General features: G+C 36.9%; 3 protein-coding genes across 5 annotated transcripts; 2 read left to right on the plus strand and 1 right to left on the minus strand.

The window, feature by feature from the left end:
• Positions 1-15,174: 15,174 nt before the first annotated feature.
• LOC145065779 (autophagy-related protein 11-like) lies at positions 15,175-20,173 on the plus strand. 3 transcript variants are annotated; one of them, XM_079012855.1, is made up of 6 exons: positions 15,175-15,321; positions 15,882-16,956; positions 17,532-18,966; positions 19,053-19,270; positions 19,361-19,574; positions 19,661-20,173. In XM_079012855.1, exons 2-6 carry the CDS (start codon positions 15,998-16,000, stop codon positions 19,991-19,993), a joined length of 3,159 nt encoding a protein of 1,052 aa, XP_078868981.1. In that variant the 5' UTR covers positions 15,175-15,321; positions 15,882-15,997; the 3' UTR covers positions 19,994-20,173. The 3 variants fall into 3 exon arrangements, with proteins under 3 accessions (XP_078868981.1, XP_078868983.1, XP_078868982.1); XM_079012857.1 differs by lacking the exon at positions 15,175-15,321 and adding an exon at positions 15,405-15,487; XM_079012856.1 differs by lacking the exon at positions 15,175-15,321 and adding an exon at positions 15,494-15,739.
• A 332-nt stretch (positions 20,174-20,505) lies between these two features.
• LOC145071042 (uncharacterized) lies at positions 20,506-22,399 on the plus strand. The gene is made up of 3 exons (XM_079017982.1): positions 20,506-20,646; positions 21,353-21,807; positions 21,918-22,399. The coding sequence occupies exons 2-3, from the start codon at positions 21,375-21,377 to the stop codon at positions 22,223-22,225; spliced, it is 741 nt and encodes a 246-aa protein (XP_078874108.1). The 5' UTR covers positions 20,506-20,646; positions 21,353-21,374; the 3' UTR covers positions 22,226-22,399.
• A 9,277-nt stretch (positions 22,400-31,676) lies between these two features.
• On the minus strand, positions 31,677-33,392 carry LOC145070184 (cytochrome P450 CYP94D108-like). Its single transcript, XM_079017126.1, has one exon. The coding sequence runs from the start codon at positions 33,387-33,389 to the stop codon at positions 31,824-31,826; it is 1,566 nt and encodes a 521-aa protein (XP_078873252.1). The 5' UTR covers positions 33,390-33,392; the 3' UTR covers positions 31,677-31,823.
• Between the last annotated feature and the right edge of the window lie 38,697 nt (positions 33,393-72,089).

Genomic DNA, 72,089 nt, shown 5'->3' on the forward strand with positions numbered 1-72,089 from the left:
AAACAACTCACAACAAAGCAGACCTTCGACCCCTCCGGTCAGAAGCTCGTTAACTGTGCAGACTCGATATCTGTAATCCATCTCTTGGCCACAATGGGGTCCTTCACCCCGTGAAAGTCCGACGCACCACTCCCCCTGAAGTCCTTGAAGGACAGTGTGCGTGAACCCAACTGGTTGGACGCCAAGTCACTCCTGAATTTCCGGAGGCGATCCTCCATCAGCTCGATAATCCCCTCCTTGATCGACCCAAAAATGATCGGGATCGCCTCAAGGATACCTTTCGTGATCTCCGACGTGATGAACTCGCATATCCTATCATCAACCTGCTCGAATCCCGCACCCGAGCCTGATCCTGATCCGGATCTAGTCCCTGAACCTCTTACTCCATGTCGCGTAATCGCCATACTGAAATAAACACATAACGTCAGGTTCATACATACTCTCGAGAGGTCTCGCATGCTCTCCAAGTTTCTTGGTTCTATCTCAGCCCTCCTTGATTCGAGTACGGATCCTCTGCTTCCAGTACTATGAGACCATACTACTTTCCAAATCCATCCATACTCTCCTCAAGAATTGCCTTGACTTCACCAAGTCCCTCTGTACTCTCCAACTAATCTCATCCTAGGCTTGTTCTAGGGCACTTTTCGACCTACTCTCCTCCATCAGCTGCACAAGGAGTCCCTACCATCCTTCCCTAACTAGCTTGTGGATACTATCACATATCCGCTCCCTAGATAGTTAAAGTTATCCGGAACCCCTATCAGCACAAAGCAAGCAACATTCGTGCATTGATTAACCATTACCAAGTATAACCTACTCAGGCTACCATACTGCTGACTAACCAGCCCTAGCATATAACTCAATAAGCTCATACAATAGGCATATAAGGCATCCTTCCAAGATCCTTATCCCTAATCTAGCATATAGTTCTCATAATCATATAACATGCATACAAGGCCTGGCAATCATGGTGCCAACTGTGACATCCCCAAAATCACGGCCAGAAAAGACCGATTTCATTTATGCTTTTTAAAATAATTTCAGAGTAAATCCTTTTGATTTAAAAGTGTTGCGGAATTTGTTCCCAAAACAAAATATGATAAAATAATATTTATCAAAGCATTTCATCAAGATATGCATTTTCATTATATAATCAAAACTCAGGATGTCATGTTCCAATACAGACCATAAAGCATAAACGATAACATTACAAGTCATTCAACAAATATATAAATGTACAGACTTGCAAACAAAACAACTCGATGATTCATCCATCTTATGCCCTTGCGCCACTTCCTGTAATACAAATCAAACTGAGTGGGTCAGGCTTGGGAGCCTGGTGAGCATATAGGGTTTTCAACCCACAATAAATAAATTATATTTAATTTCACCAACCAATCACTATCCCGATTACCCATTCCCGTTATCCTCACTTTACGTCCCTAAAACAACATCTATCTCAAGGGACCTAATCTAGGATTTTCATCGGGACGGACATTACTGCTAAGGGGTTCCCTCAACAATAGATATCCTAAAGGAAACCATGAGGGGGATAGAGTACACCGGTGAACACATCGTTCACAACACCTACAGGTTATGAACCTGCTAGCGTTCCACGAGACTGTCTAGAAGGAGTCTGTGGTCGTTATCCATACTCCGCTGAATAACTAGATCAACAACAACAACATCGAGGCCTTTCATCTGTTTATTACACACCAAATATCTACCCATGTTCTACCCAACATATTAGTAGATAAAAATATATATTTTTGTACATAGTTTAAAACCTGTATAGCATTTTCATTCAATACATATTCCACATAACAGATGAGGCACACCCACATAACACGTATTTCATAGAAAATAAATCAGATCTATGAGATAGAAGAGAGTGAATATACATTCACACACATAACAACAAAATTATACACATAACACGTATTTCGTATAAAATACTTCATAATTATGCGTTAGAAGAAAGTAACTACACACTCACTTGATCAGAAGATGATCGGACAGCACTACGGCTTACAGTAGTAGTATTCTTCGGCAGATCTGGAAGATCTCCACAAAAATCGAACTTCTCGCGGGCAGAGCTTCGGCTCGGGAATCACACTTCTCGGGATCTTCGGGAGCGTAAAACCTCCTTCTTAACTTGGATATGAGATCCGGGGTGTCGGGATGGCTTCGGGGGTTTACACGCAGAGCTTCGGCACAAAAAGGAGGAGAAATGAGCAAATAAGCCCGGAACCCTCGCATCCTATTTATAGGAGGCTGAGGCCTCGCAGTACGCTGGGTGTACAGCCGTACGCGAGACATACGCCTCCGAAATTGTCACTGCGTGCGTCATCCGAAGAACTCGAGTGCGAGGCGCGTCATGCTTCGCTGTACGCTGGGCGTACTTCGGATGAGTCCGGTGACTCCCCTTCGGATAATACCGGGTTTAATAATTAAATTTAAATATTAATTATTTAATAAACTTTGAAAATTCATATCTTCTTCATACGAACTCCGTTTTCGACGTTCTTTATATCCACACGTAGGTGAGACTATGCTCTACAACTTTCGTTTAGACTCCGTCGGCTAATTTTGATTTATTTTTATTATTTATTTTTAGTAGGCCGGGACAGAAAAACTTCGTTATAAATTCATAACTTCTTCGTTTGACGTCCGTTCTCGCCTAACTTTTCATCGTTTCGATACTAACAACGAGATCTTCGATTCTCGTTTAGGTTATTTCGGCTAAAAACCGCTCGATCTCAAATCGAGTATTTCGGGCTGCATACCGTTAAGTCGGAACTTCAGAAATTCATAACTTCCTCATACGAAGTCAAATTTGGGCGTTCTATATATATTTGGAAACCTCGTTTCTACTACTACAACATTATCCAAAGATAACGAGTTTATTTTACACTTAAATTTTGACGCTCATTTTATTCTTAATTAATCCAATCCCATAATTAAGCAATTAAGCACGAAACACATAATACACAAATAATACACTTCTATTATTTCAAAATGGGTTACAAAGGTTAACCTAGACTATTACATTGCTAAAAATGGCAAGCCCAGAAACACAAGCATTACACCAACCGATATGGTGCCTTTGCTATCGGGGCGGCACCCGACACCAAATCTATGTGAAACTCCACCTGCCTCTCCGGAGGCACCCCTGGCAGCTCTTCGGGAAAGACATCCCAAAATTCTTGTACAACTGGAACACTGCCCACATCCGTCGCAGTCTTAACACTCGTATATGAGATATAAGCCAAAAATCTCGTACATCCCCGTTGCAGTAATCTCATAGTCCTCGCATCCGAACAAAGAGTTTGCCCCTGCGAGACCCTCTCACCATGTATAACCAGGTCTCCCTCACTTGGGGTTCGAACCCTAACTGACTGGCGCTCGCAATCAATCATGGTCTCGTTGGCCCCCAGCCGATCCATCCCGACAATCACCTTCATCCCTCGCAACAGTATCGGGACTAGGTCGACGCGAAACCTCTCACCAAGCACATTCAGGACACAATCCTGATATACCCTCGCAGCACTAACGGTGCAGCCATCTGCAATCTCTACCTCGAGTGGGGAATCCAGATTTCCAGGCGTGTCCCGGAACTTCTTGCTAAGTGCAAGAGCCACGAACGATCGAGTAGCACCCGAATCAAACAAAACATGCGTTGGCATACCATTTACCAAAAGGTCCCTATACCAGCATAAAGTACACATAAGTCATACAAATAATAATAACATAGAATAATAGACACATACCAGCCACAAAGTCTAGCGCTGCCCGAGCCTCCTCGGTGGTCAACTGAAATGTGCGGCTATTCACTGCTGGAACATCTGCCTTAGCAGGGCGACCATCGGTTATTGTAACGCCCGTGTTTCCAGGCTAGGCATTATTGTTGATGTAATAGTCTAGGTTAACCCTTGTAACTCTTTTGAAAGTAATAAAGATGAAATATTTGAATTTTATGTGAATTATGTGTATTTGTGTGCTTATTACTTAATTATAAAGATATAATTAATAAAGGATAAAAATAAGTGTCAAAATTAAAGTGTGAGATAAGCCCGTTATCTTTACATAAAGTTGTAGTGGTCGAAACAAGGATTCCGGGGATATAAAGAATGCCTAAATCCGAGTTATAACAAAGAAGTTATGACCCGTCGAAGTTTCGCGATGGAACCGGCACGATATCGGGAAGCGTAAATAGTGAATTTACTATAAAGCGATATTTAGCCTTAGAAATCTAAACGAAATTCGTAGAATACGTTAAACCGAGAGTGTCCATAAAAATATCGTTCAAATCTGACTTCGCATGAGGAAGTTATGATTTTCCAAAGTTTCGACTTAGCAGTATGCAGCCCGAATACTCGATTTGAGATTGAGCGGTTTTTAGCCGAAACAATCTAAATGAGAATCGAATATCTCGTCAATGGTAGTGCAACGGTAAAAAGAAAGACGAAAACGGACGCCAAATGAAGAAGTTATGAATTTATATCGGAGTTTTCCTGTCCCGGCCTACTAAAAATAAATAATAAAAATAAAGTCAAAATTAGCCGAAGGAGTCTAAACGAAAGTTGAAGATCTTAGTCTCACCTACGCGTGCATATAAATAACGTCGAAAACGGAGCTCGTATGCGAAAGTTATAAATTTTTGAAGATCGTGGCATGCATACCAAAGCTTATCCGAAGGAGTCGCTGATCCTATCCGAACTACGCCCAACGTAGAGCTGTATGCCCAGTGTACACCAAAGCGTGACCCGCCTTACACTCGAGTGCTCCGATGACGCATGCAGTGATGTTTTTGAAGCACTACACCCCGCGTAGCTGAGCATTACGCCCAGCGTAATGCTAGGCTTCTACCCCTATATAAAGGATGCGAGGGCAGCCGACCATTTTGCTCCTTTTCTCTTCTCTCTCTCTCCCGTTTTGGCTCGTTTTTTGTGCCAGAATTATCCCGAAGCCCCGGTATCATTCCCGAGTTCTGAAGAAAGTCTCGAAGCCCCGAAGATCCCGAGAAGTAAAATTCTCGAGCCGAAGCTCTGCCCGCGAGGAGCCCGGTTTTGTGAAGATCTTCCAGATCTACCGAAGAATATTACTCCTACAAGTCGTAGTGTTGTCCGATCATATTCTGATCAGGTGAATATGTAGTCACTTTCTTCTAACGCATAATTATGAAGTATTTTATACAAAATACGTGTTATGTGTATATTTTGTTGTTATATGTGTGAATGTATATTCACTTTCTTCTATATCATAGATATGATTTATTCTCTATGAATTACGTGTTATGTGTATGTGTCTCATCTGTTGTTTGGAATATGTATTGAATGAGAATGCTATACAGGTTTTAAACTATGTATAAAAGTATATATTTTTATCCACTAATATGTTGGGTAGAACATGGGTAGATAATTGATGTGTGATAAACAGATGAGAGGCCTCGATGTTGTTTTTGATTCAGTCATCTAGCGGAGTTTCGATGATGACCACAGACTTTTCTAGACAGTCCTGTGGAACGCTAGTAGGCTCGCCACCTGTAGGTGTTAATGAACTTGGGTGTTCATTCGCTGTACTCCATCCCCCTCATGGTTGCCTTATTTGACATATATTGCTAGGAAACCCCCGAATGCATGTGTTGTCGCCCCGATGAAATATTCTTAGACTAGGTCCCTTGTGTCAGTTGTTTTAGGGACATAAAGTGAGAATAACGGGAATGAGTAATTGGGTTATTGCTGGTTAATGAAAATAAATTTAATTACTTATTGTGGGTTGAAAACCCTATATGCTCACCAGGCTCCCAAGCCTGACCCAATCAGTTTTCTTTGTATTACAGGTAGTGGCGCCAGAGCATAAGTTGGATGACTTGTCAAGTTATTTTTGGATTATAGACCTGTTGTTGTAAATAACTGTTGTAAGGTCTATATTGAAATGTTTATGTTTTCGGTCTATTTATCGGAACATGACATCTTGGTAAATCTTATTTTTATCATATTTTGTTTTAGGAACAAATTCCGCAACTCTTTTAATCAAAGGATTACTCTGAAATCATTTTAAAAGCATAAATTAAACCAGTCTTTTCTGGCCGTGATTTTGGGGATGTCACCGTTGGTATCAGAGCATTAGTTTAAGTTAACTAAGAATTTGTAGGATTTCTAGACTTAAACTTAGGATGCTAAGTGAAGATTGTGAGATGTGTGTCTGTTATATTTTAGACACGAACACTAGTTTATTTTAGGAAAATTGCCTAAAATGCTTTTATGTGCTAAATGATTATATGTTTGCCATATATGATATTATTTGTTCGGATCTGTGGTCTGTTGCTGACCGGATCTGGAAACCTTATGTGTGTAGGATTCTAAGCGTACGTCTACGATATTAGAACTAGCATGTAAACATTTCGGAGTAATAAGGATGATTTGAATATCTATCGTGAATGAGAATCTAATTTCACCTTATTCGGTGTATAGATCAAAATGGTGAGAACGAGGAGTGGAGTTGGAAATGCTGATGAAAACAGGAATCAACCACCAGTGATTGAGCAAATACCTGTCGTAGCAGCAGCACCTGAGCCGATAACAATGGCTGGTGTACAAATGATGATTCAAACGATGTTGGATCGTCAGATGGAAGAAACAAGACGTCTGCTTAGGCAGAATCGTGAAGAACCGTCAATTCAAGTGGAAAAGCCCGAGGAGAATGGAGGGCACTCGGAGGGAGAAAACTTCAGTGGGACTGTTGGTTAAGCCAACCCACCGATAGTTAGGCAAAACAATCAGGATGGAAGGAATGATGGAATGGGATGCAAGTACAAGGACTTTCTGACTTGCAAAGCATCGACCTTCACTAGAAAGGAGGATCCGATCGGAGTCATGGATTGGATCTCGTAGATGGAATTGGCCTTTATGACTTGTGGATGCAGAGGCAAGTTGCAGACCACGTTCGCAGTGCGTCAATTCAGGGGTGGAACTGTTCGTTGGTGGAACACTTTAGGGAAGACCCTAAGCCCTAATGAGCCACTGCAACTGACCTGGGCAGAGTTCTTGGTGTAGTTCAAGCGCAAGTTATGCTTAGCTCAAAATCTGCTAGAGTTAGAGAACAAGTTTCTGACATTGACAAAAGGCAGCATGTCAGTCGACGATTACACTAATGCCTTCACCGACACAATGGAGTTTTCCTTGCACATCGTTCCAAATGAGCTGACAAAGGTTGACCGATACGCAAAAGGACTCCCATGGGAGTATGCGGTGCCAGTTCGTCAGGCACCTACTCTAGAGGCAACTATTTGGGCTGCCAAGTCTGTTGAGGATATGATAAAGGGGAGAACCACCAGAAAGGTTGAAGTTGGCGAGAAAAGAAAGTTTGAAGGAACTTCAGGTTCCAATAGGAAAAGCAAATCTTCGAAGTCTGATTCGAAAAAGTTTGGAGGGAAAGGAGGCGAAGCAAAATGGTGCGAGAAGTGCAAGAAGAAGCACTTTGGGAAATGTAGTGAGGATGTAACTTGCTAAAAGTGTGGAAAAACTGGGCATTATGCCAACGAGTGTCCATCCAACAAGAGGATGTGCTTTGGTTGTAACGAGGAGGGATACATTTTGAAAGATTGTCTGAAGAAGAAAGAGGCAGCAAAACCCAACATTCCACCAAAGCCAAAGGCGAGAGCCTTTCAGATGACACTGGAAGCTGCGAAGGATGAAGCTGATGTCGCTTCAGGTACCTTTCTCGTAAACGAATTGACTGCTCAAATTTTGTTTGATTCTGGAGCCAACTACTCCTTTATATCGCATGAATTTGGTAGAAAACTAGCTTTGCCTGTTGATAGACTAGATAATGCTTTATTAATCGAAGTTACTAGTGGCAAGTTTGTACCTGTTAGCCATCGTATGAAAAACATCTTAATCGACTTGAATGGGAATAAGTTTCACGAGGAATTATTGCCTATCGAAGTTAACGGTTTCGACATCGTATTGGGAATGGATTGGCTTAGCGCCAATGATGCCGATATTTTATGCAAGAAGAAGATAGTAAGAGTAAAACCGCCGGGGAATGAGTCATTTATGGTGTATGGGGACAAACGCCGAGTAAATTCTGGAATCATTTCCCTAATGAAAGCCAAAAAGTGTTTAGCCAAGGGATGTACATTGTATCTAGAATTCGTGATTGATGCTAAGAAGGAAAAGAAGGGGGGCCCAGAGACAGGCGGGGCCTAAGGAAAACATATATGTATACCGAGCGGGGCTCGATGCCAGGTGGGACCTGATGCCAGGCGGGGCCCGATGCAGGGCAAGGCCCGATGTAGCGGGCGGGGGCCCAGTATGTGATTATGTGCTCACAGTTGTATATGGCATGTTTGGATCAGTAGATATGTATGGTATGTGGTAGGTGGGGGAAGTCACTAAGCTTCATGCTTACGGTTTTCAATTTTGGTTTTAGGTACTTCTGATAGCGGAAAGAAGAGCTCAGGATGATCGCATTGCACACACCAAGGAGTTTAGCCTGAGATGTTTACTCTGATAAAATGAATAAGTGTTTTGGAAAAATACTCTGATTTGTCATATAACCCTTTTCAGTATGTTTGAAATGATCTAATGCGATGATTTAGTAATATTTTTAAAGAAATTTTTGGTCATGATTTTTGGGATGTTACAGTAACTGTGTAACTAAATCCTAGTCATTGGATAATTGAAAAATAAAATCATTCTTGTAAGAATAAAATTACATTTATTATTAATATTTTTTTAAGAATTCAAATTTGATGGGTAATATGGACATTTTGTATATCCTTATTTTAAGCAACAAACCTAATCAAATCTATTTTTTTAGAAAATTGACTTTTTTCTCTTTTTTTTTATTTTGCAAAAAACACAAATATTCTAAAAATAATATTCTTTAAAAAATTACATATTATTGACAGAATGTGTTTTCATTTTCGAAAAAATATGATTTTTTTAAACAAGTCATTTCTAAAGGACGATCAACCAAAAATACACAATCTACTAAAATCTAAACCCATTGTTAGTAGAATAAATTTCATTCTTGACAAAATTATTAAAATATAAGATATATATTTTTTTTACAGAAAACACTATAATCATTGAATATTTCTTAGAATTTGAAAGAATTATATAAAAAATAATGAAGATTCTACTAAATGCTTGTTCTTGAAAGAATACATAGTCAATTCTTGAAAGAATATCTTTTTTTTTTCTAAGTGTACATCCTTAAAAAAATCGATAAAACCATCCATCCCCATTCTTGTACATGAAACGCAACCACCAAATTCTAGAAAACCACAACGTTCTTTATGTGTGCTTGTTTGTGTTCAAATCTCCAAACGAAACCAATATCTTATTATACATTTCACTGTCAAGAATTAAAACAACAACAAAGAAATTTACCTTAAGTCTTAAACAAAAAATATCATTTTAAAGCCTACTCATAAGAATGTATAATACTATAATGGTTGATAATTGGAAATAAAGAACATCTGTTTCCTTCAATATTATATTCATTGCCTCGTAGTTTGATCGTACATGAAAAATGTTACACATTATTTGATTAAATAAGGTAACGAAGTGTACCTTTCCTCATCAAACACCTTGCTAGCTTTCACACCAAAATGGCAGCACATTGGTTCACCACCAAGGTGACACCCCAACAACTTTTGATCCTATTGTTCCTACAATTTACAGCACTGATCTAGACCATCATTCTTTTATTCTACTGTTGCAGATGTTGACATCCTATACTTAAACAATTAGATGTTTAACAAAAAAAATACTAAAGAACAATATATATCATACATAAATCAATAACACACTCAAAAGAATTTCACACTGTTAAAGAAACATAAAAACACACTTAAAAGAAATTAACACTAAAACCAAAACCCACAACCAAATAAACCTAAAACCCATCCACGATACACCTTCAATCAAACTGTAAGTACCTAGCCGCTTTACGTAATATTAATCATTAAGCATCATAAAAAAGATGATGAATATGTTACTAAGATTAGGGATTGAATGAAACGTACCATAGAAAGTGACCAGAAACATTAGAAATCAACATTTGGAAGGGACCGTTCTTGTCTGTCATCCATCTGTGATATCAGTTTCAGTGATTTTGATGGTGGCAAGGTGTTCTTTTGTTCTACATACTTTCTATCGGAGGAAGAATCTCATTTTTTTTTGCTGATGAACAAATCAAAGTAGACGGAATGATGAATTGAAGAAAATGACAACGAGAGCAGTTTGAAGAATATCGTGATAGGGCTTCAAATTATAGGAGATTTTTTCCATCATAGGGTTTTTTAGAACCCTAGAAATTTCACACAAGAGGGAATTGTTTTATTACCAAGCCTTGTTAACAACCATTATTCTAAATTTCTTAAATATAGTGGTTTATTGGTGGCGTGGTATGCTTTTACTACTCTGGTTGTGATGGAATAAGGAGAGGAGATAAATATTGTCGGGCCTATGAACAATGACCCAACTGGTGGCGTATGAATTTGATGAAGCATGAAAAACATATTAGTACCATAAATATAGGATTCAATCTAATGTCAGCTACCAAAATTATAGACGCTAATTTTAATTTAATTGATTAATTATTAATGGAATATACCTTTATACCCTTTATCCAGATTTTCAAATTGATTGGCTGAAATTGAGTTACACAGCTATATAATATATGTTTGTTTACACTGATGACCCTTTTTACTAACACCGTTAGTATTCAGCCGTTAGGGACTGAATTTGTAAGGGCATTTTCGTCTTTTCAAATATAAAGGGACTGAATTCATGACATTTAGTAAACCACATGAACCATTTTTGAAATTTACACCGTTAGTATTCAGCCGTTAGAGACTGAATTTGTAAGGGCATTTTCATCTTTTCAAGTATAAAGGGACTGAATCCGTGATAATTAGTAAACCACAGGAAACATTTTTGAAATTTGTTTAAAAAAGACAATTATATATATATATATATATATATATATATATATATATTTCTTCCTATTTTAATAAATGAATAATTTTATTCTCCTATTGACAAGTGTCATATTATTAGAGCTCCTCATTAATATTATATGTCATATATCATGCCACTTGTCAACCTATTAATTATCAATTTCAAATTTCAAATTTCAAATTTTAAAATTTACATTTTAATTACATTAAATTAGTAATTAATTCACCAATTTAATTTTTTTTCACTTTAATTATATTAAATTAGTAATATTAGATTAAAAATTAAAGTATAATTAATACAGATTATAAGGTGATATAACTTCACGTATTTATTTAAATCAATAATTATAATTTTATATAACTAAAAAAATATTTCTTAAGTATTAATTTATTTGAATAAAAGATTAATAATTTTGATTTTTTAATATAAAAGTTTAACTAATTTTTATAACCGTGATTCTCACGGGTTATAATATATATATATATATATATATATATATATATATATATATATATATATATATATATATATATGCCATTAGTGCCATTCATGGTTGTCAACATCGCGATCCTGATTGTAGGATCCTAAGTATGAAAAACGATCCGGATCGTAAAAGGATCGTATTTGGGGTAGGATCGCAGGTAGGATCGTAAGATCGTAGGTCGGATTAAGATCCGATTCGAGCCTACCTTCCCGTGATTTTTTTTTTTTTTGCAAATGAAGTTTTTTTTACCACTTTATGTCTTTTACCCTTTGCCAATCTACCATTTATCATTTTTTATATTGACTTATAACTAATATTTTGAAGTTTTTTTTTTTGTTTTAACTTTTGAACGAAAAATTAAATGTTTGAAATATTTTTCATGATTAAATATTATAAATTAAAATTATATTTTATTTTGTGGGGTCTTAGGATCTCGATCCCGATGTTACGATCCCGATCTTGCAAACCCAAAAACGACCTAGGTAGGATCCCGATTTTGAGAACCTTGGTGCCCTTAACTATCATAAGTTAGAAAACTCCTTAGTGGTTGTTATTAATTAGGCAAAAATGAAAGTTTATGTAGGTTTCAAATGAATATGGTGCAAGGATATGACCTAACTTGAAGCACATTCATTTGGATATCTTTTATAGAATTTATAAATATATAAAGATAAAGATATAGATAAATAGATATATAGATATTGTTACTTTTCAATGCATAAATCTGTAATACCTCTTCTAAATACCTATATTTATATTAGTCAATCAATTTTGTTATACACTAAGCCAAAGGAAAGTGTTGGCCCATTAAGATTTTAATTAATCTAATCATCCCAACTTAACTCAATGATAAATGGTCCAATAAGGAACTAAAATGGAAAATAAAATTACCAACATCGTATGCAATGGTCTAGTAATGTGTATCTACACACACTCACATTTTTTATCTAGAGCCCTATTCTTATGATGTATAATTATTATATACATAATCCATTGTCACCGAGTGATCTAGAGACCTATAGTTATGTACTCACAAAGCAATATATAGTCCTGTTAATCGCATGCCAACCTTGCATTGAGTTCAAGCTTTCAACCCATTTAATTCCAAGCATGTCATCACCTCTCATGTTGATGTTGATACATAAGGATTGTAACAACCCAACTCCCATGTGTAAAATTTAAAAGCTTAAAGTCATATACGTAGACCTACTCGACGAGTTGGTTGCCCCCAACTCGTCGTGTAGAAGCGGGTCAGGCTGCATGATTTATGAGGTCTACTCGACGAGTTGGAGGACCTCGACTCGACGAGTAGGAGCTGGAGAATGAAACCCTAATTTTTAGGGTTTGCACCATATATAAAGGACTTAATTTGTCTCTTGTGGCCTCCCTTACCACTTCATTACCCATAAACCCTAGCCCTTATTTGTTGCTTCCTTGTGCTTGCGAGACTAAAAGAGTGCTTTTGGTGCATTTTGTTGAAGAAGTTTGAAGGTTGAGAAACTTGGAACGGGAAGGAGCTTGTAGATCCATCATCTACAACGTTTGGGCATCCATTTGAAGGTAACAAGCTGTTACCTTGATCTATGTAGCATTAGATCCTCTTTTTCTTGAGTTTAAGGCCATTTTTAGTATATTTGTGAAACATTTTGGGTATTGGTCATAAAGTTATCAGATTTAACAAGCTTTGGCCTATCTCGTTGGTTTAAAACTTTCCCTTAGCTTGGTTTTGGCATTTAGGACCATGCATGTACATAAAGTTTGCAACTTTACGTGGAAACCATGCCCTAGGAGGTTAGATCTGCAATTTGGAGCTTTGGGGTAGCTTAAAAATGTCTGAATGAGAAATGGGCTGAAGGGACTCGACGAGTTGTGTGTGTATGTATGTATGTGTATGTGTGTGTGTGAGAGAGAGAGAGAGGGAGGCCCTCTATTATTTTTTTAATTGTTAAAATAAATAAATAAATATTAAATTTAAAAAAATGAAAGAAAAAATTAAAAATAAATACCCCAAGGGTATTATAGTCATTTCAATTTTTAGAGGGACTATTTTCACATACAAAGCACTCCAAAAAGATCATGAATCCAAAAAACTCAATGATTGGACTAAAACCCCAAAAATTTGTAAACGATAAGGACCATTTTTGTAATTTTGTCAAATCTAAATATAAGATAGTTAATTGTTAAGAGATAAACCCTTTATGCATCTGTCAGCTATTTATTAGGTTTGTCATTTGTGTATCACGCGATTCTATCATGTGTCATTTGCAACGATATGTCACTATTCTTAAAACTAACAAAAAATTGTGCAATAAATATCTTTGTTAATGTACAAAAATGTCCCTAAACTTATGAGCAGTTCAATAATTGCATTATAATATAGTTTGACCAAAATGTATTCCTTTCAAACAATTGATTCTATCAAAGATTTTGCTAAACTCATTACGTGCTAAAACGTAGCCATATTTAAGGATACAAAATAGTCATTTCATCCTCATAATCTTTCTCTTTTCTTGTTACTCTTTAATTTAAAAAACAAACGTAAATAAGTTGTATAATGTTGCCTTTAAACATTATATTTCAGGAGTCAAATACATAGAGTTGGTTTCTGCTGAAGCATTTGTTGCAATCGACAAAAGTTTGCACAAAAGAAAACATTAAAAAGCCATAAAAAGTTCTTAATGCTTTTGACTATTGTCAACACATATATTTCCTTTTTTTTTAACCAGCAATATCTGAAATCAGATAATTAGTTATTAAAAATCTAATTTCCTTTTTAATTAGTCACGTGTGTAACACACATGGATGCATAAGTAATGCCAAATTTATCAATAATCATCACCAAAGATCCTTAATTAAGCTGTACTGTTTGATATTTCTTTATTAGGTCTAGAAGTTGTGGTTCATTAAGTCATAATTAAACCGTTTGATATCATAAATAACAGGGTCTAATTCTTTCTTATGACCTCTATATCCCTCTTATTAGGTTTGGTAAAAAGTAATATTTAACTCAATCAAACATTAAATTAATAAGATCTGACTTAATGAATAATTATCAACTTTAATGTTACTAAAGATCGGTAGTTAAGCTGTAAACTTGTGACTCAAGGTACAAAACAAGAAAATGATCAAAATCGCATGTTAGTAAAAATGTACAACTCATTTATATTTATATGAATAAATAAATTTATAATTCTAATATATGATTAAACTAAATCAAGAATGAAAAACACCATAATATATATATATATATATATATATATATATATATATATATATATATATATATATATATATATATATGTTTTCCCATCTCTTAATAACATTTTATTCCATTGTAACTTTAATCAATCAATAGTTCCGTACCACAAAACAAAGTATTTTATTTTCATTATCTTATATTGTAAACTATAAAAATATTAAAATTAATTCTGTAATTTACAAATTGTAAAACAAAACTGAAAATGAAAGTTTCAAGGGACCTCAACGACATATATTCTGAAAGACAAGGCATCAGTTTTCAAATCCAAACAAAATTTTAACAACCATGATTGAAAAAGGATGATCATCAACCAAAACCCATCGCAATAGGAAACGACGAAATAGTTACAAGAAAACCACAAAGGGTAAAAGTAAAAATAGTCGAATTTATGACATTTACACACATATGACACATACACATACACATACACATACACATACATATGCATATAAACCATCAAGGCTGCTTGATTAAATCTTCTGTTCTTCCAAGACTTTATTGTGGGTGTGGAGGAAGAACAGAAAAGATAAAGATACAGAAAGGATCAAACTTTTTTCTTTCTTTTCTATGTGCTGTGCCTTGTGGGTTACTCTTCTGAGAAGGTTCTTATCTATCTGACTGATTGACACCCTTGCGTATTTAATAATAATATTCTCCCCAAGAAGAAGAACGATCACACAATTTCATTATTTTATTCATACAATTTTAAGATATTATTAAAGAGAAAGTGTTTCGTGATAGACTTGTTTTTTCTTGGCCAAATTCGAAGTAATTCCTTTTGTTCTGTTTTCTTCCTTGGCTTCACGTTATCGATTGCATTCCCTCTATTTATCGCACTGCTATTTCATTAAATTCATCGTTGGAATCTTAGTGTATATAAGTATAGTTCATTCAATTTCTTCCTTTTCTGTTTCTGGGTATTCGTTTATTTTTCTAAATCAGTCCGATTCTTTACAATTTGGAAGGTTGAGTTTTAATTTCCATAAAGTTAGGGTTCTTTTGACAGAATCTTTCTGGTTGGTGAGTATTAGGGTTTTTATTTTTCACAATAACTTCGTTGGATTTTTTCTCTTTTTGGAGTTTACATTACTTTTCTGGATTTTATTGGTGGGTGTTGATTTTTTAGGGTTTAATTAAGATTTGAACTTAAATCGCCTTGCAGATTTCATTCATGGTAAAACAATAGCTGGATGTTATCCAATTCGGTGAGGGCGTATTCGTCTTTTTCAACTCCCTAATTCATGATTTCTGATTGAGTTTGGAAATCATTCGGAGAAGATGAGTTCAATTGGCGGTGGTTCGGAAGGGGTTGTACAAAGGGGAAAGCTTATAGTTCATATTGCCGAAAATGGCCATTCTTTTGATCTCAATTGTGACGAATATACCCTTGTTGAAGCTGTTCAAAGGTACCTCGAATCACTTTCAGGGATACCCTTAAACGATCAACTTCTTTTATATCTAGACATGAAATTAGAACCCCAACAACCACTTTCTGCATACAAACTCCCTTCAGATGATAGAGAAGTGTTCTTGTTTAATAGAGCCAAAATGCGTACAAATTCAACCCCACCACAACCAGTGCACCTCGAAGCACCTGATAATATCCACCCAAACCCTGCAAAACCATCATCATCCTCCCATGAGCCTCACCCATTAGATGAAGCTTCAGATCCTGCCCTAAAAGCATTACCTTCATATGAAATACAATTCAGGTACCATTATCAGCTAGGAGATGCAATTTACCGACGTACCCTTTTGAAATATGAAACCTGTGAGCGGCTTTCAAGGGAGCAAAGGGTACAAGAAAAGGCATTGGAAATTGCCAGGGGTAATTTGGACCATATTTATAAGATGATCCTCCATAACTACAATGATTTTGTGAAACGTTATTCTCATCAGCAAAGGTCACATTCGAATCTTTTGGTGAACTTTTGGAGGGATTTGGAGAGATTAAGGAATGTCAAACTTCTTCCTGCTTTACAGAGTGATAATCGCAGGTGTTTATCGGATTTTGTTAAGGAAGAAAGTTTGAGAAAAATGTTGGAGGATTGTGGTAATTCTCACAGGCAGTTTGAGATTAAAGTTGGTGATTTTAAGCAAGAATTTAGAGAGCTAAAGGGTAGTACTGAACTTTTGTTCTCTAGTGAAGCTTCTATTGTTAATAGAGATCTTGAAAGAACTATCAAGGAGCATAGACAATATATAAATGAGCAGAAAAGCATAATGCAAGCTTTGAGGTCAGTAATTTCTAATTTTCTACTATGTAACTTGTTACATGTATCTATGTGTTAGTTTTTTTGTACAAAGTTTTGGTGTTAGGTAGATTGTATGATCGGTATATATTTGTTTGCTACATTGCATATTAGTCAAATGCGTAAACTACCCTTCAATGATAACACAACATAGGGATATTTGGTGAACTTAGTTAATGGCATTATGAGGAACTCGCAAAGACGTAAATTCAACATGAAAATTTCCCTCAAGGGACATGTTGCAATTTTTATCAGACATCTTAAAGTGGATTTTGTTGCATTGTTTGTAATTATACCATGAATATTCAAAACAAAACGTTTGTTACATGGTATAGTAATAACAAAAGGGACACCAAATAGAATAAATATATTTCCTTTTTCCCCAAAAAGTTATCAACTTTTCTTTATAAAGACTCATCCTCAAAAGGACCCAATTTTTGGTTTTAAAAATTGTCCCTCAAAAAAGTCCACTTTTGGTTTTAAAGATTCAATTTATTGTTTTCACTCCATTTTACGATTAAAACATTCTCATGTTTGATTTCGGATCCAAATTAATGCAGCAAAGATGTCGCCATGGTAAAGAAGCTCGTAGATGAATGTTTGACCAGTCAACTCTCCAATTCCCTCCGACCCCACGATGCTGTGTCAGCATTGGGCCCCATGTACGAGGGCCATGAAAAAAACCATCTTCCAAAAATGCATTCATGTGAGCGCGCCATTTCAAATCTATTTGCATTTTGCAAAGAAAAAAAATCCGAAATGAATACTTTCGTACACGAATACATGCAAAAAATTGCATACATTCAGTACACAATAAGAGATGTTAGGTACAAATTTTCGGTTTTCAATGAAGCAATAAATCGGCAAAATGTTCAATTTGAGCAATTAAAAATTGTTCGTGGGATAGGGCCCGCATATCGCGCGTGTCTTGCTGAAATTGTAAGAAGAAAGGCATCAATGAAACTTTATATGGGAATGGCTGGACAGCTGGCAGAAAGGCTTGCAAATAAACGGGATTCTGAAGTTAGGAGACGTGAAGAATTTATTAAAATTCATAGTTTATATATCCCGAGAGATGTTTTAGCATTAATGGGGTTGTATGATATGCCAAGTACATGTGATGTGAATGTAGCCCCGTTTGATGGGAATTTACTGGATCTTGATATTTCGGATTTGGACCGTTTTGCCCCTGTGGAGTTGGGTGGGTTTTCTTTTAAAAGTTCTGTGGATGGAAATGATGAGTGTGATGAACCTGAGGACTTTATTGGGATTTCGGGGACAAGTAAAATGGAAGTTGAGAATGCAAAGTTGAAAGCTGAACTTGCTTCTTGTATAGCCATGCTTTGTTTTTACCCCATGGATGTAGAAGCTGAATGTTGGGACGAGGGTAAATTGGACATTTTACTTAAAGATGGGGCGGAAAAGACTGCTGAGGCGTTACGTTTGAAAGATGAATACGGGAAACAATTGGAATCAATTCTAAAAGAGAAACAAATTCAGTTCGAGTTGTATGAAAAGCGGATAAAGGAATTGGAAGGAAGGTTATCTGATGAGTATTTATTAGAAGAAAATAAACTCGATAAAAATGATTCCTTTTCAATTGGGAAATCTGAGATTTCAGGTGATGGGGAAGCTCATATGGATGAGGGTTCATTTGGTTATAATTCATCGGGAATCATTAATCCTCATTTGGATTCGTCCATGCGGGACCCACATCGTGATGTGAATGAAAAAGACGAGAAAGAGGAACAGGCGCCAGATATCGGGATGCCATTGGTTGGAAGCTCGACGGCTGACAACATGGTACAACTTCCGAAAAGTGAGGGAGATGAACATGGGAAGATTAGGGATCGTGTGATGGAATTGCAGAATCTTCTAGAAGAAAAGTCAAATGAGTTGACTGAAGTCGAAGCTAAACTTCAGGCTGCAATAGAGGAGGTAGGAAAGCTTGGTCGGGATTTGGAAATTAGCCGGAAGCTTCTAGATGAATCTCAGGTAATGTCGGTATAATATAACCTAATTCCAAATTTTATGCTTTGTTTAAAAAAAAAAAAAAAAAAAAAAATTTGGTAATTTTGCAGATGAATTGTGCACATTTAGAGAATTGTCTTCATGAAGCACGAGAAGAGGCTCAAACTCATCTTTGTGCAGCGGATAGAAGAGCATCCGAGTATAACGCATTGCGTGGGTCCACCTTAAAAGTTCGCAGCCTTTTCGAACGTCTTAAAACATGTGTCTCAGCAGGTGGCATAGCTGGTTTTGCTGACTCACTCAATTCTTTAGCTCAATCTCTTGCCACGTAAGTCAAAATTTCACATTTATCTAAACCGTTTGGCTTAAATATAACCCTATTTATTTTATTTTTTTTCTTTTAATATAAAATTCTCAGTTCTGCAAACGAAAATGGGGATGATGGTACTGCTGAATTCCGCGAATGTGTTCACGTGCTCGCTAAAAAAGTCGGTATTTTAACACGACATCGAGCCGAGCTTATTGATCAATTCACAAAAGCCGAGGCATCTCACGAACAGCTTACAAAAGAGTTGGAAGAAAAGAAAGAACTAGTCAACACTTTATACATCAAACATCAATCCGAAAAACAGGTTACGTTTTAATTTTTTTCTTGTCAATATTTTAACTTATAGTAATAAACTCGAATAATAAAACTTTGGTTTACTTTTTGAACCAGGCTAACAAGGAAAAGATATCTTTTGGGCGTTTAGAGCTCCATGAAATTGCTGCATTTGTGCTTGATAAATCCGGCTACTACAAAGCAATAAACAGGAACTGTAATCATTACTATCTTTCTCAAGAATCAGCCGCCTTGTATGCCGACAACAGCCGCCAGCAGCCCGCCTATATTGTGGGCCAGATTGTGCATATTGAGAGACAAACTGTGAAGGAGGTTAATAGTGGTGATGGAAACCCGTATGGTTTAGCAGTTGGGTGTGAGTTTTTTGTTGTCACGGTGGCGATGTTGCCGGAAACCGCCGTTCCCCCGCCACCTGCCGCTGCTTCCTGATCTAAGATGTCCGGTGGAGATATGATGGAAGAAATGTGAAAGATGCGGGAGGAAGTGTATATATATATATATATACTACTTGACTTGTTGATGGAAATTTTATGTTTGATCGCTTTCTCCCACTTATTTGTATATAAATTCTCTCTTTATATAAAAAACTTTGTATATATTATCTTTTGATGTCGTTTGTTTCGTAACATAATGTTTTATATCTTTAAAAGGCCAAAAGTAACGCAAAATATTTATGAAAATAGAGCTGTTTTTGACGTATAATTTATTACTAGTATTAAATAGATGATGAAATTGCCATTTGTCGGAAATAGAAATAATCTAAAGAACATAATAAAAAAAAAGTTGCGTCATTACAAGAATAAATGTTTTCTTTTTAAAGACAAGAAAATTAAAATCTTTACAAGTTGTTGGGCCCAATGATTGTTGTTTGAAAATGAATAAATTATATCGGGCCGGGCCTACAGGATGGAAAACTATAAATAGCGTCAAAGCCCTAGAAACCTCTTCATTTCTCTCTCAGTCTTGAAATTTCTCGATCAATTTCTTCCCCAACTTTACGAAAATCCATCTGTTGATTCGCCGATGTTTTCTTTCCTGACCCTTCTACATCGATATTTGGTTTTGATTCTCTAATTTATCCGGTGAGTTGTTATTCATTATCTGCGGATTTTTAAATTAGGATCGGAAAATTAGGGTTTGTTTGTTTGTGAATTTGTCGATGGTTCTCATCGTGTTTTCGGGTTTTGAATTGCTTGTACGATAAACGATCAATTGTAACTTACTATAAAGAGAGTGACGTATTCTGTTCTGTCTGTACCGCGTAACTCGAGAATTCTAGCTAGGGTTTGCAGCAATTTTTAGCGTCTTTTATTGCACGTTCATCTTCCATTTCACAGAAGTAGAACAAACGAATCTTTATTGCACATTTAGGTACACGTTCTCCTTACCTCAATTGATAATAAACCTAAACTTATGCCTAATTGTGCTGAGCGCATGGGAGTTTGAATTAGCTTACACTTCGGATTTGCCATATAATTTGTGCAGGATACCATGTATCTCTGCTCACATTGTTATATCAAGTGTATCATCGTTACCCAATTTAAGGTCAAATTCTTGTCACTCTGCGACATTTTGGTTTTAGGTCCTTTTTACTTGATATGAAATGAAATGAAAATGTTGATAATGAGGATGGAGAATTGTGAAAAATGATAAAAATGAACCATAGCTAGGTATAGTTGCTGATTAATATGACACTATATTTCTAGTTTATTTATTTCAATGGGCTGCTATAAGTATCTGATATGTGTCTATAAGTTCATTTGTAACATCTATAGCACATCCATGCAGTGCTTTCTTCAGGACTACAACCATGGAGAAACTGGGAGAAGGGTCTTGTGGAGATAAGCATGGTGGGAAGGATGACTCAAAGACAAGTAAAAAGAGATCTGTTTACAATTTGAGGAGTAAAGATCCAAAACCTGAAGGTTCAATGGGTCCTCCAACTTATAATCTGAGGAATAAAGTTCAAAAAACCGAAGGAAAAAAGGCTTCAAAGGTTACCCAAAATAAGAAAACCCCAAAAAAGAATGGTTCTAAAGATTCTTCACCTGTTATACAGAGGAGGGTAGTTTCAGAAACTGAACTCAAAAGAACTTATCCAAAAATTCCTCCATTCCCAATTACAGATATTGGAAGTAAAAAACCTTTAACTACATCCATGGCTGACCATGACAAGAATCAACCTTCTTCTAGTCAATTGGAACCATTCTTCCATGATCCAGTTTATCATATCAGATGGGAAGGTATGTCCAAAAGATACATTTTTTCTTTTTTTATTAAAACATCATTGGAATTTATTTTATGTGGGTTTAGGGTTCAGTTGATTGACTGAAACTATGCTCTCAAATCATAGGTTATGAACTGGGAAGTGGGCATTGTGGACAGATCTGTGTATTATGCAACAAGGATCTTTCTTCTGCATTAGAATCTGATTCTGATGATGATGAAGAATCTGAATATAATGAAGATTCCTTATATGGTGATGACGATGATGATGGTGGTGTTGATTTAGGTTATTTTGATGAACGTGCACCTCCTCTTCTTCCTATTGTTGATATTTTGGGATGTGGGCATGCTTTCCATACTGAATGCTTGAAGAATGGAGCACATGATGAAGAATCGGGTGATCCCATTTGTGTTTTGTGTTCAAGGATAGCTTGAAGGAGAAGTTAGTCATTTTCTTCTTGGTGAAGGGATCCAATTGTTTTTAGTGTAGGTGATAGAGAGTATATAAACACTACAAGTGGCATGTTTGATTGATAATGTGCCATTTTTTCACGTATAGATTTGTTTGTAGATTTTGAAGACTTAAATGTGGTTTTGGATGTTTTATTTTGTTTTGGCCTTTTGGGGGTGTTTGATTTGTTTTGTTATATATGCGATGTGTGAATATATATGGCTAGGGTACATGCAAGATTTTGTACCATATATAGAAGATTAAAATGTATGGAAATATTAAGTTTAGGGTATAAATATGGAAATATGAAACCTAGGACTACTTAATTGTCACTCGAGTATGAAGGCATTAAAAACTATTTTTCGTGACTTGATTAAGGGAGTGCAGCATAGACATCACACCCATTACCATGATCTTTATATTTTTCTATTACATATAATCATACTTGTAAGGATGTTAAACAAGGATGCGTGTGAAGGAGTTGTATTTTTTAGGAATATATTCAAAAGTTTTCCTACAAGGTGTTCTGCAACAAATTTTGTATGCTAAGCTCTAAGATTTTCTAATAGTTATTGTTAGACCTTGAATATTGTATTTAATCCCTCCTTACCGTTAATATTATTATCAGTAGTTACATTTAATGGGGACCAACAAAAAGTTGTATAGTATTTATTGTCGTATTAAAGTACATAAAATGACACTAGTTTAGGGTGTTAGGCAACAAATGGGTCTACGAATTGAAGGTTGGAGAGAATATGTTCTGAGCACAAAGCTAGATTGACGGTCAAAAGAGTTTAGTTAAAAAAAGAGTATTGATTTTGATAATATTTTTTCTCAACCATAAAGATGTGTGTGATTCTTGGTTTAACTGCTAGCCTTGATCTTGTGGTTGAGCAAATGAATGTTAAAGACTTTTCCTTTATGGTGACTCAAATCATGATATATACATGGAGCAACCTAAAGGTTTTCATGTTAAGGGCAAGGATATTATGTGTCTAGACTTTAGAAATTCTCTGCAAGTTAAAGCAATCACTAAGATAGTGGTATAAGAAATTTGAGCCAGTCATAGGGAGAAAGACTACCAAAAGACTACTTTAAATCGATGTTGTTTCTTATACAGGATTGATGACTTGGTGATAACGACTTGATCATTTTATTGATATATGTTAATAACATGTTAATTTTTGGCAAGAATGCATAGATAAATATCATATCACAAAGAAAATTAAGCAAATCTTTGGTTACGAACGAGCTAGGGTTAGCAAAACGTATTCTTGGCATTCATAACACTCAATAATATATAGCTTCCAAAAAGTTGCACATGTCACAAAATCAATACATTGAGAAGTTGTTTTACGAATTCAATATGGATAAAGCTACGTCGGTTAGTTCACCTTTTACTAGATATAGATTTATCCTCTTCCAAGAATGATATTAAATAGATGTATCAAGTTCCATATGTCTAAACTGTTGGAAGTTTGTTGTATTCTATGTTGTGCACAAGTCCTAATATTGCCCATGTAGTAAGTATTGTGTAACATCCCAAAAATTATAGAAATTTAAATATTTCAAAAACAACCCATTAACCATAAACTGTTTACAAAAACCATTGTTTCAAAAGTATAATCATATTCAAAGTATCCCAAGATCCAATATCATAAAAACATGAAGATATGCACGATCATGTCTTCGCTTTCCCATGATCCTCTGAAGTACCTAGAACGGTAAGCCAAAGCTCAGTAAGTTCCTGAAACATCCAAAAAATACAACCCAAAAATTTCGTTTTTAAAGCATTATCAAAACCATTAATATCATTGCCAAAGTATAAAATCATAAACCATGTGTTTCAAAATCTCATAATATCTATCACATATCAAATCTCATGTCAAATATCATATCAAAATATTAGAGTAAACTCCCAGGCTGAAGACTGTGGTGTGTGTCATGCGATCATCCCGAGCTCTTCCCTTTGCTACCGGAAGTACCTGAAACCAAAACTGAAACTGTAAGCACGAAGCTTAGTGAGCTCCCCAAACTACCACATACCATACAATTAACATATCAAAATAACAATACTCTGGGACTACTCCCAACTGCATCGGGACGAATCCTGACATTGGCTTACCTGACATCGGACTCCTGCCCGACATCGGGCTCACCCCGACATTCGACCGCATCGGGCATCAAGCTCACCCCGGCATCGGGCTTGCCCCAACGCATACACATCATGACATATATCATAAACAGATAATAAAATCACATAATCTGCATCGGGCTTGCCCCGACATCGGACTGAAGCCCGGAACATATAACATATATCATTCAAACTAGCATACATTGGGCTTGCCCCGGAACACATAACTGATAGCATATAAACTAACATACATCGGGTTTGCCCCTGCATCGGGCCGAAGCCCGATACACATAACACATAACATATAACATACAACATATAACATGCATGAATCACAAAGACATCACGCATACGTAACTACTTCTCGGGACTGCCCTGACATTGGACCGAAGTCCGGAAACATATGAACTGCATCGGGCTAACCCCGTCATACTATAACTACTTAAACGGGCCGACATTGGTGCCTTAGACCCGTTCCTACTAGAGGAAAACTCACCTCGTAAAGCTGACTGTCTACTAAAATCCGAACGAGAAATCCCTGTCTGCTGTTCCGTTGACTCCCCGTCTATGAATTCCATAAGGACACTTAGTCAAAAACTGATAACTACTCTTAGGGTAAAATGACCATTTTACCCCTAGCCAAAGTCAACGTCCTAGTCAAAGTCAACCTCTAGTTGACTTGACTCGTCGAGTCCCTATCCTTACGAAATGACTCCATCCTCGACTCTACTCGTCGAGTCTAGATAGAACTCGACGAGTTCTCCTTCAACCATAACATCAGGACTATCTTCAACCGACTCGCCGAGTTCATCTTCATCATATGAACGTGTCCAATCTATGACTCACCGAGTTATAAGAACAACTCGCCGAGTCCGTCTTCATGGGTTGGAAGATTGCCTTGGCCTCGCCGAGTTGCTCCTACACTCGCCGAGTCCGATGATTTCCAAGTCCTTAATCACGTCCATTTTGTTGAGTCCCCCTTCTAGACTCAACCAGATTCCTCAGAAACAGCAAGGGTTGGGGAACCAATCCCTGACTCGCCAAGTCCCAAGAACGACTTGCCGAGTCCCCTAAAGTCCATGACCATAAGCTCGATTTCTGTTGAGCTCATCTTATCCAAGGGGTATATCTGGCCTCTTAGGGTTGATATAATATGTAAAGTTAAGAGCTTTACGTCCCTGCATGGGTCCTTAAGCTCAAAAGACCCAAAATGAGGTCTACAAGATGCTTGGGGGTTCTCATGGTCATAATGTTTCACCTTTATGCCATGCAACCCTTCCTAGGACCTAGATCTGAGATATGAACCACTTGGGATGTCCCAACACCAAGGACCAAGGTTTTTAAGCCAAAATCTTCTTAATATGGGGGCAAATAGATCTAAGAGAAAGAAAATCAAGTTAGAAGCTTGATTACCAGAAAAGATGGCGAATGGGGTGTAGTTCCTGGATCTACTCCTTCTCCCTTGAGTCTTCTATCTTCCACTTCTTTCACTAGCTTCAAGATACACCAAATAACACTCAAAATAACCAAGAAAGATCAAATTTGCTTATGGAGGATTATGGTTTCGAGATTAATGCTCTGGAGGTGATGGAGGCTGGAATGGAGGCCCTACTCGCCGAGTCGGTCTTCCGAATCTTCGAGTAGGTCACTTAGTCCCCCACGCGGAGTCGATCCTACTCGGCGAGTTGGGGCTCCAACTCGCCGAGTCCAAGGGTAAAATATGAAGTTTGGCTTGAATTTAAATGCGTAACTAAGACCGGATGTTACAGTTCCCCCAAAGTACCATCACACAACATAACAAACAATAACATGTAAATATGAGCCTTCAGCTTGACTGGACCGCCTTGTAGGTCCTACAGCCTATCTGGACCGCTCTACGGGCCTTCGGCCCCTGGACCACCTTGCAAGGCTTACAGCCTATCCGGACCGCCTCGAGTATCTTGGCCTTCAACACAAAGCAGAACCACCTCAACCCATCCATAATATATCGACATATACAACAGATAAACATAAACACATATCTAACAAATACAGGTAATCATACATATTTACTAATCTATCATATAACTAGCATAATATCATCTTATATATCAGGATACATAACCTGGTGGGCTGGCATTGGTGCCTTCAACCTACAAGTACAATGCGGAGAAAACTCACCTCTTTGTCCAAACAAATTGTCGAATAAGTCTCTGCTTCGAATATCAGCTCTACCCGTCACCTATTCATCAAATAGTGATCAATCTCAAATACAACTCAAAATACCCATAATACCCTTAAGTCAAACTTGGTCAAAGTCAAGGTCAACTACAAAGGGTCGTCACACTATGGCCATCCTTGACCACGCCGCGACCACAAAATGACAAAACAGGCGAGTCTCAGACCAGCCGCCATGTCGCGGAGACCTAGGCCACGTCGTGGGCATTGGGCTCCTAACAACTTAATAGATTAAGTCGATTTCCTTGATCTTAAGACCTCCAAAGCCCAGATCTGGTCCATTCTACGATCCAACTGGATAAAGTTTCCAACTTTATCCTATTAGACTCTCTAAGGGATAGAGATCCCATTTCTAGATCTAAATAGGGCAAAAACATAACTTGGCTTAGCCTATTAAGCACTTTCTCTTGAAGACTACTAGATCCCCATTTCCAGAACGTTTCTAACATCAAATAACAACATAAAAATCCTTACTTTCTCGACATGCATGTCTAATGCATGTCTTGGACTCTATTAGGTCAAAATGAGAGTTTTTGGCCAAATCTTCCATGCATGATACTAAAACTCAATATTACTCCAGATCCAAAGTATCAAAGGCCCAAAATGACATGGAGATTCATAAAGTTGCAAACTTTATGAGATTCATAAAGTTGCAAACTTTATGAGATCTCACCACTCAATAACCAAAGACATGAAGATTAAGACATAGAAACCTAGATCTATGCACAACAAACCAAAAAGCTTGGAACTTGGGGACTTACAAGAGTCCAGAAGATGCACAATAAGATGGTGAGAAGAGTTGCTTGCTGCATCCAGTACTAGAAGTCACATTCTTCTTCTTCTAATTCCTCAAAATCAACACAAGTAGCATAGAGAGCAAAAATGAAGATTAGGGTTTGCTTAGAGGCTAAGTGAGTGTGATGGAGGTTAAGGGTGAGCAACCCTAGTCATCACATTCCCTTAAATAAGGTGCAAACCCCGAATATTAGGGTTTCTCATTAAACAACTGTCACGCTGTGGCCATAGACCGTCACACCGTGGCGGCTGTTTAAAACTCGCGATACATCGGCCATCACCACGACGTGGTACCGGCCAAAATCCAAAATACATTAGTTTTAAATACCTCAATGAATCTGGATGTTACATGTTGTTAGTCAATTTTTATCAAATACGGGTAATAAGCATTGGGAAGCAAATAATTGGGATTTTAGATATCTACGTTGCACTTCCAAATTTGCTATAACATTTAGAAATGGAAACCAATGCTTATTGGGTTGCTACATGAAACATACAACCCATGTTTGTCGCCAAAACTTGAAGTTAGAGAACAAAAAATGGGTTAACCCTTATAATAATCAAAGGCCTTCACTGAATGTATTTGGAGGATGTTGTGAAGGTTGGTGATTTGTATAATGTAACAAATGGGACGATATGGATGGATACCGGAGAAGCCAAAGATTAGACAAAGACACTCTCCTAAAGAGGAAGGGGGAGAAGATAAGGTTGTGCGCATATGATGAAGGTGAATTGGTGGGTTGAGGTTGGGTTTATAATAATAATAATAATAATAATAATAATAATAATAATAATATAAATTAATCTTAAAAAATTATAAAATAAAGGTAAAATGTTAACCTGATAGTGTCCTAACTAGAAGCTAACAAAGCTAAGGAACCAAAATTTAAACGAAACCCCATAATAAAAACCACTTTTAAGAAAACATTCATTTACATACCAATCAATGTTGAAGGTTCAATAAGAAAAAATGTAAATTTAAAATTAGGATTAGAAAAAATTGTACGTTAGCAGTTCAAAAAGCGGGGGAAAAAAAAAAGATAACATAGTGAGATTCACCAAGTCGCACTAGTTTTTTTTTTTTTTTTTTTTTTTTTTTTTTTTTTTTTTTTGAAACGGCCATATATTGATATGTGCACTTAGCAGAGCAAGGGCAGAAAAAGAACAAGGTCAACCAGAGTTTACAAATCAACAATTACATATCAAGAAGAACCATTATAAAAAAAGAAGAGCTATTCCACTCATCCCAGCTAAGTTGTTTTCATAAACTTGCAAGACAAAAGCAAGTGATGTATCGACTCTGCCTTGATTCAACAAATAACTCATGAATTGGATCCAATGAGCTTGTATGCATGTGATTTGGCCATTGGTGATTGGAATTTATTTGTCGGGACAATAATAATCGAATATGGTTGTCACTTGTCACCTCATGTCACTTTGAAACATTAAAAAACTAATGATTTATTTTCAATATAGCTTTGAACACATCAATCTTGTTCAGTATACTTCATACTTTTTTTTGGGTACTCCTAAATACACGAATAAATTCGTGTATTGTATAAAATTCTGTGAAAAAACGTGATGTACGTCCAATCCATTTTAATTGTAAATTTTTCATTAAGACCCTAGAACTTAGAATAATAATATATATAGCCCCTTTAAGTTTGAAATCTTGTCATCTTATTTTTATTTATAATAATAAATTTAAAACATGTAAACGTTAAAACATTATATATATATATATATATATATATATATATATATATATATATATATATATATATATATATATATATATATGAGATGAGTGTCGTTATTGAATTTCCGATTTGATTCCGACTGTCGTCAAATAACAAAATCATTAACACCGACCCAGGATAAAGATTATGTTTTGGACCTTTGGCTAAAATAGAACCATCTTGGTGAGCTGTAGTAAATGTTATCTTAGAATTTAGGGATAGAACCCTCTCATGGGGAATCCGTGGCATTGTGGACATATTTTATCCATTGATAAGTTTTAGAAAGATTCTTTTCATCTCGCGTTTAAAATCATACAAAAATTTAACATAATTGGTTTTTAATAATGACCAAAGCATGTGGTTAAATGGCTATCTGGTTAAATGGTCAACCGTTTGAATTATCAATTTATAATGGTTAAAAATTAAATAATGAGTTATCAAAATCTTTTTAGTAATTAATCCATTGGTTTAAATATAAAATATTTATTTATAGATATAAATTATAACAAATATATATTAACTAAATAGTTTATTCAGTTTTATCAGTTTAACCGAATAAGGTATCTTTATTTGGTTAATCAAATCGAATGAACCAAATATCCGAGTAACCCGAGCCAAATTAACCAACCATCATTTGGTTTGGTTCAGTTATTCGATTTAAGTTTTTTTTTTATCACACCCTTATATTTTATAATCATGATACCAAAATTTTAAAATATCTTGTTATTTGTTTAATACAAAGAAAATGATTATTTTGTTACGTCTATAGTATACATACTAATTCTTAGAGATTTTCATTTAAAAAAAATTAAAAGTAACAACCATCATTAGTAATTAACATATACATCATGTGAAATTAAAAAAATAAAAAAAATAAAAAACATATGGAAAATGATAAGAAAATTAGGGCTATACAATAACATAATAAAATAAATTAAAAACCTAAACTAGTAACTTGATTATTATTTGAGTTTAATTTTATTAAAAAAAAATTTAAAGTTGTATTACGTTAATATCATAGAAGATTAGAAGTTATCTTTTTGACAAAACAATTTAATATATTAATTTAAACTAAAATAATAACATAAAATATAGTATAGAGATTGAAATGGTAAAAGAAACATATTGAAAGTTTAATAAAAGTGGGAGGGTAAAAACTGTAAATTCATATTAAAACTAGTTTTGAGTGATGGGACGTCTGTATTCGTGCATTTAGAATCTGTTTCGTGCAAATAGAATTACCCTTTTTTTTTTGGAAAGTAACATTTTTTATTTATATATAAAAAATTATGTTTTAAAAGATTATATAATATTACTACAAAAAAACAAGGTTGTCAAAATCGGGATCCTATCTAGTATTGTTTTTGGGTTTGCAAGATTGGGATCGTAACATCGGGATCAGGATCCTAAAATCCTACAAAATAAAATATAATTTTAATTTATAATTTTTAATCATGTAACATATTTCAAACATTCAATTTTCCGTTTAAAAGTTATAAAAACTTCAAAATATTAATTATAAACCACAATACAAAATGATAAATGCTAAATTGATGAAGGATAAAAGACATAAAATGGTAAAAAAATTCATTTGCAAAAGCAAAAAAAAAAAAAAAAAAAATCAAGGGAAAGTAGGATCGCATCGGATCTCGATCCTACGATCCTACCCTAAATACGATCATTTTACAATCCGAATCGTTTTTCATACCTAGGATCATACGATCCTACGATCCTACGATCAGGATTGCGATTTTGACAACCATGCAAAAAAACATATCATTATTTTGTAGAAATCAACAAGTATGTGTATAAATCGCTTTCTTTTCTCTCTTAAAAAAAGTATATTACACGAATGGTCCCTATGGTTTGGGGTAATTTGCATACTTGGTCCCTAACTTATTTTTTTAACTCGAAAGGTCCCTACTATTTGTTTTTGTTATATGCTTGATCCATACTGTTTGTTTTTGTTACGCACTTGGTTACTATCTTACCTAAAAAGACTATTATTTAAATAGGAAATAATGGTGGACTAGCTAAGGTAAGGTGAGAGGGGTGAGGTTAGGGTGTGTTTATTTAAATAAATTAAAAAATTAAAGGCAAAATAGTCTTTTTAGGTAAGACAGAGACCAAACGCGTAACAAAAACACACAGAAGAGATATTCCGAGTTAAAAAAATAAATTAGGGATTAAACACGTAAATTACCCTAAACCATAGGGATCATTTGTGTAATTTACTCAAAAGAAATATGATTACTTCAAACCTTTAAATATCTTTTTCTTGAAGCCCTTTAAATATCCAACACATTCTCCTTTTCTCTCTTCAAAATGAAAACCAGCTAGTTCATTCTATTATGATTACTTCAAACATGTAGTTCGTCATAAATATCTTTTTCTTGAAGCCTTTAAATATCTAACACATTCTCCTATTGTCGTATTTATGATATGTGACATTCAATCATTTTCTATTAATAAACTTCTTGTATTAATTACAGTATACGTGTATATGTATGTAAATAACCTAGAAATGGTAGTTACACTTACACATATTAGTGAATTACGAAGAGAAACTTAACTAGTATTAGTGACAGATATAGAGAGTAATTTATACATAACGTGTATGAAGTTTTTGTATACCACAATATCATATTATCATCCACTCAACAGTCAACACCCACTCGTATCGCCCATTTACCCCCTTCATCTTTTCTTGATTCTCACCTTTAACCCATCTTTCATCCTCATCGTTAACGACAATACATGCTCCGGCGGATTCTTCTCCTCCACCACTTTCACCACCTCCACCTGAAATCTCTCAATGATCGTCGCAGCGACCAACTTCATTTGAGTATACGCCATTTCTTTCCCTAAACAGATTCTCGGTCCGGCATGAAACACAGGAAATTTAAACGGATTTTCAGGTCTATACACCATTATTCCTCCGCCGTTCTCCTCCTCCTCCAGCCACCGCTCCGGCCTAAACTCACAGCAATCCTCCCCCCAAACACTCTTCATCCTTCCCATTGCGTATGTGTGATATGTAACGAACCATCCTTCTGCGACAAACGTCCCATCTGGCATGATATCGTTTTTAAGGGAAGACTTTGTGTCCACAGGCACCGGCGGGAACAGCCGTAATCCCTCAGAGATTGTCGCATGAAGGTAATGCATCTGCCGGAGATCGTCAAAACTGTAAAAATCCTGGCGACTTTCGCCTGAGCTAAGCCGGATAGCTTTCAATTCGTCGAGTATTTTTTGCTCTACTTTGGGATGTGAAGATAAAATCCAAAAGAGCCATGTGAGAGCTGACGACGTCGTATCACGACCTGCTAATATGAAGCTTATGACAATGTCCCGGAGAAACTCCGGTGAGTATTCCGAGTTACCCATGAAGCGGGACAACAAATCCTCGTCGGTTTCTTCTTTCCTTTCCTCCATTCTTGACTTTATGATATCGTCGGCGAATTTATGAACGGTGGCTATTGATTTTTGCAACTTAAATTCCGAACCAAAATTCAACAGTTTCTTGATTTTGTATAAACCTGGAAGAATATACATGAATCTCCCGGAACTAAGCGTCGCAGCTTCTTCAAAAGCTTTCATGAATTCACTACCAGAAGTTCCGTCGCCGGCGAGACAACCGGGGTCCACGTTGAATGCCACCTTACATATGTTATCGAAAGAGTACCTCTCAAGAAGGTCTTGAAGATCAATAACTTTGTTCACATCCGCAGCTCGTTCAAGAACCGGAACGAATCGGGTATGTAACTCAACGGCGGCTGTTTCCATCACGAAATTCCGAAGGGAGCGAGTGTTGAACTCGTAACTGGCGGTTTTACGCTGTGCCCTCCACGCTTCGCCGTCGGAGTTGAAGATACCGCGGCCGAGAAAGTCTTCAAGGAGTGACATGAACTTGGTTCCTTTTGGGTAGTTGTCAAAGTTGGTTTTGAGCATGTGTTCGACATTTGCAGGGTTGGCTGTTAGCACGCCATTGATTTTTCCAGGACGGCTGAAGACGGCGGTGTTGGTTGGACACTGGGAGAGGACTTGGGTGCTCCATTCAAGAAAACGGTGGCGATTTACGAAAAATTCCGGGAGGGTTCCTAGTAATGGGTAATTTTTGAAGCCGATTTGAGTGGTGGATTTGGATTTTGTTGGGTGAAGAAAGAAGAAATAGTAGATGAACAAAAATATCGGGAAGACTAGAATCAGGGATTGGAGAGAGATAATATCCATGTTTACGATTGGAGTACGAAGGAGCTCCATTCGTTATATACTTTTTACTTTTGAAGCCGATCTGAATGGCGGATTTAACTTTAGATTTTTGAATGTTTATTAGATTTATATTAGGTTATTGTGTTTTGAATGTTTATTAGATTTATATTAGGTTATTGTGCATTGAATTGTTATTATTATTATTATTTTTCTATATTTTATATACCTAGTTTAAGTTCTTAAATATTGATTTAATAATCGATTTATTTATTATATTTTTTTTATTCAATTAAATCCTCAAATCGATAATTATATTCAATTTAATCTTTTATCCGATCAAAAGACCATTAAACTTTCAAAAATTACACTTTTTGTCCAAATCTCAAATTTTATTAGAAATTTGATAAAAAATTTACACTTTTGACCAAAATTTTAAATTTTATTATTAATTTGGTCAAAAATTTACCTTTTTTGCCTAGATTTATGAATTTTTTTATGAATTCATCATAACTTTAGTTTTTTTTACAACTTCTTTTCTACAAAAAAATTATCGAATATGCTTTTTCTTTAAAAATAATCATATTTATACAAAAAAAAACATATTTTTGAATAAAAAATCTTATATTTTCTATATAAAAACTTTTTGTATACGAAATACCTATTTTTAAAAAATAAGTATTTATTAAAGACTAAATTGCAAAAATGGTCCCCGTGGTATGCATTTTTTTGGGGTTTTAGTCCAAACCACGATTTTTTTTGGATTGGTGGTCATTTTGAGGTAGTTTGCTTGTAGTTTTGGTCCCTCGGAAAACTTAAAAGACTAAAATACCCTTCAGGTATTTTTTTTTCATTTTAATTTCATTTTTAATCTATTTTTATGATTAAAAAATTAAGAAATCTCTCTCTCTCTCTCTCTCTCTCCAGGCCCACCTCCCGAACAAGCACCTAAACTAGTTATCGGCCGATTAAAACTCGTTTCCAACGATGTGCACAAAATGGTTCATCCCCTTCATATACAAAGTCTCCTAAACCCTAATTGATGAACATAACAGATCAATCTATGGTGCAATTCTCGAATGGTATCGCTCTACCCAAGCGGCCCCCGTTGAGCCATTTTAGCCCTAAGAGGTACGATTTTGAAATCCATAACTACTTAGCGTGACATTGAAGACAATTTTAGGTTTTTAATGCGTGAGAGTTTGAAAGAATCTGTGAGATTAAATGGCATATTGGAAATCATTAGCGAAACAGGGGTTGTTTGATGCATTTGTTTATCTGCCTTTGATTTCTCTTGCAGCGAGTTTAAAGAATATAGCGGAGAAAGTGGTTTGTGGTTGGCATAAAGTTAAATCGGTGATGCCTTCTGCTACGTTTGTTGTTGAAATCGAATTGATCTCAGTATGTATGTGTGTGTTTTGTTTTATTAGATGATGGCCAACAAACGAAGAAGATGACGATTCGATGAAGGAGAAACCATATCAGAACTAGATCAGAGTTTTCATCTGCAGGTGGGGGCACCGTCTTCCTCACATAACATGTGGTAGCTGAAGGAGAGGGTTGAGTTGCAGGTTTCAAAGCGAGGAAAGAGAGCTTTGGTTATCGAGTTCTGCAGATAAATTAACCTAACCTATGTGATGTAGAAGCTTCATATTCTGAAATAAGTTCGTGACAAAAATTTCAATTGCTTGACCATCAACAACTTCTTTTCTGATCAGTTCTTGTATACTATCGTTTCTGATCAGTTCACTTAGCAATAACCAGATTTCTTTGCTTCTCTCTGCTATTGTTTCTTTTTCTGTATGATCGATTAATAACAAAAAGGGTAGCTCGACATTATTTTCCTTTTGATCTATGATCGATCGTGGGAATAAAGGAGGAGGCGTGGTGAATGTGCAGGTTTCAAAGTTGGAGAGAGAGAGAGAAAGAGAGAGAGAGAGTGTGTGTGTGAGAGAGAGAGAGTGTGTGTGTGTGTGTATGAGAGAGATAGATAGAGAGAGAGTGTGTGTGTGTGAGAGAGAGAGAGAGAATGTGTGTGTGTGAGAGAGATAGAGAGAGAGTGAGTGAGTGGGGTGTGGGCCCTATTTTATTATAAATAAAACAGTAAATTAAATAGAAAAAACATAAAAAAATATATCATGAGGGCAATTTAGTCATTTCAATTTTCGGAGGGACCATTTTTACATACAAACTAGTTCAAAAGGACCACAAAGCCAAAAAAGTCATGGTTTGGACTAAAACCCCAAAAAAATGCATACCACAGGGACCATTTTTGCAGTTTTGTCTTTATTAAATACATAATCTATATAGGTTCCAGTGTACTATGGATCACAAGAGTTTGACATATCTTATGGATCAATCGAATCTGCATATGAGACAACGTAGGTCGCTTGACATAGTCAAGGATTATGACTGCGAGATTCTGTATCATCTAGGGAAATCGAATGTGGTCGTTGCGAGATTCTGCCCATGTATGACGATTTAGATTGATTCACCATTGTTGGATTTTCTTAGGAAGGCTCAGGCTGAGGGGGTCAAGAAGGAGAATTGGAAACAAGAGGGCTTAGGGGTGAGATTGGCAGGTTTTCTACTGACAGTCATGGATTATTGAGCCGGTATGGATGGGTTTGGGTGCCAGATTTTGGTGGGATCAAGCAGATTGTGCTGGAGGAGGCGCACAAGTCCATATTTTCGATACACCGTGGAGCCACCAAGATGTATCGGGATTTGAGGCTTAGCTACTTGTGGTTGTGCATGAAGAGAGAGATATCTTGGTATGTGGAGGGGTGTTTGATCTGTCGGGTAGCCAAGGCCGAGCACCAGATGCTGCATGACAAGTTGTAGCCATTGAAGGTTCCCATGTGGAAATGAAAATATATTACCATGGATTTCATCACCAAGTTAACTCGGAAGGCTAGTGGATTCGACGCGATATGAGTTATAGTGGATCGTCTGACCAAGAGCACCCACTTTCTAGCCAATCAAGAGAGTTCTTTGGCCGAGAAATTGGCCGATTTATATGTACGCGATATTGTTGCTCGACATGGTGTTCCAGTCTCCATTGTATCTGATCGAGATGTTCGGTTCACATCTCGTTTCTGGCAGAAGTTCCATGAGGAACTAGGTACGAGGTTCCATCTTAGCATTGCTTATCATCCGGATACTGACGGTCAGAGTGAGTGGACCATTCAGACACCTGAGGACATGTTGAGAGCTTGTGTCATAGATTTCGGTGGGAGTTGGGACTCCTACCTTCCCCTACCTGAGTTTTCCTACAACAATAGCTTCCATTCCAGTATTGGTGCACCCCAGTCTGTAGGGGAGAGGTTGGTCACAGAGTCATGGGAAGGATTGAGGTGGTCCTTTAGACAATAGAGCTTATTCAGCAAATTAGACAGAGACTACATGCAACTTAGAGTCGGCAAAAGAGTTATTCCGACAAGCATCGATCTGAGTTGGAGTTCCAGGTTAGCGACATGGCTTTGTTGAAGGTATTACCTTGGAATGGTGTAATATGCTTCAGGAAGAGAGGTAAGTTGGGGTCCCAGTATATTGGGCCATTTCGGGTGATTTGTAGGGTTGACAAGGTAGCTTACATGCTAGATTTTTCTAAGGAGCTCAATCAGATTCACAGTGCCTTCCATGTGTTCTCAGCTTCGGAAGTGTGTGGCTGATGGTTCAGTGGTTGTTCCTTTAAAGGATACTTAGGTTGATGATCACATCAATTATGTGGAGATACTAGTGGTAGTTTTGGATCGGAAGACGAAGGCCTTGTGTAACAAGGTGTTGTCTTTGGTTAAAGTCCAGTGGCAACATCAAAAAGATTTCGAATGGACCTGGGAGCCTGAGGCAGAGATGCGGTAACTTTACCCTGAGTTGTTCACAACTGCGGATTTCGATGAAGAAGTCTAGTTCAAGTAGGGGAGAATTGTAACATCTTGATATTGATGTATTTCTATATTTAACCCTAAGTATGAGATTTAATTGCATTCTAGACCTTGATATGAGAATTTTGGCAAATTGGACCAAAAAGGGCATTTTTGTAGTTTTGGGGCGTCACCATGTACGTTGGGCCTAACCCCAGGTATGTTGGTCGTAACCAAAAAGGGCATTTTTTTATTTTTGTAGTTTCCTTCCATGCATGAGTTTCAATGTCTTAATGAGTTAAGAAGCTAAGGTTTTGTTATTGGGCACTTAATATCCATCCAAGACCATAAAGTTGGAGACTTTATGGTTAAGGAAGTTAGTTTAGGACTAGATCTGGAATTTAGGAAAAAGAGCTTAAGGATTAAGCTCTTAATAAGAAAGGAAAGGAAACCATTGCGTACAGGGCGTACGTAAGTCAACCAACCCGTTTTCTGGTCAAGCTTGTGTATGCTAAGCGTACAAGCTGAGTACGTTGGGCGTACTCAGATGTGTTGACCAGGTTTGACTTTTTGACTTTGAATAGGATTTGACCAAGTTTGACCTAAGGGTATTTTGGGTATTTTGGTTATAAGTTAAGTTAGACTTGTTCCGATGAATAGGTGATCGGTAGAGCTAATATTCGAAGTTGTATCCTGTTCAATAATCTTTTTAGACTGAGAGGTGAGTTTTCCTCACTGTACTTATGGGTGGAAGGCACCAAGGCCGACCCATTGGATTTGATACCGTGTTCTATTGTGTGCTGTTATGTTGATATATGTATTCACTGGTTATGTGATTAGACTGGTAGATCTGTAGGACTACCTGTTTTTGTTGATTATTGATTGATATTGTATATGTCGACGTGATATGGTTTGATGGGTTGAGGCGAACTAGCTGGTGCTGAAGGCCAAGAAACCTAGGGCATCCCAGATATATTGAAGGCCTGTGAGATAGTCCAGTTAGGCTGAAGGCCCTAAGAGCGGTCCAGATAGTAAATAAGTCCACGAGGCACTCCAGTCATGTTGAAGGCTCATGTATGCATGTTGTTGTTTGTTATGTTGTGTGGTTGTACTCGGGGGAACTCAATAAGCTTTGTCTTACATTTTCTGTTTGTTGTTTCAGGTACTTCAGAGGATCGAGGGTAAGCAAAGACTTTATCGTGCACATTCCTTCGGATTTTATGTTATTGGATTTTGGGATACTCTTATTTATGAGTTATGACTTATACTTTTGAAACAATGTTTTGTAAACAATTATGATATTTGGGTTGGTTTTGAAAAATAAAAATTTTACTCTGATTTTTAGGATGTTACACCCTGTGTAACTTTCATACGCCTTGCGTAGGACAAAACCCCCAATTTCCACTTTAACTTCAAACAGTCGTAACCTCTTCATTTCAACTCCGTTCTCGGCGTTCTTTATATGCACGAAAAAGTATTGAAGAGCCCCATAATTATATCTAATTACCTTTGACTTAAAACATATCGAACTAAAATCCTTAATTCTTTAAAGAAGTCCAAAACATCATTTTTCCCATTTTACCCTTTAACTCCAAAACACAAACTGTAAGATAATAAGGATAAAATATCAAATCAAAGTATTGGGTGGTACTCCCTAATCTTTGATTGGATAAGACTCAGAAGAGAAAAGAACAGAGAATGAGTATATGAATTTTTGTAAGTACCAGAAAAAACTGACCAAAATCGGTTAAATACCTTCTTTGTCTGAAAACTGTCAAAACTGTCATAAAACAGTTTGGCAACAGTCAACAAACTGTCATAAATCCGGTTTTTCTATAAGAATTAATACCAAGTCAAAAACGGGTCAAATATTCTAAATTTGGATTTCTGATGCATTTTCAATACAACAATATAACCCAAACTGTTTGGCCCTTGGACCCTGCTAGGGGCTGCCGCCCCTTGGACCCCGCTTCCAGGGGCGCTGCCCCCGGACCCCCGTTCGTTCAGGGGCTTCGCCCCTAAATAACAATCTACTTTTAATCTTGAATAAACTTAAACAAGTGTGCACTCCACACCTTCCTTTACTTGTTTAATATTTATCAAGATCACTTTTGGTCAACAAAAGTAATCCCATTACACTTAAATCACATTAGTGAAACAAATCACCAACAAACCTCCCCCATTTAAGTGTAATCTTGATTAATTTAAAACAAAAACATAACAACAAACTAATGCATAAATGAAATATCGTGACGATTGAATTTCACATTAGTATATTATTCATTCCAAATATTCGAATATCAGGGTGTCACTAAGAATTGAACCCTTTCTATTCTAAGTGAATACATGAAGATAATATACACAACAGTTTACATTCTCTAAGTTCTAGCTTGACACTATATTTCACTAGCTTGTGTACCTTCCTTCAATAAGCATATCAAAGTCAAGTCCCAGCTTCTTGAAGCAGCTAAACGTCATGCTTATATAGGTAGTTCTTTTGTTCTTACACCTGCAAATGGAATTTTTCAAAGAACTATTAAGAAATAAAATTTCAACCTCCTTAACTTGCAGTACTTAGAAAGTTTAGAAAGTTTTCCATGCATTCCTCGACTATGTGACATTCGGAAAGCGAAAATCCTGCAGCTCCTTCCCCGATGCCTTTCCTGAAAACTTCCGAAATTTCCTTCCGAACGTCTAGCCAAGTCTAGTATCGACATAATGCTTTGGAAAAGCGAAATACTTTCCTAGTGATTCAGTAGACTCTTCGCAACCCTTGTGGAATCAATTCCGTAACCTTCAGACTTCGATTACTCTCGGAACCTAGTAGCATCCATCTGATACTTCATGCATCGGTCTTTGAGAAGTATCTACCCAACGAAATCAAGACGCGTCCCGATTGTGAGGGTTCACTAAAACGTCAAGCGAAGACCCGAAGCAGCAGATTCATCCTCGTATCTCTTTTCACTTCGTGATCTGTGTTCGAATCTTTGAATTTCGGGACGAAATTCCCTCTAACGGGGGGGATAATGTAACAACCCGAAATTCATATCCCTAATTGTAACCCTTCTTGCGACTCGTTCCGATTATCCAATCGCCGTTTCCGGTTTCATTTTCGATTTCGGCATTTTATTAAGTCATTATTGTATATTTTATGTTATGACTTAATGAGTGTCCAAATACCCTTAGAACTCATTCTAATGCCTCATATTAATGATCGGAACATTTCAAGAATCAACCATATCGGGTTACGGCAAATTGGCCGGGTGCGACCAAAAGCCCCGTCTAAAGCCGGTATCGGGTAGAATTTCATCGTGTCCAAAACCCGAACACTATTTAAAGTGTTCTAAGACTTCATTTTGAAGCTTTTGCTTCATTCTACAACTATCACCCCAACCTCTCTCCTCAAACTAGAATTAAAGGTCCAAATCTCAAGTTTAAGGCTTCAAATCTTTGAGGTAACTTCCCTAGCATGCTATACAACCTATTTAGCCTTCAAATTCGAGTATAATCTATGGATTAGGACCATTATCATGTGTTTACGGCCCTAGAACTATCCTAGGCCGTAAACTCATATAAATGGGGTTTTCGGAGCAACAAAACCCTTCCAAACCACAATTAGACTTTAGATATGGCTAGATGACTTTATGGAATGAGCTTAGAATGCCTTGAAACATGATTTAGAGCCTTGTTTAAGAGTTTACGGACCTGGAAGGTGTCTAGGCCGTAAACACTAATTTAGAGGGTTTTTAAGCCCTTAAACCCTTCCATGGCTCAAACAAGACTTAGATATGACTTTTAGAAAATTGGAAATGAACCTAGAACACCTTAGACATGAATTTTGAGAGGTTTATATGAGTTTACGGCCAAGGCATGTGCTTGGTCCGTAAACTCCTCAAACATGGGTGTAAACTCACTTCTAAGGTGTTAGAAAGCCATCCAATACCACCAAAAGCCTTGGAATAAATCATAGGACCAACCAAAAATAGTTTAAGGGCTTTAAACACATCAAAACCTCACATATGAGAGTTTACGGCCATAGAACATGCCCCATGGCCGTAAACCCCTAAAAGTGTGTCAATTGGTGCCCCAAATTCATTTCTAGGCTTGTAGGAATTTTTAGAATCACATGTGATTAATTTTGGGACCTTAAAAACACTTATTCAAGGAAATATGAGAGTTTACGGCCATAGGCCCCATGCCAAGGCCGTAAACTCCCTTAAGTTTTGTATTTGGTGATTTTAATTCATTCCAAGCCTTAGGTAAAATTATTCCAAGCATTTCCAAGTGTTAATATCCATTTGTGACCCATTAAGCACCATAAATCTTACCAACATGAGTTCACGGCTGTGAACTCATGTGTGAGTGGTATATAGGCCGTAAACTCAATTAGGAAGTTTACTCTTGGGGAGTAAACTCAAATCCCAAGTCCCTTGCTTCAATTCCCGTCCGTAGATGTCACCCGGGTCACTCCAAACACCCGTTTTGGGGCGTTTTCGTTTGTTGGAGTGTGACTTCATATCTAATTAGATTTTATGAATCTAATTAGATATATTTGTATTCCATTTCATGTTACTTAGGAACCTTACGTGTTATCAGACCTCGATTCGACGTTTAGCATCCGAAATCGACACATTTCTGCGTCCGGTGAGTTCATACCCCTACCCTTTTTCCGTGTTTTTCACTGTTTTCACTGTTTTTCAGGGGGGGAATACAAGCAAAAGTACAAATATATTTTGTACTTAAAATGATTTTCAATTGAATGGTTTATTTACTAAATGTCTTGATTGTGATAACTGATGTTTTGAACTGCAGGTTAAATACAGATTTCTTTTAAATATTGTAATTATATTGTCTTTTGTAAAAGAAATCATACTAATTATAACTAAGTACGAATAACGAATATAACTAATAGGATAGAAGGAATGCGAATACGAATATAACTAAGTACGAATACGAATAACGAATATAACTAATAGGATAGAACGAATGCGAATACGAATATAACTAAGTATGAATACAAATAACGAATATAATTAACAGGATAAAACGAATACGAATAGGCTTAGGACTACGAATGCGAAATAACGCCTTTGGATGACAGCAAGACTTCGAATATACAGCTAGTGTACACCTTGAACATCACCAGAGTTCCAAATACGAAAGTACGCCTCTGGACCTCTTCTGAGTTTCGATTACATCCGCCTCAGAATGTCGACAAAGATACGAAAATACAACTAATGTACTCTTTTGGAATCCACTAGAATAATCGAAAATACTGTAATGTATGTTTCTGGTGAATCCAAATATACGAAAATACAACTAAGTTTGTAGGTTATAGTCATACGAATGTAGTATATCTAGGAGTTTAGAATACTTAACTAATACTACACATATGGTAAGTATTAATACTTTGAAATCAAACCTAAGAACCAAACAACTCAACACATAGGAAAATATGGGATTTTCCTGGGATAACATAACAACTAGTAACGAACTTAGAATCAAATAGCCAATTCAACACATAGGAAAATATGGGATTTTCCTGGATAACATAACAAAACATAAGCGAATAAAGTAACAAACGAATAACTAAAACTATAAGGAAAATATGGGATTTTCCTGGAATAACACAACAAACCGTTTTTGAAATTGTAACAAAAGATAACTAAACCATTTTATAAGAAAATATGGGATTTTTCTTGAACAATAACTATTTCAGAAAGTAAAGGAAGCTCGTTCTTCTCAAAACTAAACCGCTTATGAACTCACCTGCTTTATGCTGATTTTCAAATTGCTTGTATTCTCAGGTCAGCGTTAGACAGGTACACCGCAACCTTTTGGAGAAGACGGAGCGTCCCGAAGGCTCGTCTTTACTTTTGTTCATATTACATATGTAAAACACTTGTACAACTTTTCTTTTAAACAGATGTAAACAATATTATGTAATGTAATGTTTTGTGATTAATGCTTTACTATGTGCATTGGATTTGATACTCAACGTGGAGTCAACTCCGGAAATGTTTCCGCCTTTGGTTTTCGGGGTGTGACACCTTGAGTATTCAAGTTGAGACACTCGAGATCCTTTATTAGGTAGAAGCTTAAGACTAGGATCTATAGGAGTGCTAACAGGAGAACAATTCTCAAAGTTAAACTTTTTCAATATCTTCTCAATATAATGTGATTGAGAAATTGAAATCCCATTGTTTCCTTTTCTAATTCTTATACCAAGAATTACCTCAGCCTCCCCCATGTCTTTCATATCAAAACTAGATGATAAGAATTTCTTGGTTTTATCAACTTCTTCTAAATCAGTACCAAAAATCAACATATCATCTACATATAAACAAATCATGACTCCTTTACCAGAAGTATCAAATTTGCTATATACACACTTGTCAGCTTGGTTTAATGCAAAACCATTAGACAAGACAACATCATCAAACTTTTGATGCCATTGTTTTGGTGCTTGTTTCAAACCATATAATGATTTCTTCAACTTGCACACTTTGTGTTCATTTCCAGGCATCACAAACCCTTCAGGTTGTTTCATGTATATTTCCTCATCCAAGTCACCATTCAAGAATGCAGTTTTCACATCCATTTGGTGAATCACAAGATTATGTATAGTTGCAAGAGCTAATAATAATCTAATAGTAGGAATTCTGGCAACAGGAGCATAAGTATCAAAGAAATCAATTCCTTCCTTTTGTCTAAAGCCTTGGATAATTAATCTGGATTTATACTTATCAATTGTGCCATCCACCTTCATTTTTTTGAGGATCCATTTACATCCTAATGCCTTGCAACCAGGAGGTAAATCAGCCAAAACCCAAGTATTGTTATGCATGATAGAATCAATCTCATCATGAATTGCCTCTTTCCAGAAATGAACATCCCTAGAAGCCATAGCTTCACTGAAAGTCTTTGGATCCTCTTCAATATTAAAACAATATTTATGTTGAGAAATAGTCTCATTCCTTGTTCCTTCAACTAAATATAGTTGAAAATCAGATCCAAAAGACTTAGCTTTTTTAGCTTTGGTGCTTTTCCTAGGTTCAGGTACAGAGCTTGCACCACCAGAAACATCTTCAGCTTGAGTAGTACTCTTGCTGGAAGATTGATGAATCATATCCCTTGGTCTAGGTATAGATGTAAATCTTTCTTCATCAAAGATAGCATCTCTTGACTCTATCACTATGTTTACAGACACAGAGTCATTAGATTCTAAAACATAGAATCTATATGCTTTGGAATGCTCAGCATATCCAATAAAGATACAATCTATACCTCTCTCACCCAATGTTTTCCTTTTGGGTTCAGTGAGCCTTACAACTGCTCTATAACCCCAAACTTTGAGATAACTTAAATTTGGTACCTTTTTACACCAAAGTTTATAAGGAGTATTCTTACTCCTTTTATTTGGAGTTCTATTCAAGATGTAACATGCAGTTAACATTGCTTCACCCCAAAACCCTTCACTTAAACCAGAATATGACAACATGGAATTAACCATTTCTTTCAAAGTCCTATTCTTCCTTTCAGCTACACCATTTTATTGTGGTGTATATGGAGCTGTGGTTTGATGTATTATTCCAGTTGATTCAAAATAATTTGGATCATAATAGTCACCACCTCTATCAGTATGCAATACTTTTATTAATTCATTTTTATGAAGCTCAACTTGTTGTTTATAAATTTTAAATTTATCAAGTGCTTCATCCTTAGAATGTAGCAAATATATATAACAATATCTAGATGCATCATCAATAAAAGTAACAACATACTTCTTGTTTCCAAGGGAAGGTGTTGCATGGAAATCATATAAATCACTATGTATAGGATCCAACACCTTGCTTTCCCTAACAACATCTTTGAAAGGTTGTCTAGTGATTTTAGTTAGCATGCATGTTTTACATTTTTCATTATTTTGTATATCAAAAGTAGGAATTAAACTCATTTTAGACATATCTTTTAATCTCTTGTAATGAATGTGTCCTAATCTAGCATGCCATAATTCAAATTTATGAAAATTATTGTTACTACTACTAGAAGCCATGCAAATAGAATTATCACTAGAAGGATAATTAATATTAAGCCTAATCATTCCATTACATATATATCCAAATCCCATAAAAGAACCATGTCTTGACAAGATATACTTGTCACTTTCTAACACTTGTTTGTAACCACAATTATTTAATACAATTTCAGACACGAGATTCTTACGAATCCCTGGAACATATAAAACATTGTTCAAACACAAACATTTCCCAGAAGTAAAAGTAAGTAAAACAGATCCTATGCCCTTGATTGGTTCAGTTGCAACATTTCCCATCTTCACAACAGATCCATCTTCAATTGGTTGAAAGTTCTTGAACCAATATAGATCTTTGCAAACATGACTTGTTGCTCCCGAATCAACCCACCATGCAACTTTATCATCCTACACATAAAATGCTTCAGAAATCACATAAATATAATTCTGAATATATTTAGGATTCTGCATGAAAACAGAAATCTAACCTTGTTGCTTTTTTGGATCCTTGGATCCACTTGGTCCAGCACCATCCTTGTTCACTTTGCGAAGACGACAATCTTTCTTGAAGTGACCCGGTTTGTTACAATTCCAACAAACCAACTTAGCCTTCTTGTTGGAAGACTTGTCATCCTTTCCTTTAAACTTCCTTTTCCATTAGACTTCTTGGGATTCTTTGAACTTTCTCCTTCCACCATGTTCACAGAAGAGGAACCAACTTGGTTTTTGCCTTTAGGATTGTTATCAAGGTCTTGAGTCCTTATGGACTCTTCAATCCTTAAATGGCTTCCAAGTTGAGTCAAAGTCAATTCCTCTTTGTTATGTTTCAGATTGTGTTTAAAATCCTTCCAGGAAGGGGGCAGTTTGTCAATTATCACAGCCACAAAAATGGCTTCATCCATTTTTAAATTGTGTTGAGCAAACTGTCCCAGAATCCTCAACATTTCATGGAATTGTTCCATAACAGGCCTGGAGTCAATCATCTTGTAACCCATAAAGTTACTAACAAGAAACTTCTTACTAGAAGCATCTTCAGCCATGTACTTGGATTCAAGAGAGTCCCACAGTTCTTTTGCAGATTCGAAATTTTGATAAATATCAAAAAGAGAGTCAGACATACCATTGAGAATATGACCACGACATATATAGTCAGCATTTTCCCACTTTGATCTTCTTCTTGTTGCCTCCAAAGGTTCATCTTCAACATATTCTGGTAAGACTGGCATGGGTGTACTCAGAACATACACTACTTTTAGAGTGGTAAGGAGAAACTTCATCTTCTTCTGCCATCTACGAAAATCTTGCCCTTCAAACTTGTTCAGTTTTTCAAACTTACTTGTCATTTCCTTCATAGAATCACCACTTGCCATGATCACATAATAATTTGATTTTTGTAAGATACTAAGGATAAAATAGCCTTGGAAATTCTGAGAATTGTGATTTCACTATCAAATTAAATTATTGGGTGGTACTCCCTAATCTTTGATTGGATAAGACTCAGAAGAGAAAAGAACAGAGAATGAGTATATGAATTTTCGTAAGTACCAGAAAAAACTGACCAAAATCGGTTAAATACCTTCTTTGTTTGAAAACTGTCAAAACTGTCATAAAACAATTTGGCAATAGTCAACAAACTGTCATAAATCCGGGTTTTCTATAAGAATTAATACCAAGTCAAAAATGGGTCAAATATTCTAAATTTGGATTTCTGATGCATTTTCAATACTTCCAGGGGCGCTGCCCCCGGACCCCCGTTCATTCAGGGACTTTGCCCCTAAATGGCAGTCTACTTTTAATCTTGATCAAACTTAAACAAGTGTGCACTCCACACCTTCCTTACTTATTTAATATTTATCAAGATCGCTTTTGGTCAACAAAAGTAATCCCATTACACTTAAATCACATTAGTGAAACAAATCACCAACACAAACCAAGGGATTGGATCTCATAACCAATTTTATCAACATCCACTTGGGTCTAAACCCTATTCCCTTGAAGCCCAAAGCCTTTATTTGATCCATTTATTGTCCAAAATCTGAAAGAAGAAACTTCTTGAAACAGGATGTTACAACAAATGTGTTCATGCCCAAAATTTTGGGTATGTGTTTCATATTCACCGAAAAATTCATAGTCTTCGTTAGAAAAATCATGTTTTACCAAAAAAATAAATTTGCTAGAAAAATTATATGTGGTCAAAAAACCTACAATACCCTGGCACAATGATATCTTTTGAACACTATAAACAAGTTTAATGGTCATATATCTATAAAAACATAAGTGACTAAACGTGTACACATGGTAAAGTAGATTATCTTTATAATTCATTAACCCTCTATATTGTTATATATGTATGAGATTATGAGCACTTTTTTGTGATAGACAAACTTATATGGTTTGATAACAGTAAAAAGAATTATATGATTCTATACATTCTTTTCCAAATTCTTGGGTGACAACAAAACAAGTTAAAGACTTCAGACAAATATCAAAACAAACTTCGGTTAACTCACAGAATTTCTGAACAACGTAAATAAAAGGAACAAAATATTTAAAGTGGTTCGGTCAAGATGACATATGTCCACAGAAGAACGATATATATATATATATATATATATATATATATATATATATATATAGAGAGAGAGAGAGAGAGAGGATATTATTAACTTTCTGGAACTATTACAAGCACTCAAAATTGTATCTCACTTTAAGCTCTCATAGAAATATAGCAATTTATACTTGAGGGATCAAACCTAAAACTCTAATGGGCCTAGCCCATTGACCATAGGCCCATGAATGGTGAAAAACAATCATATTCTGCCATGCAACATCTTCTAGAACATTCTTCCATCTTGAGCATCATAGAGGACTTCATAGCATACTTGGCTCATCAAGGACCAAGATGGTCCATCTTGCACCATCATGGCGCAACAGGAATATGGATGACGTAAGTGGCTTCAAGTGTGGCACAAGAGCATCAAGATTGGAGCAACACCACCACCATGGTGCAACAGGAATATGCATGACACAACAAATCCATGCATGACACAAGATCATACCTCATGGTTCAAGAGGAACCCCTCATGGTGCAAGAGGGAGAATTATGGCGCAAGAAGGAACGTCATGTGTTAGGTGTATCAGACCCAACAAATAATATGGGTACGATATACTCCAAAATAATCCCACTATATTGCACTAAAAGATAGTACAAGGCAAGTAGGGCCGATCCACAGAGACACGAGATAATTAGTATATACCTCTTTGCGTAAGGTATTTGTTCACAAAAGATTAAATAAGGGAGGGGGGTTTGAGTGTAATGATGTAGCAAACAAATTTAAAACACGAGTACACAACTAAACGAATGAATTAAATTCAGATTTTGTAAGGACTCCAACTCCATGTATGATAATCCAGCAATGTGAATCAAAGATGACAAGACATTTGTTTCATTCTATCTAAGTTGGTACTTGAAAGTGTTAACTAGCTCTAAAACTTTCCATTCACCACATTAATCAATCAAAACAAGCTCTTTGATTAATCCTAACCTTACTAACGTAATCTAAACAAGCTCTTAGAAGTAGATTAAAAGATTGCATTAAGCTTATTATGAATGTTCTCAACAACGCCCAATACTCCTCACAAGCTCTGGAGCGTAAGAATGTGTGAAAAGATTTAAACTAAATTCATTCATAAGAAATCAATTTAATGCTTGTAACTTAGTTCAATTCACAAAACAATTTCTGATTTTGCGAAATGAATATGAATGACCTAACCCTAATTCAAATGGCCAATAAGAATCATTATTAGAATCAAACATTCGATTGAAGTAAAATCAGTTTCACTAGATAGAAATTAAACATAAACATCAAGTCATATGATTTGATTCACAACCAAAAAGTCAAAACATGAAATTGGAGAAGTTAGGGTTCTAGCCACACATGGCTAGAACAAGATTAACAATTTTAAAAGATGAAATTAAGTGCTAAAGTGCTTACAAAGAAGAATTTAAATGTTTCCAAATGATTAAAGGACAAATCCTTGCTAAAACCATCGAATTCCCCTCTCCCAAAGTGCTTTTCTATGCTCTGATACCCTCCAGAATGAACCAATTCTCGACATATGAAAAATGGAAAAAACTGCCAAAAGGCAGTTTTTAAGTCGGACACGGCCCGTGTTAAAATAGAGTAAATCAACACGGTTCGTGTTGACTAAAAACATAGCCATCAATCCTCGATTCCAGCTCCAATGTACGATGCTCAAAAGTGTTCATCTCGACCAACACGCCCCGTGTCCAAATAGGCTAAATTAACATGGGTTGTGTTCAGTGAAGTCAAAATGCCTGGAATGGTCAAACACTCCCCGTGTTCGATTTCTAGGCCAAACCCAACACGCCCCGTGTAGCCCTCTGACTCCGAATCCAAACTTGATTTTCTCAATTCTTCCGTTCTACGCCCGATCATCCCGCAATCTTCACCAATGCCCTCTGGCACCTCCAAAAGCGCGCTCCAACCTCCAGTTTACCTGAAAGAGACATGAAAGTGTGAAAATAAGGTCGTTCTAGAGACTAACATGAATATGATAATAATGCAAGAATAATGAAATATAACTAAGCTAAATAATTGCATAAAAGGGACTAAAAGTTGTGCAAAAAAGGTGCACAAAATACACCTAACATCATGGCGCAAGAGCATCCTTCTTGTCCCATTCCTTTAACATATTGCTCAAAAAGATCCCTTTGTTGCTCCATATCACTCCCAAGTGTTCCAAACCTCTTCCAGGTGCTCGAAACCCCCTTCTGTATGATTCGTTCCTTTGGCTCTTGATCAGTTTCTTTGTCAGACAATCCATTCCTTTCTCAGATGATCCATTCCTTTGTCACATGCTCCATGAACCCCAAGTTCTCCATTATGATCTAAGTGCTCCATGTTAGACAAGACTTCATACCCCAACAATCTCCCACTTGAAGGCTTGAACAACTTCATCTGCCATTCAAATTTCACCATTCCTCAAAGTACTCCCTCTCTCTAGTAATCCCTTTTCTTCAAACTTTTGAAAGGCCAGTTGAAGCCATGCAAAGCTTCAATTTCTCAGTGTAACCAACTTAGTGAACATATCAGTTGGATTCTTGGTTCCAAGTATTTTCTTCAAGTTTAGAGTTCCTTCATTGATTAACTCTCAAACAAAATGGTACCTCATCTGAATGTGTTTTGTTCTACTATGAAACATTAGATTCTTTGCTAAGTGAATTGCACTTTGGTTGTCACAATGCAGTACACAATCCTCTTGCTACATTCCAAGTTCTGAAAAGAAATTCTTCAACCATATGAGCTCTTTGGCAGCTTCTACAAGTGCCATATATTCTGCTTCTATGGTTGAAAGAGCAACACTATTTTATAACCTTGACATCCAGATGATGTCTGTATCTCTAATGAACACATAACCCGTTGCGCTCTTGCCTAAATCTACACATCCACCTAAGTCTGCATCACCGAAAGCTTCTAAAACTACTCTTTTTCTTCTAAAACACAAGGAACACTCAGCTGTTCCTTTTAAGTAGCATAGAAACCATTTCACTCCTTCCTAATGTTGTCTTCTTGTATTTGACATGAATCTGCTCACAACTCCCACTGCATGAGCAATGTCTGGTCTAGTGCAAACCATTGCATACATTAAACTACCAACAACAGATGTATAGGGAACTTTAGGCATGTATTCTTTGTCTTCTTCTATTTTTGGGAATTACTTCTTGGTAAGTCTTATTGAGTCCCCAATGGTGTACTTCTGGCTTTCGCATATGTCAAGTTGAATTTTTCTAAAACTTTCTTGATATACTTGGCTTGTGAAAGTTTTGGTGTACTGGTAACTCTGTCCCTGGCTATGCTCATGCCTAATATTTGTTTAGCAGCCCCTTGGTCCTTCATCTTGAACTCACTAGCTAGCAGCTTCTTTAGCTTGTTGATCTCCTACATGTCAGATCCAGTAATCAATATGTCATCAACATATAACAATAGTTTAATATAAGAGGACTTGAATTTCTTCAAATAATAGAAATGATCCATCTCATATCTGCTGTACCCATTCCTCTACATGAAGCTATCAAACTTCAAGTACCACTACCTTGGAGCCTGCTTCAAATCATATAGACTTTTCTTTAGTGTGTACACCAGATTTTCCTTTCCAACTGAGGGAAAACCTTTTGGTTGTGCCATGTAGATTTCTTCTTAAAGGTCATCATGGAGAAAATCTATTTTCACATCTAGTTTCTCTAGATGGAGATCTTCAGAGGCCATAATTCCGAAAACCATTCTGATTGTTGTCATCTTCACAACTAGAGAAAAGATCTCATTATAATCAACCCCCATATTCTGTTGGAAATCCTTGACTACCAATCTTGCCTTGTATCTCTTGGTACCATCAATATCATCCTTAACCCGAAACACCCACTTGTTTTGCAGTGCTTTCTTTCCTACTGGGAGCTTAACTAAGGACCAAGTGTGATTCTTGTCAAGCGACCTCAATTCTTCTTCCATAACCTTCTTCCACTGTATGGATTATTTCATCCTCAAGGCTTCTAGATAAGACTCAGGCTCGCCATTCCTTGTCAGCTACAAGAAGTTTGCCGATGGAGAATACCTGACTGGAGGCCTCCGTACTCTAGTGGATCTACGGACGGTAGGAGTTTCAGTTTCTATACCTTCATTTTCTAAACTACTATCATCTATGATCGCACTATCTCCAGTTTCATCAGAGCTCCCACTACTTCCTGAACTTTCACCTATCTCTAGAGTACTGATAGGTTTTATAATGTCGTCTTCCAAAGTTTCTTCTAACTCAACTTGCTCTTCTTTTTCTGGTTGTTTGTTACTACTTGAGTCCCTAGCAAGTTCATCCTTGTATAACACATTCTCATTGAACACTACATCCCGAATTCTAATAAAAATTTTAGGCTCGTTATCCCTGAAGCGGTATCCCATGCCGTCTAAATTATAGCCTATAAAGGTGCACTTCCTTGACTTTGCCTCTAGCTTGTCTCTCTCAGAGTCTTTGACTTTTACATAGGAGATACAACCGAATACCTTCAAGTGTTTGAATGAAACCTCACGACCTTTCCATTCTTCTTCTGGAATCTTGAACCCTATGGGAACTGAGGGTCCTCCATTGATTAGGTATGCAACTATGTTGACCATGTCTGCCCAAAACATCTTGGGTAAACCTCCATGCAGTTTCATGTTCTTCGCCCTTTCATTCAATGTTATGTTCATCCTATCAGCTACTCCATTCTACTGAGGTGTTACTAGAATGGTCTTCTGCATCCTGATTCCATGTTCAACACATAAAACAACAAATTCTTTGCTACTATATTCGCCCCCATTATCGAATCCGAAACACTTGATTTTGAAGTTAATTTCATTTTACACAATTGATTTCTATTTATTGAAAGCACTAAAAACTTCATACTTCTGCTTCAAGAAATAGACCCAAACTTTTCTAGTGCAATCATTAATGAAAGTAACATAATACCGAGATCCTCCCAATGAAACAACTGAAGTATGGCCATAAACATCTGAATGAATAAGCTCCAATTTCCATGTCTTGGGTGGATGTCCCATCTTCGTGAAAGTAACTTTCTTCTATTTTCCAAGAGCACATGGCTCACAGAAATCCACTGTTATGTTCTTCGGATATGGAATTCTTCCTTTGGAGGCCAACATCTTCATTCATTTTTCACTCATATGCCCAAGTCTTCGGTGCCATATAGTGGATGCCCCAACTTCTTCAATAACATGTGTCTCATCATTAGAAACTTCCACCATGTAAAGTGTACCCTGCTTCTGACCTCTAGCAACCACCAAGTTTCCCTTTGTCACCTTCCACTAATGATTGCCAAAAGTGACATGGTGACCTTCATCATCAAGTTGCCTCACTGATATCAACATTCTTTTCAAGTTTGGAATGAACTTGAAATTCTTGAAAGTCCACCTTGTACCCTAAGTAGTCTAGAGGACCACATCCCCAACACCTGTAATATCAAGGTTCTTGTTGTCTACCAGTCTGACCTTCCCTTAGTACTGTCTAAAATTCTGCATTACACCTTTGGAATGACTAGCATGGAATGAAACACTAGAATCCATGATCCAAGATTCAACTGAGTTTTCAACTGCACAGATAAGAGCATCTCCTTTAGAGTCTGATGCAATGTTCATCTCATTCTTGCCTTTTTCTGGAAGAGGCTTTGTACATTGATTCCAGAAATGGACTTTATCTTTGCAGTTCTAACATGTGATATCCGTCTTGTTTTTCGATACACCTCTCTTCCTTTAACCCCAATCCCTCTGTTGGACTTCCTTCCTCTTTCCTCAGTACTAAGATGACTGTTAGAGGATTCTCCAACACTTTTTTTTGCGCACATCCTCACCAAGGATTAAGTCGCGTATGCCTTCGAAGCTACTGACTGTTGTCGCTGTTCCTGACTAACTTTTGCTTAATGATGATAATAGTAGCAATGCTTGGACTTCATCTTCAAATTTAATCTCAACCGATGTCAACCTTGACAGGATTGAATTAAATTCATTGAAATGATCAGTCACTGAGCCATCTTCCTTCATCTTAAGATTTACCAATTGTCGACTCATATGAGCCTTATTTGCTACCGAAGGTTCTTGTACATGTTAGATAGCGTTTTGATCAACCCATAAGTTGTATTCTCATTGACAATGTTGTAAGTAACGTTCTTTTCCAATGATAAACGCACCACACGAATTGCATGTTGATGTAACTGATGGGTTTTGGGCATAGCTACAAATCTTATGTGTTCATTAAACCCTATAAACTTTGGATCTAGGTTTTCACTAGTTGAACATGCACACTTGAATACGAAAGAGAAACCCTAATATATATAACACTCAAAATTATCATAATACTAGGGTTTAGATACACACCTCAATTGTTATGTAGTAATAACAATTAATCCTTGTAGATCTTGAACTCTTGAAAGCAAGTGCCTCAAGTGTGCCACGTCTAATGGCTTACAAACACTCTTTGCAAGAGGATGAGAGGAGAGAGGAGGAGATAACACCACAATTTCGGCTATGCTGGGGTTAGAAGCAAGCCACCAAAAATCCCAAGGGTTAGGCTCTTTATATACTCGTGGTTGCTTAGTCCCAAAGATAGGGTTTGTAGGTGGAAATCCTAATTTCCTGCTTAAGGTCTAAGCATCCCATGGACTGCTCTTTTAGAAGCATTGGACAAAAACTTATAGGGCCTCCCTATAATTTTTCATCCACTCCTATCTAAGGAGTCCAAGAGCCCTATTTCACAACTATCAATTAATTGCAAAACAATCCATGTACTTTTAATTAATTCCTTTAATCCCAAAATTAATTCCAAATTAATTTCTGATTAAATATTAATTAATTAACACGATTTCTAATTAGCACATTATTTTCATAACATATCAATTTATTATTCCAAATAATAAATTCAACTTCTCTCCAAAAGTCATCCTGTCATGTTGCGAGAGTGAAGGCAACCCAAAAGGACTGTGTTGCTTATCAATTCAAGTATATACCAATTATAGTTATGGGCTTAGACACCTAATTTAATAGTCTCCCACTTGGATAAGTCGGATAACTATAATTGCAAGTATATCTTGAAAAACCGAGCAACACATGGTAGCTGTCAAAAGCCGTTATCGAACTCTGACCTAGTCAGTTATGTGTCCTAAGATAAAGGATCATATAATCCACCATTTGCAAGATATCATGTGGGAAATGAAATAGAACAAAATCATTCTCATTGTCCAATAGTTTGTGTCCCGATTTTTGATTTGTAATTATAGAGAACATAATTTAACACATCAATTCAGTCCTGACCGGGCCAGACACATAAGTTAACACCAAATCCTCGAGGGGCCATGATATCGCTTTTCCCCTTAGGGAAAAAGGAACAGATAAACTTTGACATATATGCTTGTACTATTTACTTATTAAATCGTACACAAAAATACATTTTATAACATCAAGTTACTGATGCGTTTATGCATTATCAATGCACAACCAACTTGTAAACAACAACTCATATATCTCATTTTAAAGATTATACGATATTATTGTGTCATAATTACCCTTGATAAATTCCATGAAGTAATTCTATGAGCATGGGTTTAATCCAATACTTAAATCCCCATTTCAAAAGTACTCATGAACGTTACAACAAACCATTGCTATGTCTAAACACTAGACAATCTACAAGACAATTCATGACAGTCTTAATTCACTACTTGCTTCCGAAGTATGATCGACTATGGATGTTTTGAATAATCCAATTATTCGGGAAGTAAAAAATGCAAAGTTGTAACACAAAGATAAACAATTGACAAAAGATAGTAAACAATACTCATAAATAAATCTCCGTTTATTCAATCATCAAATATCAATTACATTTATTTGTTACAAGTTTCTAAATATCTATCTAATCACTAAAATTAATACCATCCTTCAGACCAATGCTCCTTGCATGTTGAACGTGCTTAATCCTACTTAGACCCTTTGTGAGGGGATCAACAAGATTCTCTTTTGATGATACCCTCTTAACGATGAGGTCTCCTTTTTCTACTCGATGTCTGATAAAATGATATTTTGTATTGATATTTCTAGATCTTCCATGATCTGTTGGCTCATTGGTCAAGGCAACCGCTCCTTCAATATCGCAGAAAATCTCCATCAGCTCCTTAATGGCTGGCACAACTCCAAGGTCTCCAATGAAGTTCTTCAACCATATGGCCTCCTTTGACGCTTCACTTGTAGCTATATACTCTGATTCACATGTTGAATCAACTATGGTCTCTTGCTTGGAACTTTTCCAAGTTACTGCTCCTCCATTGAGGGTAAACACCCAACCTGACTGAGAACGGAAGTTGTCTCTATCGATCTGAAAACCGGCGTCACTATAACCAACAACTCTTAAGTCATCACTGCCACCAAGCATAAGAACCCAATACTTCGTTCTTCACAGATACTTAAGAATGTTCTTAATCACTATCCAATGAGCTTTACCCAAATTTCCCAGATATCGACTAACAAAGCTCAAAGCAGCCACGTCAGGGCGAGTACATGTCATAGCGTACATGATCGAGCCAACGGCGAAAGCATATGGAACTTGACTCATCTCTACTATCTCTGCATCGGTACTCAGACTCTGAGTCTTACTTAGCTTGGTATTACTCTGGATAGGTAACTCTCCCTTCTTTGAATTTTCCATGCTAAAACATTTTAGCACCTTATCCAAATAAGTACTTTAACTATGTCCAATTAGTCTTCTACTCCTATTTCTCAAAATCCTTATTCCCAGACTATAGGTAGCCTCTCCCAGATCCTTCATAGCGAAACACTTTCCAAGCCAAGACTTAACCTCCTGTAGAGTTGGAACATCGTTTCCTATAAGTAGTATGTCATCAACATACAATACCAAGAAAGTGACTATACTCCCACTAGCTTTGACATATATACAGGACTCATCCACACTTCTATAGAAACCAAACTCTTTGACTTTCTCATCGAAGCAAAGAATCCATCTACGAGACGCTTGTTTCAATCCATAGATTGATTTCTCAAGCTTACACACTCTATTAGGGTACTTAGCATCCATAAAACCCTCTAGCTAACTCATGTAAACATCCTCAACCAACTTTCCATTAAGAAAAGCGGTTTTGACATCCATCTGCCAGATTTCATAATCATGAAACGCAGCTATGACCAATATAATCCTAATAGATTTAATCTTAGCCACTGGTGAGAAGGTCTCATCATATTCAACCCCTAGGGTTTGAGTAAAGCCCTTCACAACTAGTTGAGCCTTGAAAGTGTATACCTTTCCATCCATGTCGGTCTTTTTCTTGAAGATCCATTTGCACCCACCTGTCTTACGACCTGGTACATTGTCAACCAAATTCCAAACTTGGTTGTCATACATGGACTAGATCTCGCTGTCCATTGCCTCTTTCGATTTAGCAGACTCCAGACCTGCCATGGCTTCCTTGTAGTTAGAAGGCTCGTCCAAATTTACCAATGTAATATCACTGATAAACGTATCACCATCTGTAGTAATATGGAAACCATAAAACTTTTGTGTCTTTCTAACTCAAGTCGAATGCCTAAGAGGTAACGACTCGTCAATTTGTTCAACAAGAATCTCTTCCTCGGGTTGAGCACTAGTGTTAGAGGTTCATTCATCGCTTGAATCTTAAATCTCTTCAAGATTGTTTTGTGCTCCTACTATCCTCTTTGCATATGAGCTCTCTCTCACGAAAGACTCCCCTTGGTACTACGAAGACCACGTTCTCACTAGGTCCATAGAACAAGTATCCAAAGGACTTATGTGGATAGCTAATGAAAATACATCGCTCACTTCGAGGTTCAATCTTGTCATGAGTCTCTCGTCTAACGAAAGCTTCACAAACCCAAACCTTGATATGTGCCAACGAGTGAACCTTCCCTGTCCACATTTTGTGAGGTGTTTTGGCAACCTCCTTATGCGCGACTAGATTAAGAATATGGGCATCAGTCTCTAAGGCATACCCCTAAAATGATATCGGTAGTGAAGCTCGACTCATCATGGAACGAACCATGTCCAACAAGGTTCGATTACGCCTCTCAGTCACGCCATTAAGTTGCGGTGTCCTAGGATGTGTCAATTGTGAAACAATTCCACATTCCTTGAGGTAGTTGTGGAACTTGATGCTAAGATACTCACCACCCCTATCGGATCTGAGCATCTTGATCTTCCTGCCCAATTGATTTTCGACTTCATGTTTGAATTCTCTAAACTTTTCATAGGTCTCTTACTTATGCTTGATTAAGTAGATATATATCAATATCTGTTATAATCATCAGTAAAAGTCACATAGAATCGATTTGCATCCCTTATGGTGGATCTGAAGGGCCTATACACATATGTGTGTATGAGATCCAACAACCTTTCACCTCTTTCACAAGAACTAGTGAAAGGTGATTTAGTCGTCTTTCCAATTAAACAAGACTCGAATGTATCATCTGAACTTAAGTTAAATGATTCCAACACTCCATCCTTTTGGAGTTGGGAAATGCGTTTCTTGTTGACATGTACAAGACGACAATGCCACAAGCATGCCTTGTCTAAACCATTAGACGCATCAATTCGTATCACACTATTTCCTAAATTATCTACAACCATCACAGTTTCATATACACCATCTCAACGTAATGCTTCAAAATAAAATACACCACTATAATAAGCATTAATAGAACCATTCTCATTATTGAAAGAATATTTAAAACCTTGTCTGTACAAACCATGAAATGAAATAATATTCCTTGTCATTTTTTACTAGTAGCAACAATTATTTAAATCTAAACTTAACCTACTACTAAGCACTAAAGAGTAAATACCAATCTTGGTAACATGAAACGATTTCCTATTTCCCATAATTAGGTTCATCTTCCCATGCTCCACATCCTCACTTCTTCTTAGCCAATGCAAGTAAGAAAAAATATGAAAATGACATACTGTATCAAGGACCCAAGAATTAGAATGCGATGAGTTTTTAGATTGAATCGTTTAAATACCTGCCGAGGTTGGCTTGATCTTTCCATCCTTTATATCTTGCAAGTACTTGGGGAAACTTCGCTTCCAATTCCCTTTGTCATGGCAGTAGAAGCAGGTAGCCTCTTTAGGATCAGAGGCAGGGGGAGCTTCAAAACTAGATTTTCCTTTAGGGCCATTTCTAGACGAACCAGCTTGAGACTTTTCCTTCCAGTTTTGTTTTAAGGGAGCTTTCCTCTTCTTCCTTTTCCCTTGACCAATGGCTAAGGTAGGAGTAGTAGCAGTATGAGTGGAGTCAATACCCTTTGTCTTCAATCCACTATCAACGGTCTTAGCAAGCCTTGAAGCTGACTCAACATGATTTCCTCTTTGTTCAGATGATAAGTCATTTTGAACTGATCATAACAACTAGTTAATGAGTGCAAGAGTATATCGATAGCCACTTCTTCATTGAAATTCACATTAAGTTTCAGTAAACGATCCACATAGTGCTACATGCGTTGCAGGTGGGTCGTGATGGACTCTCCGTCCTTCATCTTGGTGGTTATGAGTGGCTTGACTATCTTATACCTTTCTTGACATGATCTTTGATGGTACTTATCCATCAAGTCCTTACACATCTCATAAGGCCAATAGTCCTCATAAAACCGTTGTAGCTTAGGAGTCATAGTTGCCACCATGATACATGACACTTTGGTCGCGTCTTTGTAGGGGGCCATATACTCAGCTATTTCTTCAGGAGTAGCTTTAGATTCATCTATCTCGTTCAGCTCTTTATCGAGGACATATTCCTTGTCCTCGAATCGCAAGGCCATCCTAATGTTGTGCATCCAATCATTAAATTTGGGGCCATCGAATGTGGCATTGGCATAAATGCTCAAGAGCAAGAAGGTGTTCGAGGAATTGCTGGTGGTGGAGCCAAAAGCGTTATTGGAAGTTGACATCTACAAAAGAAGAAAGACAAAATTTTGATTAGATAAGAAAATCCTTAATATAACACCCAAATGAAATATTAAGGCTAGGATCTAACTAAATAATTCACAATTCAAAAGAGGGATGCCGTAATCCAATTGCAAATTATTTAAAGGTAGGTAATTGACGATTTACTAATTTCACCATGAAAAACAAAATTTAGACGAATTAGGTTTTAAATGAAATTCCTAGAAATTTTGGAGATTCATTGAACTATTCAATGGCATGTTTAATCTTGATTATGCCCTTTCCATTTGTGACTGGGATATCGAGGATCACAAACAAGGTGTGAAGAACCATGAAAATTAGCTTGGTACTCTCGATGTCATTTATCACCTAATTAATGTGCCGGTTAACCACACACACTCCATTAATCAATGATAATTTACGAGCTACTCATTGTCACCCTTTATTAGTACATATTATTATGCCGGTTAACCACACACGCTCCACTAATGACTTTTATAAAGTGCAATGTGCAATTTCATGGATTAGCATAAAATTCACATTTTCCTAAAGTAATCAAGATTGAGAATTTTATAGAAACATTTAGTTAATTTATATATTTCATTATACTTATTAATGAGAGTTAAGTTTTCTATCAGACCCGTTCGGCTAACGACCCTTTACTAGTCAAGAAAATCGTGGGTAAGAGTAGATACCCAATGTCGGTCATTTTATAGGCCGCTTCCTTAAACCCCCTTTATAGACCAACTTCGTGAATGAGTCCAACTAACGGTAAGACTAACCTTTTCTTATACATATATATAAATATTAACTTTTAATCTTACAATATATATATATATATATATATATATATATATGTGTGTGTGTGTGTGTGTGTGTGTGTGTTTATATATATATATATATATATATATATATATATATATATATATATATATATATATATATATATATATAAGGGTGTATTTTAAACTTTTAAAATACCAAGGTTCTAAAATTTAAGATTTCAAAATTAAACTATTTAATTAAATTTTAAATTATAAAACCAAAGGGTGTATTCTTAAAACTTTTCAAAAATACTAGTTTAAATTTTTAATAATCAAATTAACAATTAATTTTATCTTTATCTAAAAATCTAACCCAATCATGGATTCATGATAAGGATACACGATTACTGATTAAAATTTCCAATTTTAAGCCATTAAAACGAATTTAAGGTAATTATCCTAATCAATCCATGAATGATTTGTCAAAGCAAAAAATCTGGGATCTGACAGCTCAACTCGTTGAGTCTTGGCAGTGCACTCGTTGAGTTGATGCCAACTCGTCAAGTTCCAATATGAACTCGTCGAGTTCTATGAATAGAATGACGATTCTGCTCCTTTCTCCTTTGAACAATTCACAATTGCATCAAATTCAACTAAAAAACAACCTGACTCTGATACCAGTGATGAGTTTTGAGCATAACTACAAATCCTATGTGTTCATGCAACCCTATTTTCTTTGGATCTAGGTTTTCACGAGTTGAACATGAAAACTTGAATACAAAAGAGAAACCCTAATATCTATAACAATCAAAATTATCATAATACTAGGGTTTAGATACATACCTCAATTGTTATGTAGTAATAACAATTAATCCTTGTGGATCTTGAACTCTTGAAAGCAAGTGCCTCAAGTGTGAGACCTCTAATGGCTTACAAACACTCTTTGGAAGAGGATGAGAGGAGAGAGGAGGAGATAACACCACAATTTCGGCTATGCTGGGGTTAGGAGCAAGTCACCAAAAATCCCAAGGGTTAGGCTCTTTATATACTTGTGGTTGCTTAGTCCGAAAGACAAGGTTTGTAAGTGGAAATCCTAATTTCCTTCTTAAGGTCTAAGCATACCATGGACTCGTCTTCTAAAAGCCTTGGACGAAAACTTATAGGGCCTCCCTATAATTTTTCATCCCCTCCTATCTAAGGAGTCCAAGAGCCCTATTTCACAACTATCAAATAATTGCAAAACAACCCCTCTACTTTTAACTAGTTCCTTTAATCCCAAAATTATTTCCAAATTAATTTTTGATTAAATATTAATTAAATAACATGGTTTCTAATTAACATATTATTGTCATAACATATTAATAAACCATTCATATCAATTTATTATTCCAAAAAATAAATTCAACTTCTCTCCAAAAGTCATCTTGTTAAGTTGGAAGAGTGAATGCAACCCAAACGGAATGTGTTGCTTATTAATTCAAGTATATACCAATTATAGTTATGGGCTTATGCACCTAATCCAACACTAACAACTCCCAATCCCCCTGTTTCATAAGGAACGACTTATCTTCTGTCAAAGGTTCATGTAAAATCTTCTGGTAGAGGTAGTCTTCAAGTTGCATCTTCTAAAAAACCGAAATCATTTCCATTGAACTTGTCGATCTTAACTCTCCCTTCTTTAGCCATATCTCTGATACCATTTTGTTGGGTGACAACAAACAAGTTAAGCACTTTAAACAAATATCAAAACAAACTTCGGTGAACTAGCAAAACTTCTGAAAACGTAAATAAAAGGAACACAATATTTAACGTGGTTCGGTCAAGATGACCTACGTCCATGAGAGAACGAGAGAGAGAGAGAGAGAGAGAGAGAGAGAGAGAGGATTTAACTTTCTGGAACTATTATAAGCACTTAAAATCGTATCTCACTTTAAGCTCTCATTGAAATCTAGCAATTTACAATGATGGGGGTATGAGCCTATTTATACTTGATGGATCAAACCTAAAACCCATATGGGCCCAGCCTATTGGCCCATAGGCCCACAAATGGTGACAACCAATCATATTTTGCCATCTAATTTCTTCTGTAACATTCTTACATCTTTAGCATCATAGAGGACTTCATAGCATACTTGGCTCATCAAGGACAAAAATGGTCCATCTTGCACCATCATGGCGTAACAGGAATATGGATGGCACAAGTGGATTCAATTATGGCACAAGAACATCAAGATTGGAGCAACAACACCTCCATGGTGCAACAGGAACATGCATTGGTCAACAAATCCATGCATGGTGCAAGAGCATACCTCATGGCACAAGAAGGATCCTCATGGCGCAAGAGGGAGCATTATGGCGCAAAAAGGAATGTCATGGAGCTAAAGCATCCTTCTTGGGCCATTCCTTTAACATATGGCACAACAAGATCCCTTTGTTGCTCTATATCACTCCCGAGTGCTCCAAACCTCTTCTAGGTGCTCCAAACCCCTTTCTGCATGATCCGTTCCTTTGACACTTGATCAGTTCCTTTGTCAGACGATCCATTCCTTTCTCAGACGATCCATTCCTTTGTCAAATGCTCCATGAACCCAATTGCTCCATTATGATCTAAGTGCTCCATCTTGGACAAGACTTCATACCCCAACATAAATATTTTGACAAACTTAAAATACGTTAAACTAAACTAAAACCTTAATCTTGCATAGATAATTATACTCTAGGTTAGTAGACCATCTAATTTGGACTTCACTTAACTGAATTCCTTGTCAGACAAAATGGTGAACTTGTTTTCCTTATTAGAGGTTTCCTTTCCCAAATCTCATACCGTAAGGAATGATGGAAAGCTATCATCTTGTTTTTTCTGTTACATAAACTCCACAAAGAATTTACTATACCTCTTCAAAATTTTTTCATTTCAAAGGATTGTTTTCCATGTGAATTTATTATTTAAAATAAAACTAAAAAATAACATTAAATTAAAACATAACATCAAAATAAATATGAAGTTTAAAAAACATTAAATTAAAACATTACATTAAATTATTTAAAATAAAATTAAGAAATAACATTAAATCAAAACTTAAAAATGAAATAAAACATAGTAGTAAAATAAAACATTATATTAAATTAAAACATAATACTAAATATACGCAGCCATTCAGTGAGCACAAAACGAACTATTCTTTCGCCTTTTACTAAAAAAAGATAATACAAATATAACAATTAGTGTTGCATCGCAACCCATTTTCCGGATTCCTTAAATCTAACATCCGGATGCCAGGTATAAGTCCTATGCTTTGTAATGTTGCGATTTAGGGATTTTTCGTCACCACGATCCGGATTTCCACCCTCAGCCTCCATCATGTTGGGTTTTAGTATACTACAACATCCTATGGTGCACATACAACCCTAAATACCTTGGATCTATGTTTTCTCTATTATACATGCAAATATGAAGTTTCCAAGATATTACCCTATACTAGCATACAAATATCATATACTTGGGTAATAAAATAAATAGAATACATATCTTGTTGTTGTTGCTTGACTCCATGAAGCTTGAGAGCCTAGTGCCCCAAGTGTGACACCTCAAATGGTTCACACAACATCATGAACACTTGGAATAACCATGAGAAGAAGACACTCCAAGCTCAAACTGACTAGCCCTCATATGTGTATTACTTGTGTCAATTGCTTGAGCTAAATGGGTCCTTATATAGTGTGCACATTAGGGTTACACCATGTAACCCATGAATTTACCCATTCCTTCTGCTCCATGGGTTTTAACCTCCATGGAGTATCCATGGACCACCACATGGGTTAAACCCAACATAAGGAATCTTGGACATAAGCCCACATATATAAGAAAGAATGATTTACACAATCAATCCCCATATATTTAATTAGTCTCTTTTGATCAATAAATTAAGTCCAAATTTATTCTTCATCAATACTAATTAAATAACATAATTTTATATTAATATATTAGAACTTATAATATATTAATATGTCACAAATGTCCTCTTCTTACAAACGGTCTATCCAATTGTCCCGATGCCATGCAACCCAAATGGACCATGCCGAGTTGAGTCAAGTCTTACCAATTATAGTTATGGACTTAGACACTAATCCAACAGTCTCCCACTTGGATAAGTCTAAAACTATTATTATGTATGACTTCAAACCTAACTGGCAATCGTAGCTCTCAAAAGCTGTTGTCGAACTCCAACCTTGTCGATGAACTCTAACCTTTGTCAATGACTTGTCCATTAGATAAGGGATCATATATTCCTCCATTCTAGATATCATATGGACTGAGACAAGGATTATTAATTATTCTCTCTATCAATTTGTTGTTTCCCGATTTCCAATTTATGAGGACTGACTGATGGAACAAATCAAATCAGTCCTGGTGTAGCACCTGGTTCTTGGTACGTGTATTTTTTATTAAATCTTTTAATATTTTGCATTTGGCCTTGGACTCGGTGAGTTGAAGGACCAACTCGTCGAGTAGAAGAGGGATGAGGCGCGGAGTTCAGTGCCCCGCCTTGCCGCACTTATAGCAGCCCGAAGATCCCAATCTGCATGACCCCTCATGTGGCCTGCCGCATTTCCTATAGCGGCTAGGTCCCGAATGGCCTTTCGGCCTGGTCCCTTGGGCTTCTTCCCCGAAGCCCCTCCCGTAACCTGCCCCTCCCCTGCCTTCCTCTTATGGATGTGCTCCAGATCTATCTCCCTATCCCTTGCCCTGACAATCATAGAGTCCATGGTAGGGCAAGCTAAAAAACTGACATGCTCCCGAATATCAGCTCGTAGCATGTCATAACAGCGGGTCCTCCTCATATCCTCATCACCCGTGTACTGGGGCACCAACAACGCCCTCTCCCAGAACTTGGCGGTGATTTCCGCCACAATCTCCGTCGTCTGCCTTATATCTAGGAACTCCCTAGCCAGCTGCTGAAGCTCAATAGCCGGCGCAAACTCTACCTTGAACCTGGTCACAAAGTCCGACCAGGTCATAGCCTCAACAGCCGAGGCTCCCAACGAGTCACCGACGGACCCCAACCAATCTCTAGCTCGGTCTCGTAAACACCCTGCTGCATACCTCACCATCGACCCCTCAGAGCAGAAGCTTGTCAACTGTGCAGACTCAATGTCTGCAATCCATCGCCTGACAGCTATGGGGTCCTTCGCCCTGTAAAAATCCAGCGCACCACTGCCCCTGAAGTCCTTAAAGGACAGTGTTCGAGACCCTGACTGGCTAGATGCCATATCGCTCCTGAACGCCCTGAGGCGGTCCTCCATCAGCTCGACTATCCCTTCCTTGATCGACCCGAAAATGATGGGGGTCGACTTAAGGATGCCTCTGGTGATCTCTGGCGCAATGAAATCACGTAGCCTCTCATCTACTGGCTCGGAACCTGATCCCGAACCCGATCCCTCTCCAGAACTGCCACCTGCTGACCTCTGACGTAGTACCACCATTTTGCACTATACACAGGCAACCATTAGTGATACTGATATCTCTAAGGGATCACATCTATTACAAGTTCCCTAGTCTTGCCTCAGCCTTCCTTAATTCGGGTACGGATCCTTTTCTTTCAGTAGTACGGGCCCATACTACTTTCCACATCTATCCGTACCTTCCTCAAGGACAACCTTGACTCCACCAGGTCCCTTTTTTGCTACTGAACCTCTGCTATTCCCATTCTAGGCTTGCCCTAGGGAAAATCTCTAACTCCACCCAAACCGGTCCTCAGCCACTGAAGGCCTCCTTGTAATGCCAGTTAGCCATCACCTAAATACTACTACATGTGATGAGGCTCAAATAATCCTTCGAGTAACATACCCATCCCTACAACAGTTAGACTCAAACAAGAGCTGCGCAATAGGACCAAATCTGGTACTCTGAGATTATTCAACCCTGATCACATGTAATGTGACGTATTCACCTAATGGCTAACTTCCATCACGCAGAGTCCCACGTAGTGCAAAGCAAGCAGCACTCGGACGGGGGGAAAACTACTCAAGCAAATATGTCCTCAAAATGAGAAGCTAAACTAGCATATAATGTTAAGCTCATACTACCATGTATAACCTAATTAGGCTATCCTACTGTTGTCTACTCAATACTAGCATGCAATTCTCATAAGCTGAAGCACATAAAGCAGGCACATAAGGCATCATTCCTAGATCCTTAGTCCTATTATAGCATGCTGTGCTACTGAATCTGATAAACATAATATAACATTGTATGGGTACTTTGGGGAATACTTACTTGAGCTCGGCCGGTCGCGCACATCACACACTTTGTTCTTCTTCAAAACTTTTAACTTAACTTGTAGAAAACATTTTCCTTTTTTAAAATCTTTTAGTCCCTCGATTTGAGTTCAGACACCCCTGAGGGTGTGTCCGAATCCCTCAAACCAGGGCTGTGATACAAACTTGTAACACCTCAAAATACGGGCCAAAAATTTCATTTTAAATTAAACACTTTACGAAACATTTGAAAATAAACAACATTCGATCCTATCATTTCTTAAAACATGTTATGTGTCTGAAAGCCAAAATATGAAATCAACCATAGTGACAGAGTACAAATCCCAGAACAATATCATAGTGCGGAAAACAAGATGTGTGTATGATGTGCCGCTACCGTGCCAGCTCCTTCCCCTTCGCCGAAGAGGTACCTGAAACCAAAACTATAAACCGTAAGCACAAAGCTTAGTGAGTTCCCCCAACGTACCACATACCAAACAATCACATGACATACATACTGCCAGGCAATTCTGGGGTGCCGGACTCACCCGGTACGACCATTCTGGGGTGCCGACATACCCGTGCGGCCATTCTGGGGTGCCGTCCTAATCGTGTCAAGCCATTCTGGGGTGCTGACCTACCCATGTCAAGCCATTCTGGGGTGCTGACCTACCCATTGGTCCTAACAACCGAACTTGGGGACTATTCCCCTCCTGCTACCACTATCTCATATATCACATCAAGCCAACATATAAACATATAATCACGTACTGTCAGACAAATCTGGGGTGCCTGACCTGCCCTTCGGTCCTGACAACCGATCTCTACTACTATTGTATATCATGCTAGCATACAACATATCAGGAAGTAGCAAACCTAGATGATATCATGAAGACAATCATCTAACATACAACTCCTACTGGTGGGCCAGCATTGTGGTTGTAGACCCACCGCTACTGGAAGGTAACTCACCTCGAAGTAGCTGCTGATCTGCGTGGGAACTGTCTGTCTGTCTGCTGCTGCTCCGGAAATCCTCCAGCTTCAATTCCCACAAAACACTCAATCAAACACTGCTAACCGCCCTAAGGGTAAAATGACCATTTTACCCCTAACCAAGTCAAAAGTCAAAGTCAAAGTCAACTTCTAGTTGACCCGACTTGCCAAGTTGGCTCGCTAACTCGTCGAGTCCTTATCCAGTCGATTGTCCTCACTCCCGTCCCTACTCGTCGAGTTAGGCATGACTCGACGAGTTCTCCTTCCATACAGATATCCAATAGTCCTTCATTCGACTCGCCGAGTTGTATGAACAACACGTCGAGTTCATCTTCATCCGATGAACACTCTGGTCTGTGACTCGCCGAGTTGTATGAACAACTCGTCGAGTCTGTTCTTGAGGCAAGAAGGTTGCCTTGGACTCGCCGAGTCAAGGCATTGACTCGCCGAGTCCCTCCATTACTGAGTTTGGCTTCTGATTCACTGAGTCCACTTATAGCTCACTGATCCCACTCGGAATAACTCAAAAGAGGAAAAATTAGGGACTCGTGACTCGACTCGCCGAGTCCGAAGAACGACTCGCCGAGTCGCATGCATGCAATTACTATATACTCGATTTTGCTTGAATCCAGTGCATTCCATTCATGGATCTGGGTTCTTAGGGCTTGATTATCACGTAACGTTTCCAACTTTACGTGTAAATAAACACCAGTGAAGGTTTTAGGGCTCAAAATGCACTAAAAGAGTAGATCTAGGTCTTTCATGCAATATGGCTCCATAAAGGAAGTAGATCCGAGCTCCTAGAGCCCAATCATGCCTAGATCTGAAGTCCCTTAACACTATAAGCTCATTACTAAAATATAAAGACTAGAAGAGGCCTTAAAATGACTATCATAAGCTCTTAATGAGATAATAATGAAGGAACAGAGAGGGTTTCGAGTCTAATACCTCTAGAAGCTCTGAAATGGCACAAAGATTCTGGATCTTCTTCCTCTCCTCTTGATCTACCTTCTTCTTCTCTCCAAAACTTCAAGGAATTGCACCAAAATCACTCAAATTAATAAAAGAAGGGTTAGGGCTTCGAGAGGGGGTGTTCTGGACGCAATGGGGGCCGTTATGAGGCACAAAACGATGTTTAAATAGGGTGCAACCCTTTGAAATTAGGGTTTCTTCCAGACTGGCAGACTCGCCGAGACCAGGATATGGACTTGTCGAGTCGCCAACTTAAACGTACCCTATCCTACTCGTTCGGCTAACGACCCTCCACCAATCAAGCAAGCGGTGGGTGTGAGTGTACACCCATTAAGCGCCATTTTATAGGCCGCAACCTTATACCCACCTTATAGATCGACTTCGTGAGAGAGGCCTACTAATAGTAAGACTAGCATTTAGTTATACACACACACACACACACACACATATATATATATATATATATATATATATATATATATATATGTGTGTGTGTGTGTGTGTGTGTATATATATATATGTATATATATATATATATATATCTTATTCTAGTAATATCATATTAGTATAGGGTTGTATTTTAAACCTTTTAAAATCTAGGGTTTGAAATTTAAGTTGTCTAAATTAAAACATTTAATCACAAATATAAATTTCAACACTTGAGGGCAAGTTTTAAACATTTAAAACATGGAGGATCAAATAACTAATAATTCCATTTAACAATTAATGTCCTAATTATCTATATTTGATTTTATTCAAGATTTCTTTGAAAGATAATTACCAAAATAATTAAAATAATTAATTAATTATCATATAAGGAAATTAAATATTTTATTAGTTGATAAATACCTTTAACTAGATCAAGATAATAGTTATATATATCAAAAAATCGGATTTAGGTTGATCTATTATGATTAAGGTAAGTTTCCATAAGATAATTATGAAAAAATCCCGAATCTGGCCATTCCTGACGCTTGGACTCGCCGAGTGCACAAAGGGACTCGCCGAGTCAGGCGTACTCGCCGAGTCCACTTTGGAACTCGCCGAGTCCATGACTCAAAAACCAAAAAATCGAATTTTGCAGGTTTGTTTCAGTTAATCAAGCAACAATTTAAAGAAAACCAAGCTAGGCTCTGATACCACTGATGGGTTTTAGCCATAAGAACTTTCCTATGTGCGCATGCAAAACCCTAATGCTTGGATCTAGGCTTTCTAATTAAACATGCTTTGAATCCAAGACTTCTAATGACTAATTAGGTTAAATAACAACATTGAAACAGATCTAGAACCATACCTTTGAATTCCTTGTTGATCTTGTAGTCTTGGAGCTTCTAGAGTCACAAATGTCACTCCTCTAATGGCTTACAAACACCAATAGCAAGGAAGATGATTTAGGAGAGAGGAGAGGGAAGGAAATCGGCCAGGGTTCTCTTACTTTAGGTGAGGTGTCGATTTCCCTTAGCCATGGGGTCTATTTATACTTGTAGACTCCTTAAGGGTTACAACCTAAACCCTAATTGGATAATCTTCTCTTAAGGCTATCCAAATCCTTTCCTTAGATAAGTCATGGACGATTTTGAAGCTATCCTAGCTTCTAGAATCCGTCCACTATATATCTATAAGGATTTATAGTCTAAAGCTTAACTATCAAACAATTGACAGTTTATACCCCTTTATTTAATCAACCTCTTTAAGTCACCAAATTAATTCCAATTAATTCTATGACTTATAACAATATATTATTCTTTATATTATTCTCATAATATATTAATAATATTTACTCTCTCTTAATAAATCATCCTATCAAGTTGCTATGGTGAAGGCAACCCAAAAGGACCATGCACAACCGGGTCAAATACTTGCCTAATATAGTTGCAGCCTTAGACACTATTCCAACAGTCTCCCACTTGGATAAGTCTAGTAACTATATGCACAAGTACAATTCAGTTTGCAATCGTAGCTCTCAAAGACGCTGTCAAACTCTGATCTAATCAATCTTGTCCTTTAGATAAGGGATCGTACAGTCCTCTGTTAGATATCATGCTGACAATCCTATGGAATGGTTAGTCAAGCACTTAGGTTTCTCGATCTCTGACTTATTTGACATAGAACTTAATCGAACATATCAATTAAGTTCTGACCGGGCCCGACACATAAGTCAAATCAAATCATCGAGCGACCGAGATATCGCTTTTACCTTCTTAGATAAAAGTTACAGATAAACTTCGACTTATATGCATTTACTTATTCATTAACCAACTATACACAACAATGCGTTTTATAACACCGAGTTACTGATGCGTTTTCACATTATCAATGTACAATCAATTAACAAATAACAAACCATATATCTAGGTTTTAAGAGTATATGATATTATCGTCTTGCGATCACCTTTTATATCGTATTCCATAAGCTGATTCCAGCAAGCGCGGGTTTGTTCCAATGCTCAAAAGTAGTTCATAAGCACTCATGAACGTTGCAGCAACCCTTTGCTATGTCTAACACCATTCAGATATTCTACACACCAATTCATGACAATCTTCATTCATATCTACTTCCAACATATGAACGATTGTGGACTATTTGAACAATTCTATTATTCCTAATAATTTCAATTATTCTGGAAGTCAAAACATGCAAAGTGAAACAATAGCTAAACAATTAACATAAGATAGTAACATTACTCATAAATAAAACTCATTTATTTAATCATCAAATGTTAATTACATTTATCTATTACACGTTTCTAATACTATCTAATCTATGCTAATATAATCCTTTAGCCCAATACTCCTAGTATGCTGCAAGTGCATAACCCTACTCAGTCCCTTCGTAAGCGGATCTGCTGGGTTATCTTCTGATGATATCCTCTTCACTACGAGTTGTCCTTCTACACGATGTCTAATGAAGTGATATTTTCTGTCGATATGTCTTGATCTACCATGATCCCTCGGTTCCTTGGTCAAGGCAACCGCTCCTTCATTATCACAGAAAATCTCCATGGGCTCCTTTATGGCAGGTACAACTCCAAGATCACCGATGAAGTTTTTTAGCCATATTGCCTCCTTCGACGCTTCGCTCGCTGCAATGTACTCTGATTCGCACGTTGAATCAGCTACGGTCTCCTGCTTGGAACTCTTCCATGTCACTGCTCCTCTTTTTAGGGTAAAGACCCAGCCCGACTACGAACGGTAGTTGTCCCTGTCGGTCTGAAAACTGGCGTCACTATACCCTCGCACCTTCAAGTCATCACTCCCTCTGAGGACTAAGAACCATTCCTTCGTCCTCCGAAGGTACTTAAGGATATTCTTCACCGCAATCCAATGTGCTCTGCCAGGGTTCCCTTGA

This window comes from Lactuca serriola, chromosome 8 (assembly GCF_051521515.1).
Source record: "Lactuca serriola cultivar US96UC23 chromosome 8, Lser_US96UC23_V15, whole genome shotgun sequence".
Lineage (NCBI taxonomy): Eukaryota > Viridiplantae > Streptophyta > Magnoliopsida > Asterales > Asteraceae > Lactuca > Lactuca serriola.

Bases quoted from the DNA above. Each gene is read 5' to 3' on its own strand.
- LOC145065779 (XM_079012855.1), top strand. From the start codon at position 15,998: ATGAGTTCAATTGGCGGTGGTTCGGAAGGGGTTGTACAAAGGGGAAAG. The intron at 18,967-19,052 runs GTAATGTCGGTA...GTAATTTTGCAG, and splicing joins AGCTTCTAGATGAATCTCAG to ATGAATTGTGCACATTTAGA. The intron at 19,575-19,660 runs GTTACGTTTTAA...TTTTTGAACCAG, and splicing joins AACATCAATCCGAAAAACAG to GCTAACAAGGAAAAGATATC.
- LOC145070184 (XM_079017126.1), bottom strand. From the start codon at position 33,389: ATGGAGCTCCTTCGTACTCCAATCGTAAACATGGATATTATCTCTCTC.
- LOC145071042 (XM_079017982.1), top strand. From the start codon at position 21,375: ATGGAGAAACTGGGAGAAGGGTCTTGTGGAGATAAGCATGGTGGGAAG. The intron at 21,808-21,917 runs GTATGTCCAAAA...CTCAAATCATAG, and splicing joins TTATCATATCAGATGGGAAG to GTTATGAACTGGGAAGTGGG.